At 46.5% G+C, this 72089-nt stretch overlaps 1 protein-coding gene across 1 annotated transcript; it reads left to right on the top strand.

Moving 5' to 3' along the window:
- The first annotated feature begins 22293 nt into the window (after positions 1 to 22293).
- LOC143926932 (uncharacterized) lies at positions 22294 to 59424 on the top strand. Its single transcript, XM_077450967.1, has 4 exons — positions 22294 to 22402; positions 22489 to 22545; positions 53803 to 53925; positions 59004 to 59424. The coding sequence occupies exons 1-4, from the start codon at positions 22337 to 22339 to the stop codon at positions 59226 to 59228; spliced, it is 471 nt and encodes a 156-aa protein (XP_077307093.1). The 5' UTR covers positions 22294 to 22336; the 3' UTR covers positions 59229 to 59424.
- The last annotated feature ends 12665 nt before the right edge of the window (positions 59425 to 72089 follow it).

Here is a 72089-nt window from a genome sequence, read left to right as displayed (position 1 = left end):
AAATTGAGAACATGCTATAAATTTTTGGCTGGCGGAAATTCGGACAGCTAAATTCCGATGGAGCATACACACGGTCGCATTTTACGATGAAAAGCTCTCATCGGCCTTTTTCTGGCCGGAATTCCGATCGTACGCGGCATAAGAGGAATAAGCAGCCCGCTGTGTTTTACACTTAAAAACTATACCATCAGCAGTGACTAATTTCAGACGATATACACTCAGTCAGTCAATCACCCACCCAATACGCCAGGTATATCATCTGTGATTGATTAACTGAACTTATTGAACCGCCCACATGGACATTATTAGCTTATTGGGCTAGTACTAGGAAGTTAATATATGGCAAGTGTGGTGTGTATGTGAAGAGTGCAGTTGTTGCGCCGTCTGTTTTTAATTGATGTGACAACGTTGTCATATTTTTTAATGAGTCTGTGTTAAAAACCCCCTCCCTTTGGTGCTGTACTAATTAAAGTAGGTGGATATTTATTACAATTAAAATAAAATGAAATTTGCATTTACGTGTGTGTTCTACGGTGACCTCTTTTGGAGACTTCTGTTTCTCCTAGTTTTTTCTTTATGCCTTTTGGATCACCCGAACTACATTCTATCATTGGATATGAATGGTAGTATCTGCAATATCTAAATTATATTTAAGTTTAGGTTGATCCAGGCAACCTTTGTTATTTTTATTTATGTTCAGGTAGAACATGAGTTCGACTCAAACATTGGCTGTTTGTCCGTTTGCCAAATAGCGAACAATTTGGGGTGTTCGCGGCAAATTCGAAAAGCCGCCGAACACCCTTTAAAAGTTTATGGGAGAAATCAAAAGTGCTCATTTTAAAGGCTTACATGCAAGTTATTGTCATAAAAAGTGTTTGGGGACCTGGGTCTTGCCCCAGGGGACATGTATCAATGCAAAAAAAAGTTGTAAAAACTGAATTTTTTTTTTCGGGAGCAGTGATTTTAATAATGCTTAAAGTGAAACAATAAAAGTGAAATATTACTTAAAATTTCGTACCTGAGGGGTGTATAGAGTATGCCTGTAAAGTGACGCATGTTTCCCATGTTTACAGTATGACAGAAAATTTACAATTCTAAAGGAAAAAAAGTAATTTAAAACTACCCACGGCTATAATGAATTATCGGTCCGACAATAATCATAAAAGTTCATTGATAAAAACGGCATGGAATTTCCCCACAGGGGAACCCAAACCAAAATTTAAAAATAAAAAATGGCGTGGAGGTCCCCCTCAAAATCCATACCAGACCCTTCAGGTTTGGTATGGATGTTAAGGGGAACCTCGCGTCTTTTTTTTTTTTTTTAATGGCGTGGGGACCCTCAAAAATTGATACCAGACACCTATCCGAACACGCAACCTGGCAGGCCACAGGAAAAGAGGGGGGGGACGAGAGAGCACCCCCCCAAACCATACCAGGCCACATGCCCTCAACATTGGGAGGGTGCTTTGGGGTAGCCCCCCAAAGCACCTTGTCCTCATGTTGATTGGGAGAAGGGCCTCATCCCCACAACCCTTGCCCGGTGGTTGTGGGGGTGTGCGGGCGGGGGGTTTATCGGAATCTGGAAGCCCCTTAAAAAGGGGACCCCCAGATCCTGACCCCCCCGTGTGAACTGGTAATGGGGTACAAATGGGGTACCCCTACTATTTAAAAAAAAAGTGTCAAAAAGGTTAAAGACAAGAGACAGTTTTTGACAAGTCCTTTATTAATTTCTTCCTTTTTCCCTGCTTCTTCTTCCATCTTCTTTCATCTGGTGTTCCTTCTGTGTTTACCCGTGATGTCAGAGGGGGCGGGGTCACCCCGTTTACATAAACATAGGGAAGTCCCCGTGAAGTCCCCGTGTGTCAGAGGAGGGCGGGGTGTCCAGGTAGCCCCGCCCTCCATTATATAAGAAGTGTCAGAAGAACAGAAGCATCACACAGTGGAAGACTCCCGCTGAGGCGGATCTGCGGAGGAGAAGCCAGAGGAAGATGCCAGACAAGAAGAGCGACTTGCCACTCTTCCATAAAGGCCAGATTTGTGCAGTGTACGACTGATTGTTGTCCTATGGACAGACTCTCCCACCTCAGCTGTAGTTCTCTGCAGCTCATCAAGAGTGATCATGGGCCTCTTGGCTGCATCTCTGATCAGTCTTCTCCTTGTCTGAGCTGAAAGTTTAGAGGGACGGCCAGGTATTGGTAGATTTGCAGTGGTCTGATACTCCTTCCATTTCAAAATGATCGCTTGCACAGTGCTACTTTTCAGTTTTTTATTTGCTAAAAAAGTTTAAATTATCCAATAGATTTCGTTCCACTTCACAATTGTGTCCCACTTGTTGGTGATTCTTCACAAAAAATTAAAATTTTATATCTTTATGTTTGAAGCCTGAAATGTGACAAAAGGTTGAAAAGTTCAAGGGGGCCGAATACTTTCGCAAGGCACTGTAACTGATGCTTTTTCGGACCATGCTCTGTAAACCGAGATGGTTGTGTGTGAAAATTCCAGTAGATCAGCGGTTTTTGATATACTCAGACCAGCCTGTCTGGCACCAACAACCATGCCACGTTCCAAGTTACTTAAATCCCCTTTCCTCCCCATTCAGATGTTTGAACTTCACCTAATAAAGTGGCCGGTGAGTGTATGTGAATACTACAGGTTCATTTCACAAAGCTAATACACATAATGATGTATTTGCAAAATAATGACAGCTATTTTCAGTTGAGTCTAATAAGATTTGAAAATAACTGTCACACAGCTAAATATATATATAATAAACAATAAACAAATTTGACTATATATATATATATATTGTAAGGGATCTTCCCGGGGTAGGGTGTGTTTGGACACAGTTCACAGCAGACTTGGACTTTATAAAGTAGACCTTGGCGTTTATTCGTGGTACAAACAGTCCAACAAACAAAGTATACAGCAACACCGTGCTTCTTGTGTATAACAGGAACAAAATAATAACAAAAACAAACAACCTAGCCCGGCTGGGCGCTTACTAACAGGTTCTTCTCACCTATCTGACACTTATAAACACAGTGTCTTTCGCCTGGATATCGCAGGGTGGATTTTAGCTCCAGCAGTGGCTGTGCTTGCAGCTTCCTCAAACACACAGACTGTTCGTTTCCCTGGCTGAGAGCAAACACCTGCAGGCCCGCAGAGCCTTTACCTTCCCAGGCTAATTAGGATCAAAGCTCACCTGATCCAAAACCCAGAACTGGAACGAGGGATGGGGGGTGTGGAATGACAGGTCCCTCTACCAAACCTACCTGCCATTCCATATAAACCCAGGCCCGGCAAGATTAAATAACAACTCAGCAGCATATTGCTGCTGAGAAACTGATCCATCCTGGATTTACCATCTCACACTGTGTAGCAACCTAGGTGAGATGTACACCCCCTCAACCACTTCTCCAGTGACATGTCTACAATATATATATATATATATATATATATATATATATTGTCAAATTAGTTCATTGAATATAAAAATAAAAATTCTCATCCTTGTATTTTCACTTTTTTAATTCAGCTTTATATGTAAGCATTTTGTTTTTAAGTATAGCAAAAGACCTGTTTATTCTGTGTGCTGACAGCCCATCCAAATTGATTGAACTGCCTAATGCAACGTACCTCAACACACAAAAAATGTGTGCGTTGAAGCAAACGCATAGGGAATGGGCCCTAAAAGAGTACAACGCACAGCAGAAATGATGCAAGTATATAAACGTAATGAAGATAAACCCATGCTTTAAACGACACTGAGGATGCAGTGCAAAAATATAATAGCATTTTTTTTTTCGGTGTACCGTAAAGGTATTTGGGAGTAACCTATCAAAAATAAATAACAACTCAGCAGCATATTGCTGCTGAGAAACTGATCCATCCTGGATTTACCATCTCACACTGTGTAGCAACCTAGGTGAGATGTACACCCCCTCAACCACTTCTCCAGTGACATGTCTACATATCGCCCCCCTCTTTTTCAGACCGGAGGGCTGAGCCTTTTGTCCCCACAGACAACTCACCCTCGACAATGCGTCAGCATTTGCCTGTAATTTCCCTGGCCTGTGTTCCACAGTGAAATTAAAGTTTTGTAAGGACAGAAACCATCTAGTCACTCTTGCATTTCTCTCCTTGTTTAACTTCATCCATGTTAGGGGGGCATGGTCTGTCACCAACTTGAATTTCCTGCCTAGCAAGTAATACTTTAAAGATTCTAGGGCCCACTTCACTGCCAAACATTCTCGCTCCACAATGGCATAATTTTTCTCGGCCGGGGTTAGTTTTCTACTCAAGTATGTCACCGGATGCTCCTCACCATTCACTACTTGTGAGAGTACTGCACCTAAGCCTGTGTTAGAGGCATCTGTCTGGACCAGAAATTCTCGCCTGAAATTGGGGGTAACTAACACAGGTGGTTGGCACAAGGCAGACTTAAGGCTTTGGAAAGCCTTCTCGGCCTCTGGGGTCCACGTGACCATTGCTGTCTTTCCGCCCTTTGTCAAGTCAGTTAGTGGAGCAGCAACTGAGGCAAAGTTCGGCACAAACCTACGGTAATAACCGGTAATACCCAGGAAAGCTCTAACCTGTTTCCTTGTCAGGGGTCTAGGCCAATTCTGTATTGCCTCAATTTTATTTAGCTGTGGCTTAATCAATCCTCTCCCAACAATGTAGCCCAGATATTTGGCCTCTTCTAGGGCTAGAGCACACTTCTCGGCATTTATGGTCAACCCTGCATCACTTATGGTATCCAACACGGCCTGTACCTTACAGAGGTGACTTTCCCAATCAGGGCTAAAAATGACCACATCATCGAGGTAGGCGGCTGAGTAATCCCGATGTGGTCGCAGAATCAAGTCCATCAACCTCTGGAAAGTTGCAGGCGCTCCATGTAACCCGAATGGCATCACTACATACTGGAATAGCCCATCAGGGGTGGAGAATGCAGTTTTCTTTTTAGCCTCGTCAGAAAGTGGAATCTGCCAGTAGCCCTTTGTGAGATCGAGGGTGGTTATGTACCTGGCGTTACCTAACTTCTCAATCAACTCATCTACCCTGGGCATAGGATAAGCATCGAACTTGGAGATCTCATTCAACTTTCTGAAATCGTTACAGAACCTCCAAGTTCCATTGGGCTTTGGGATTAGCACAATCGGGCTGGACCATTCACTCTGTGACACCTCAATTACCCCCAGATCAAGCATACGTTTTACCTCGTCAGATACGGCTTTCCTACGTGCCTCCGGTATCCTATAGGGCTTTAGGTTTACTCTGCTTCTAGGCTCAGTTTCAATGTGATGATGGATGAGGTGGGTACGCCCTGGGAGGTCAGAGAACTTGTTTTTGTTTTTCTGTAAAAATTCCAGAGCCTCCTGTTTCTGTGACACTGATAGAGCATCACCTACTTTGACTGGAGGGATTGGTGGTGACAAATTATTAACAGTATTTGTCGCCACCAAGGATTCCCTGTCTTTCCAGGGCTTGATCAAGTTTATGTGATAAACTTGGAAAGGCTTCCTTCTACCTGGTTGGTGCACCTTGTAGTTCACCTCACTGATCTTTTCAACAATTTCATAAGGACCTTGCCACTTCGCTAAGAATTTACTCTCAACAGTGGGGACTAGTATAAGGACCCTATCGCCTGGGTTGAATGTCCTGATTCTTGCGGACCGGTTGTAAATTCTACTTTGGGCCTCTTGAGCTCTCTGGAGGTGTTCCCTTACCAGGGGCATTACAGTGGCTATACGGTCCTGCATTTGTGCTACATGCTCAATAACACTCTTGTATGGGGTGGACTCACTCTCCCATGTCTCTTTTGCAATGTCCAGTAGACCCCTAGGGTGACGACCATAGACCAACTCGAATGGTGAGAACCCTGTGGATGCTTGGGGCACCTCCCTAATAGCAAACATGAGGTAGGGTAATAAATGATCCCAGTCACGACCATCTTTTCCCACCACTTTCTTCAACATATGTTTCAAAGTTTTATTAAATCTCTCCACCAATCCGTCCGTCTGGGGGTGGTATACAGAGGTACGGATGTGTGAGACTTTAAATAGTTTGCATAATTCCTTCATCAGTTTTGACATAAATGGCGTACCTTGGTCAGTTAGGATTTCTTTGGGGATCCCAGTCCTAGAGAACATATAAAACAACTCACGTGCAATTGTTTTAGATGCAGTGTTTCTTAAGGGTACAGCCTCAGGATAGCGGGTCGCATAATCTATGACTACCAAAATATACTGGTGTCCTCTAGCTGACTTTACCACGGGACCCACTAAATCCATGGCAATACGCTCAAAAGGCACCTCTATAATAGGGAGCGAAACCAAAGGACTGCGAAAATGTGACACTGGGGCACTAACCTGAGATGTGGGGCACGACTCGCAGTATTTTTTAATGTCATCATATATCGCCGGCCAAAAAAACCTCTGGAGAACCCTCTCTCGCGTTTTGTCAGTCCCCAAGTGTCCCCCAAGAACATGGTTATGTGCCATGTCAAGCACCTGACGCCGGTACGGCTTAGGTACCAGAAGCTGTTCCACAATCTCATCCTTAATCTTATTGACTCTATAGAAAAGATCATTAGTCACCGAAAAATGTGGAAATCTTTTTTCAGCATCTGGTTCCTGAGGTACCCCATTCATAACAGCAACCTGCTCTCTCGCATTTTTGAGAGTGGGGTCCTGTAATTGTGCAGCGCCAAAATTATCCCTAGACACCTCTAAGTCTAGTATATTTTGCTCAGTGGGAGGAGCCTCCTCCTCCCCAGCCAGGACCTGCAAAGGAGAACAATCATTTTCATCCTGCACACTTCTATCATTCACAGGGGACAAAGCAACCCCCTTAGAGGTATCCCCACTCCTTTTGGGGATTTTTCTTTTTTCCCAGAGAGCCCAGAATAATGGAAAATCGCGCCCCAATATTACACTATGCATGAGGTTTTTTACCACACCCACTTCATATTGTATGGTGCCTTGTTCTGTCCCGACTTTAGCCAGCACTATAGGGTACACTTTTGTATCACCATGTATGCACACAACACTCATATGCTTTTTAGACTCTAAGTCCCCAGCCACCAGGCTAGCATGCACCAAGGTTACGAGGCTTCCCGAGTCCATTAACGCCTCAACGGGAAGGTCATTGATGGTAATATTGCAGATTTGCGGTTCAGTCTCTAGTCCAGGAACTGCAGCACAAGATGGTTCCGCAAACAGCGACTGACGCCGGCTAGCGTCACACTCCATGGGTTCAGTGGTAAGAGGGCAATGGGCCGACACGTGTCCCGCCTCATGGCATCTCCAACACTGGATAGGGCCTGGTCTCTTTGGCAAGGAGTCTTTTTCAGAGCCCCTTAGCCACCTGGGACCATCACCAGTCTTTTGTCCCTGAGACACCACTTGAGCCCTTTTCCCTCCATCAGCACCCCTCCACACTCCCCCAATAGATGGAAGTCTCTTACCAGCTGACGGCACAGATCTGGCGCTCCGGGGAGGTGAAGATGCTGCAGGAACATCACGGAGGTAGTCCTCAGTCGCCTGGAACCTCTCCACAAGGTTGACAAGTTCGTTTGCATTCTTAGGATCACCTTGTCCCACCCAGCGTTGCAGGTCAGTAGGAAGCGCTCGGAGGTAGCGATCCATCACGACCTTCTCTAGGATTTGTGCAGGAGTAGAAGTGTCTGGCTCCAACCACTTTCTTGCCAAATGGATTAGGTCATACATCTGGGACCTCGCTGATTTGTCCAGACTGTAGCTCCAGTTGCGTACCCTCCGGGCACGGACTGCAGTAGTAACTCCTAGTCGGGCAAGTATCTCCTCTTTTAGCCGAGTATAGTCCTTAACCTCTTGCTCACTGAGGTCATAGTAGGCCTTTTGGGGTTCACCTGTTAAATAGGGCGCAATTACCTCTGCCCACTCAGCGGCTGGTAACTTCTCTCGCTCAGCCACGCGCTCAAATACTGTTAGAAAGGCCTCAACATCGTCCTCAGCAGTCATCTTTTGCAGCGCTTTCTGCACAGTCCTTCTCCCAAAAAAAATCTCTGGAGCGGCTCCCATCACTATGGGTGGATTAGCAACCACAGGCGCCTCTCGATTTACTATCAGGTGCTCGATAAGTTGTTGTTGTGCAGCCATGGACTGTTCATGTCGTCTATTGGCCTCTGTCTGAGCCTGCTGTTGTTGCAAACTCACTTGCATAAACTGCTTCAGCATCTCCTCCATGTTGCTGGACTGTTCTTGGAGTGTAGTTGCAGCTTTCACCCAGGACATCAGCAGCTGTAGCCAAGTCTGTCCACACCGTTGCCCCTAGCAACCGTGTTGCCCGCTACCTCCACCAATTGTAAGGGATCTTCCCGGGGTAGGGTGTGTTTGGACACAGTTCACAGCAGACTTGGACTTTATAAAGTAGACCTTGGCGTTTATTCGTGGTACAAACAGTCCAACAAACAAAGTATACAGCAACACCGTGCTTCTTGTGTATAACAGGAACAAAATAATAACAAAAACAAACAACCTAGCCCGGCTGGGCGCTTACTAACAGGTTCTTCTCACCTATCTGACACTTATAAACACAGCGTCTTTCGCCTGGATATCGCAGGGTGTATTTTAGCTCCAGCAGTGGCTGTGCTTGCAGCTTCCTCAAACACACAGACTGTTCGTTTCCCTGGCTGAGAGCAAACACCTGCAGGCCCGCAGAGCCTTTACCTTCCCAGGCTAATTAGGATCAAAGCTCACCTGATCCAAAACCCAGAACTGGAACGAGGGATGGGGGGTGTGGAATGACAGGTCCCTCTACCAAACCTACCTGCCATTCCATATAAACCCAGGCCCGGCAAGATTAAATAACAACTCAGCAGCATATTGCTGCTGAGAAACTGATCCATCCTGGATTTACCATCTCACACTGTGTAGCAACCTAGGTGAGATGTACACCCCCTCAACCACTTCTCCAGTGACATGTCTACAATATATATATATATATATATATATATTGTCAAATTAGTTCATTGAATATAAAAATAAAAATTCTCATCCTTGTATTTTCACTTTTTTAATTCAGCTTTATATGTAAGCATTTTGTTTTTAGGTATAGCAAAAGACCTGTTTATTCTGTGTGCTGACAGCCCATCCAAATTGATTGAACTGCCTAATGCAACGTACCTCAACACACAAAAAATGTGTGCGTTGAAGCAAACGCATAGGGAATGGGCCCTAAAAGAGTACAACGCACAGCAGAAATGATGCAAGTATATAAACGTAATGAAGATAAACCCATGCTTTAAACGACACTGAGGATGCAGTGCAAAAATATAATAGCATTTTATTTTTTTCTCGGTGTACCGTAAAGGTATTTGGGAGTAACCTATCTGCCTGACTAAGACAATTTTCCAGCAAACCCATTAGAACATAAAGACCTGCGTATGGCGCAATGCATTTAAATTCCTGCTTAGCTCCTTTTTTCATTTTTGCAAGTTCAGGCAACACAGAAATGAGCACCTACATTTTATAAATAATAAAAAAAAAAGAAACAAAAAAACTTTCATTCCAAGATAAACTTTTTTTGTTCTTCTGATTGTGCCACTAAATTGTTAGCATATGCAAAATAAATTCTTTATCACTAGGCCCATGTCAGCACTTAGCCTTTTAAAAAATAATATCGTTTTGATAGAGTTACTATAAAAATGAAAGATTCCCAATCACGGGTTGCATTGCCTTGCTTGCAAATGCTATTAAACTCCATCATTTTATAGAAAATGCTGTTTAAAATCTAAAATATGCAAATTGAATGGTCTTTGCTGCATATATTAACAGTCAAAATATGCTAGAGGACACGATGGGAAAAAAAAAATGCCCAAATGCTTACAAAAACATAAACAAATAATGAAGCGGTAATAAGCAAGCAAAAAAAAAAAAGAAAAAAAAAAGCTATTTTAATATTTCGATGTTTTGTATAGTAACCAAACTATCACCCTCGGTTCCCATCGAAGGAACATTACATTTTATTAGAAAGTAATCCTTCTCTGCAAAAGGAAATAGGAAAGATATAAGTTGCACTTGGGGGTGCATAAAACGTTTCCACGTTTGCATCACCGACGGTCTTCTTCATGAGCCTTTAGAAAGTGTCTGGGGCTCCGGACAAGCTCTGAGACATGTGGTCAAATTCATAGAACCCCACCGGGGTAATAAAGGCGGCCTTCTCGATATCCTCAGGATGCATGGGGTTTTGATAGTACCCGCTCTTGAGGTCCAGCACGCTCAACCACTTGGGCACGTACCTCATCCACCTTCTGGGGGTCTTCATGTCACCACTAGGCATACCTTTGAAGTGGGCTTTAGTGACCGGGAGACGGTGCAGCTCCTCTTTCATGTGACCGGCCGCTGTGATTTGGTCTCACAGTGGTCATATGACCACTGTGAGACCCAATCAGGCCACCCTGAATGAAGGCCATCAGGCCACCCTGAACGAATATGTGTGTTAGCTAGCGTTAAATCCCACCTTCTTTGTTGCAACACATATGTGTTACGTCAGGGGTGTACGTACAGGGCCATTGTGACCTGGCCCCATGCTCCAAAGCTGGACAAGGGCGGCCCGTCCATTAAGAGCGTATAGCCACCACCTCCCCTAACCATCGTCACCACCCCTCATCCATGCGTCCAGCTCCTTTCAGGACACCAGGTGCATGGATTCCAATGTGGGGTGGGTGTTTTTTTGAAGCACCGATTAGAGCCAGAGGTTCTAATAAGCTTCAAAATAGGGTGGACTCTGGGTGCTGAGAATACGTTCACAGCCCACCCAGGTGTGTGAGAATAGCAAATTAATATTTCCTATTCTCACACTGAATCACCTTTCCGCCAATCATGAAGCACGGGTCTAAGACCCCCCTTTCCCAATTGGCCAAAAAGAGAAGCATTCTGTCCCATCTTCCCCAACGCAGGTGGTCAGACACTATAGCTAGCTACTGTGTTCTTCACCTATAGCAGCCCCCTTTCCCATAAGGAAAGTGGGCCTACTGTCAGGTCACTTGAGTCCAGGTTACAGATGCACCCCATGGGGGTCCTTATTGCAGGTAGTGGACCCTACGGCTGTCTACTGTGGGTGGAGCCCTGGGTGGTCTAGGAAAGCAGGTACTCTGGAAATCCAACACGGATCACACTGGGAGCTAGAGCATGAGATTTCCCAGGGCGTGCAATCTAAGAGCCAACGTGTGTTCACCAGGGCCCCTGATGGTGGGGATGGACTTCTCTGCAGTCTGGCTTAAGGTCGCGGCCCCCAGGGTCTGCCAGCTCATGCTCACAGTAGAGTACAGGAAGGTAGAGAGCAAGCTGCAGACTGCAACAATAAGGGATAGTCAGGAGATGTGCCAAAAGATCAGGGCAACAAGCAGATAGGGATAGTCAAGGAACACGCCAAAGGTCGGGATATGAAGCACACGAACACAGTCAAGAACAAGCCAAGGTTGGTAAAAAGGATCAGACGTAAGACACAGAGCAATAAGCACGTGGAAGCCAAAACACACAATATTGATCAGCAGAGCTGGCTTGCAGTGCACGGGTTAATATAGAGTTCCCTGATTGGGGCTGGGGTGGAGCCATACTTTGAGGAGAGATTATTTAAGCAGCCAAGTGAGAGTGGCTGGCCTCTAAATCTGAACACATGGAGAGGTAAGCTGACAGACAAACATTACTGCATAACCATGACACCTGCCAGTACTTGGTTTCTCCCAGGACTTATACACAATGCTACAGTGCCTGGCCACCATGACAGGGCAGATGCGAACTGAGCAAAGCAAATAGAAACTTGCGGTTAGCAGACAGATAACGTGGTTCTTTGACAGTCCAGGTAAAAGGCGGGCTGAGTTCAAGGAATAGTCCAAAGATCCGGTCCAAAGTCATACACAGGGAAATCCAAACTAGCAAAGCAGGGCAGACAGGCAGGGAGCTTGATCAGGAACAACACACGTATCACTCTATATCACAAGCATAACAGGCTTAGTTTCCAGCCAGAGACTGATCACATTAATCAGCCTGCAGGTGGACAGACAGACAAGGAGAGGGCCATAGCCAAAATCGCAGATGCTGGAATGAGGAACAGGAGAACTAGATGCTCCTGACACGTTCTGATTGGCTGCCGAGGAGGAGACGGAAGTCACCGAGCAGGGGAAGGAGAAGCTGCTCATGATGCTCGATATGAAATAAGGTGATGCCCATGGAGGGGAGCCGGGGAAGCCGCCCGCGATTGCCCTCCAAGAATGGGGTAAGTGCACCGACAGCCCGACTGACCAACCTGACCTGATGGGGGGGGGGGGGGGGGGGGTTGTTTGTGGGTGCACTGTTTACCACCCCCCCCCCCCCCCCAAAAAAAAAAAATGAAAAATTGCCACCACTGAAGCTGGGTAAGAGGGTGGCAGCATGTAGAAGAACCGTGAAACAATAAGTAATCATCACAATATTGAGAAAACTGTGTACAAAAAATCTGTGTCAAATAATATATAATGTCCTTAAACCTAATAGCAATTGCTGCCAACACCTATCAGAGTGTGTCCACCTATAACTCTCAAAACCAAAAAACATATACCATAATTAGTGTAGCCTAACTCATATAAATTATGATCAAAAATTATTTTAAAAAACAAAACAATAAAAAACAAAGTCCCAATGTTGTGTATAATATCCATGGTTGTGCAAGTCAAAGTGACAGCTCAAAATGATATTCAGAAAATTGTGATCTAGGTAAATTTGGTGACCAGATAATGAACCCACTACAGAGTCATCATAGGATGCCACGGGGGTGTTGTTGCACAGGGTATCTCTAAACTTTGCTGTCCTCCACTTAGTATCTTAATCATTCAAGTGCGGCCATAAAATAATAAGTGAAAATCAAAGTGCTCCACAAGTATGTGAAAACCATGCATGTCATCAGCTCACTACGCGGACACAAGCGGACAAACATCCAGAGAAACAGCTCCTCCCACTTGTACGCGTTACGCCCTCTACTGGGCCTCTTCAGCAATTCAGCCAGTGGAAGCTGGTGTTTTTCTTTTGGGGGCTGTAAACAAACACCCAACCCCCCACCCCCGTGTGGCACCCCCCCGCTGTTTACTGGCACTTACCCCATCGCGGTGGGTGGCAGGCAGCATGGTGCAGCGGCTCAGCTACGAATCCTCTCCTACATGGCAGCTTCCAGCTCCTCTCCTCGTCCTCCTAAGCATCCAATAGGATCACCTGTCCTTTCAGCCAATCGGGTAACCGGTGTCAAAATCCCCTTCCTTATTGGCCAGGAGGAGGATCAGTGTTACAACAGTGAATATTGATTCCCTGTTGTAACACACTTGGGTGGGCTCGGAGTGCACTCTCTGCAACCCAAGCCCACCCTATATTGAAGCCTATTAGAGCCTAAGGCTCTAATCTGTGCTTCAAAAAAACAGCCCCTCCCCGCCTTGGAATCCATGCTCCGGTATCCTGAAAGGGGAGGCGATGGACAGGGGGGCGGCGCCCGTTTGCCCTTGATGCACAGGCTGCCCCTGAATTCAGCATGTAGAGCAACGGATCCCTCCCTGTACCCTCTGAATGCCCGTTTCAGCGGCTACAAGGAGGGAAATGGAGGGCATCGATTCCGCTGCCTCCCTATTGCTCTTCTGCTGCTCTGGGCCACTGTGTGCTTCCTTGCTCCCCTGCAGCACTACCAGGTTTCCCCTCTTACCTTACGCTGGCTGCTATGGGGGTTCTGTCGATGGAGAGCATGGAAGAAGCCGGTAAATGTATCATTTAACGGTTTCTTCCTTGTCTTAAAGAATAGAGTCAGTGATTCTTTTTTTTATTTTATTTTTTCATTCATAGCTTACACATAGTAAATTTATTAAGCTTCCATTTCTGAATGAACGGGAATCTCTGTACAGAGCTATTCCTGTTCATTCATTGTGTGCAGCTGAAGAGAAAGGGACTGATGAATCTGTCCTCGATATTTCACCAAAGTAAAAAAGATTGTAAAAAAATTAAAAAATAAAGTAAAATGGTTAAAAAAAAATACAACAAAAAATAAACTATTGACACCAATGGCAGACCTACCAGGGTCACAAAGGTCATACTTGTGACCGGGCTCTGGCATTCTGTCACCGGGGGGCTCTGTCTAAAAAGTGAGACATCAGGGGTCTGTTCAGACCTCAGATATTTCACCAAAGCCCCCCAACAGGGGGTCCTAAAAATAAAATTAAATGGTTATAAAAAAATAAAACAACAGAAATAAAACTACCAGGGTTGCAAAGGTCACACTTGTGACTGGGCTCTGGCATTCCACAACCGGGGGGGGGGGGGGGGGGCAAGATGGCAGGAAGGTGGCCTGTTGCGGGACCAAAATAGAGGAAGGTGGCCTGTTGCGGGACCAAAATAGAGGGTGCCACAATGGGAGTAAAGGGCCCCAGTATCAGTGGTCAGGGACAAGGGGGGGCTTTTATGGTTTCTTGCATGGGGTCCTGAAGGTTCTAGTTATACCTTTGCGTTTCTTGGTTGGCAAGAGGTTAAAAAATGTTGTTCTGGATAACTAAAAAGGCTTGTATGAAAAATTAACCGTTTGTATAAACAGTACCACATACAGCAGAAATAAACAAACAACTGACTTTTGAGGTACCCCCACATGGACTTTATATTTTATATTTGACAAACAATGGCACACCTAAAATTAGGTGTGTTTGAAATCCAGTCCAAAGGCTCCTGAGCAAGCCTGCCAAAAAGCTGTCACCTGTACAGGGCCAATCACCTACGGCTGGGGCATTCCCTCACCTGCATGTATATGTTACGCTTATGATTGCCCTGGGGGACATGTATCAATAAATAAAAAGTTTGTGAAAAACGTAATTTTGAAATGAGCAGTGATTTTTTTGATTTTTAAAGTGAAAGCATAAAAATTAAAAAATCCTTCCAATATAGTGCCTGTAGTGACTATATTCCTTCCAATATAGTCTCCTGAGCCCTTGTACACACGATCGGGCATTCCGACGGAAAATGTCTGATCGGACCGTGTTGTTGGATAATCTGACTGTGTGTGGGTTCCATCGGACTGTTTCCGTCGGAATATCTGACGGACAAAGTTTTAGAGCTGGGCTAAAAAACTTTCCGACAACATGATCTGATCGGACTTTGTCCGATTGTGTGTAGAGAATTCCGATCGGACAAAGTGGCACGCATGCTCAAATCAAATTTCTAAATAAAAGCTATTGGCTACTAGCCTGAACGTAGTCCCGTCGTAATGAAATAGCGTCATCACGTTACGTACGATCGGATTTTCCAACAACTTTGTCCGACCGTGTGTATGCAACACAAGTTTTGGACAAAATCCGTCTGACAAAATCTGATGGATTTTGTTGTCGGAATGTCCGACCGCGTGTACAAGGGCTTAGTCTACCTGTAAAGTGGCAGAACGTTTTTGGATACATTCTGGTTTCACTTTGACTTTGTATAGAAGGAACGGATGCGTAAAAATTGCTCTTTGGGTGTTGGTGGAGCCTTCCCACGGTAACCCTATAGAGGTACTTTTGATGAAAGCAAGAATTGACCTTGCTGTAAAAAATTGCAATGATATGCACCTGTCACACAGGTGCAAAAAAAATGGTCTTTGAGTGTCGGTGGCGCCTTCCCACCGTAAGGCCTCTTTCACACTAACAATCCGTTCAGGTCCACCTGTCAGTTTTTCAGGCGGACCTGAATGGATGCTCCATAGAAGTCTATGGAGCGCCGGATGTCAGCGGTGACATGTCAGTGGTGACATGTCCGCTGACATCCGACCCACTCCAATCCGAAAAAGTGTGACGGAGGAAAAACCTACTTTTCCATCCGTCATCGGATCGAATCGGGTGACGAGGGACATTGCGGCCCGTCATCACCCGATCTCCCATAGGGGAGAGCGGCGCTCTGACAGGTCCATCCCTGCGAAGTATGCAGAGTCAGACCTGTCATCTTTCTGCTCAGTGGGGATCGACGGATGTCCACCGGGCCGATCATCACTGATCTGCCCCGTGTGAAAGGACCCTAACCCTATAGAGGTACTCTTGATGAAGGCAAAAAAAATTGCAATGATATGCACCTGTCAAACAGGTGCAAAAAAAATTGGTCTTTGGGTGCCGGAGGTGCCTTCTCACCGTAAACCTATAGAAGTACTCTTAAAGAAGGCAAAAAAAATTGCAATTATATGCACCTGTAAAACAGGTGCAAAAAAAATTGGTCTTTGGGCATCGGTGGCACCTCCTCACTGTAACCCTATAGAGGTGCTCTTAAAGAAGGCAAAAAAAAAATTGCAATAATATGCACCTGTCAAGCAGGTGCAAAAAAAATTGGTCTTTGGGTGTCGGTGGTGCCTTCCCACCGGCGTGACCCTATAGAGCAGTGGTCATCAACCCTGTCCTTAGAGCCCACTAATAGGCCAGGTTTGCAAGATAACTGAAATACATCACAGGTGATATAATTTGCTGCTCAGTGATTGCAGTATTCTAGTCTGCATCTCCCCAAGCTAATACCTAAAACCTGACCTGTTAGTGGGCCCTGAGGAAAGGGTTGATGACCATTGCTATAGAGGTGCTCTTGATGAAAGCAAGAATTGGCCTTGCTGTAAAAAACTGCAATGATATGCGCCTGTCAAGCCGGTGCAGAAAAATTGGTCTTTGGGTGTCGGTGGTGCCTTCCCCCTGTAACCCTTTAGAGGTACTCTTGATGAAAGCAAGAATTGGCCTTGCTGTAAAAAATTGCAATGATATGCAGCTGTCAAACAAGTGCAGAAAAATTACTCTTTGGGTGTCTGGGAGCCATCCCACCGTAACCCTATAGAGGTGCTCTTGATGAAAGCAAAAAAAATTGCAATGGTATGCATCTGTCAAACAGGTGCTGAATAATTGGTCTTTGGGTGTTAGTTGTGCCCTTGAAACCTATACCAAAAACATTTTTCCAGATGAAATGATTGAACACCCTCAAAGCTAGGCAGCCTCAAAGTACTGCAGGGATTCAGCAATAAAAAGACTAAAAGTGACATCGGCATCAAGGGCTTCATAGCTGGTAATCCAAGACTGATTCATTTAATAAAAGTCAAATGGTCCACGGAGTCTGAGGACAGACGCGTTCTATGATCAGTAACAAAACCTACTGGGCAAGTTCTGGCCAGTGGTCTATTCTCATGACCAAGTAAATCAGTGGATCGTCAGCTGGAAAGCTCTCCATCTCTGTTTTGGCCCTGAGGTAATCGTCCACCATGCTGATGGGATGTGGAAGTTGACAGCCCTGGGCAGCGAGGACTAAAAAAATCCAAAATTCCTCACTTAGGCGGACGCCTTCTCCAACGATCCTCTCTTGACCAACAGAAGACTCAAAACTACGTTTTCCACTACACTGTAACCTACTGGAGTCAGGAAAAACATTTAATAAAATCCTCTTTAACGTGTCTTCAAGAGATTTTATCTTCTGCACTCTCTGTGGGGATGGGATGAGTTCTGAGACATTCCTTTATAACGGTGGTCAAGGAGGGTTGCCAACCAGTAATCATCCTTCTCATTTATGCCACGTATTCTTGGGTTCTTTCGCAGGCTTTGAAGCATGAGGTTGCCCATGTGCCTCAAAAGTCCTCTTCTGCCTCCTGCTGCTCTGCCTCCAGTGCCCTGTCCATAATGCCACGCAGAGTCTGCTCCAACAGGGACACAACAGGGATTGTGTCACTGATGCATGCACTGTCATGCCTCACTATCCTTGTGGCCTTCTCAAATGGTCACAATGCAGTGCATACATCCTTAATGATCAGCCATTGGCATGGAGAAAAAAAGCAGCGGTGGCCTGAGCCTGTCATTGTGCCGTATTCGCACAGGCACTTGTTGACAGCCCTCTGCTGCATGTATAGCCGCTGCAGTACTGACAAAGTCAAGTTCCACCTGATGGGCAGGTCAAAAATCAGGCGGTTTACGGGCAGGTGGATTTCCCGCTGAATTTCAGCCAACCGAGCACTGGCTGTGTATGAACGCCTGAAATGGCTACAGACTCTTCTGGCCAGCTTTAGCGCATCTTGTAACCCTGGATATGTATTTAGGAAAGGCTGCACCACTAAATTGAGGACATGTGCCACGCATGGCAGATGTGTCAACTTTCCCTGTCTAAGGGCGGACAGGAGGTTTGAGCCATTATCGCACACCACCATTCCTGGCTCCAGCTGGCATGGTATGAACCACCTCTGGGCCTGTCCCTGCAGAGCTGCAAGAATCTCTGCTCTGGTGTGGTTCCTGTCCCCTAAACACACTAGCTGAAGCACTGCATGGCACCTTTTAGCCTGACTCTGGGAATAGCCCTTTGAACTCTTAGGGGGTGCCTGATGTACATAGGACAATTCTGCAGAGGAGGGCATGGAGGTGGCAAAGGAGAGGGTAGAGCTCACAGGTCTGGCATCATCACCACCAGCTGCATGGAGACGTGGGGGCACAACAAGCTGCAGCACTGAGCCCTGTACTGCATACTTTCGAGTTGCAAGCAGCGTTATCCATTGTGCTGTGAACGAAATATATCGTCCCTGCCCATGCTTGCTGGACCACATGTCATCAGTAAGGTGGATTTTATGGCTGACTGCCTTGCCCAACGATGCCAGAACATTCCCTTCCACGTGATGGTAGAGATATGGAATGGCCTTACGTGAAAAGTAGTAGTGGCTGGGAACCTGCCCTTGTGGTACAGCACATTGTGCAAATTCACTGAAGGGGGTAGAATCCACCAGGCTGAAAGGCAGAAGTTGGAGAGCCGCAGCTGCAGCAGATGGCGCAGAGAAATTTTCTGGCTACAGTCTACAGCTGGTGGTGTGCTGCTGGCATATGTGCTACTAGGACCTGGGACACTCTGTGCTATACCATCATTCCTGTCAGTGGAGGCTGCTGAGAGGTAATTACTTGGTATAGCAGCGGCAGACTGAAGTTGGTAAGGAGGAGGGACAGATTTGTGCCCCTTTTGTGTGGCTTTTACAGTAGGTGCTATTGCCAACAGGCTGAGTGGTTGGATGTTAAATGCCTTGTTAAGCATGTGGTACACAAATGGCTGGTGTTTTTGCTATGTTTGATGTGCCTGAGATGCAGTTTGCAAATAGCAACCATGAGATCTGCTGCAGATGTGCTGAAAAAGGCCCAGACAGCTGAGCTTTGGGAAGTGGGCCGGGAGATAACAGCTGCAGAATGTGATGGAATAGGGTGGCTGCTCTCTACTCTTTCTTGATGTCGGCCACCTTCGGGTTGTGACCCCTCACCTTCAGTTTCCTCCTCTGCTCTGTCTGGCACCCAAGTCACCTCAGTGACCTCATCATCATCATCATCATCTCCATCATCATCATTACCACTGGAGACAACTTGGCAATACGCTGCGGCTGGGGGAACATGAATGCCAATTTGTCTACCAGTGTTCTCCCCTCTCTCCAGGTTCATGTTCCTGTAATCCTCAACCTCAGAACCAACATCTGAATGCAGTAATGGCTGGGCATCATCAAGGAGCAAGTGGCTGACGCTGTGTTCAAATAACTTAGGGCTATGGCAGGAATAGATGTGGACAAGGAGGCAGGTTTATACACTATGACAACTGCAGAGAACTGCACACTTGTCTCTGCTTGTGTGGCAGAGGATGAGGAAGGTTTAGCAAGCCATTCCACCACCTGCTCTGCATGCTGTGGCTGGATAGCACAGGCAAACTCACTAAACAGAAGAAATGATGCCCTGCCTGAAGACTGACCACCACATCCACCTTTGCCTGTGGACACATTTGTTGCTGATCCCCTTACAGTGGCAAGGGAACGTCTGCCTTTCCTTTTTGTTCTCCCAGACATTACTGGGAGGGAGGGGGCGGTGCTTATAAGCAAATCTATAGGAAAGAATCTGTATGTAGATGCACTTTAATCAATGTAAAGTGGTGTTTGGTGCACTTTAATTTGAGTACTCACACTACACAGACACACTCCACGAATACACTATAATGTACTGCAATATAATGCGCCGAACGTACAGTGACGCACACAACTATATAATATTAAAGGGGTTGTAAAGGTAAATGTTTTTTCACCTTAATGCATTCTATGCATTAAGGTGAAAAAACATCTGACAGTGCCTGTGCCCCCAGCCCCCCGTTTTACTTACCTCACCCCTCGAAAATCCCACGCTCGCCCCCCGCCGTCCTTCCTCGCCACTTAGCCTGGCCGCTGATAGGCTGGAGTGGATGGGTGGAAAGCAGCGCAGCCATTGGCTCGTGCTGCTGTCAATCACATCCACTGATGCGGAGCGCCGGGGGGCGGGGACGTGTAATACAGCGAGCGGCTATAGCCGATGGCTGTATCACGGGAGCGCTCCCGCAGGTGCTTCTCACCATGCGAGGGAGCTCGCATGAACATGAGAAGTACCTGTGGGAAGAAGCAGAGACAGCCGCCGAGGGACCCCAGAAAAGCAGGTTCGGGACCACTCTGTGCAAAATGAGCTGCACAGTGGAGGTAAGTATAACATGTTTGTTATTTAAAAAAAAAAAAATAATAATTAACTTTACAATCCCTTTAAACCTGCAGTTATGCACACAAAAGTAAATGGCATTAAACTTGCAGTAATGCACACAGAAGTAAATGGCGTTAAACTTGCAGTAATGCACAAAACTATATGGTGTTAAACTGGTAGTAACGCACACAGTACTATCTGGCGTTAAACTGGCAGTAACGCATACAGTACTATATGGTGTTAAACTGGCAGCAACGCACACAGAACTATATGGCGTTAAACTGGCAATAACAAGCACAGAAGTAAATGGTGTTAAACTGGCAATAACGCAATCAAATACACTGTGTTCAACCGTCACTACTAAGGATGAGCTCAGACATGTTCGCATGGTCCAAGTGCAGAGCCCACCAGGAAGTCGGGGAGCGCTGTGCTAATCACAGGCAGTGAGACATTGCTCCGATGCGCGGCTCCAGAGATCGGGCAATGTCTCACTGCATGTGATTAGCGCAGCGCTGCGCCGAGTTCCTGGCGGGCTCTGCACGTAGACCATGCGAACACGCCTGAGCTCATCCCTAGTCACTACACTGACACTATCTGAGCTGTCCCTACTCTAGCTATACACTAATGTCAAGATTACTGACACGGTCTCACTACATGACACCGAAACTATCTGAGCTGTCCCTACTCTAGCTGCACACTATGCAAAGCTGAATGATGGTCCTCCTCACTACACTCACACTATCCCTAGACTGACACTAAACTAATATTCTACACTGACAATTGAAGCAAAATAGCACAGTATAGCACACTAACTAACTAATAGCACTGAACAGAGCCCTGTTCTATCCCTCTCCACGGCAAAATCACATTGAAAATTGCTGCCATTGAAAGAATACTTTTATACTGTGGGGCAGGAATGAGCCATGATTGGATAAAGTCATGATGACAGTGTCCAATTATGACTCTGACAGTGCTTTGTGCCCTGATTGGCTGAAGCTTTCACTGCCTCAGCCAATCAGGGCTTCCAGTGCACTGTTCAGTGCCGCAATGCATTGTGGTTGGTTCGGGGGGCTGAACACACGGTCGAACGACCCGTTTGTTCGGCTATTCGCCTGAATGTCCGAACAACAACAGTTCGGCCTGGACTTATGCTCGAGCCGAACCGTTCGCCCATCCCTACTATTGACATTACATCCAAGATAGTGGCTTTTGGGTGTCTACACAAATACTTTTTTTTTACAGCAAAATAACATTTATAAAATTTGATAACTTTATTATTTCTAAAAATAGCGCCTGTAAAGCGCCTCTTATGCCTCCCTAGTGTGAAAGTGCCCTGCCCATTGAAATGAATGGGCAGAACTGCAGAAGCACCTGCAAAGTGTTTTTCAGGTGCTTTTAACCCCTTGTTAGCCCCTTCTTTGGGGCTAAAAGTGCCCCGGTATTGCCTGCAAAGCAGCGCTGGCAAAGCACTGCTTAAACAAGTGTCGCTTTACTGCTACTGCAGGGTGGACTAGGTGTGAAAGTAGCTATATATATATTGTACATCCACATCAGTCCTTGCCCTCAAGGTCAATCTAAGGTCCCTAACTCAAATTCATACATTCACATACTAGGCTTCATTTATACAGGAGCCAATTGACCTACCAGCATGGCTTAGTTGCACGTATAATTTTATATGAAGATTGCTGTTCAGATCAATGGACTGGTGGCAGGGTCTCTTTAAGAAGAACCCATGGCTGTACTGGTCAGTTACTCAGGTGTAGCCTAGTCACACAGATTGTATCAGCTGGTGCTTACAAGTGAACCTGTTAAGGCAGATGGAGACATTCACACCAGCAAGATCCATTCCCAACAAGGATGCTTTCTCCAGAAATTGATAGACCTATCCCAGAGCACACTTCCTCCTGGAGTGCCAAATCCCAGGTTGCAAGTCCTACTAACTCTACAGTAGTTTCTATATGTACTTTGCACACCAGAGTGAGACTTTTTTTTTTTTTTTTAATTTCCAGGTGGATGAAGAAGATACGGAAAAGATCAGATCCAGCAAACTGGACAGAGGGCTACCTGTATGTATTTTAATAATAGTGGCATTGGGTTTTGAGATTGGGTTGAAGTTGAGAGCTCCTGGAGAAAATATAGTAGACTATGATTCTGGATCAGATAAGATCGCTTCAGGAGACTAGGCTGGGGTTACATGTGCAAATCTCCTTGCTACTGAGTGATCAGCTACTTGTTGCCTCATTAGCAGAACATTGGTTTCAGCCTGCTAAAAATGAAGATGCTGGCAAGAAATAATTCAAATATTACTAAAGACAAAAACTATTATTATTTATTTTTTGTTATTTGTATGCTATTGGGGGAAATTCTCATCACTTCCTGTATTGTAGCCAAAACAGGAAGTGAGAGGAAATCCCAGGTCACCAGAGCTAGCGTCCCCATTGGAGGATCTATTCCTCTATTCCTGTTCTGATGCCAACCCAAATTTTTTATATTCTCTGTTCACTTTCATCTTTGGAGATATACTGTAGGTAGAACAAACCAAGATGTTAATCTCCCTTCTGAATAGCACTCCAATGTTCCTTGTTACCAGACATGCCCCACAATGCCTGTTTACACTATTGCACTGCGGTAAACTGTACATTACCATAACACATGTTGCTTTCCTCCGTGCAATTTATTCTGAATGGAATTTCAAAGTGCCTTGCCAACAGATGAGCACAAGGCATGGAAACGCACTGGGGTTGATTTACCAAAGGTAAATATACTGTGCACTCTGCAAGTGCAATTGCTCCAGATCTTAGTGAATGAGCAGAAGCTCCTGCTTGCTTCCATCATCCAATCATGTGTAAGCAAAAATACTGCCCCCCCCCCCTTTTTTATTTATATTTTTATTTTTTTCCACCTGTGATTATGTATTTATTTACTAAGCTCTGATCACAGTCTATTTGCCTTTTAGTCAATCAACCCTTGCATTAGTGTGAGTTGGTTATAAAAAGGCAGCATAGTCATGTTAACCTCTTGCCGTCTGCACTATAGCCGAATGACGGGCCACAGTGCGGACCTGAATTTTCCGGGAGGCCGTCATATGACGGCCTCCCCTGTGCACGCTCCCTGTGTGCGCCATGATCCCTGAGGCTCGGGTGATCATCGATCCGAGTAAGGGGCCAGTCCTGGCCTCTTACCATGTGATCAGCTGTCAGCCAATGATGTAAACAAAAGCTGGGTAACGTTTTATCACCAGCTCATCTGCAAGGGACATCGGTCCCGAAGAGGCAATTATGCCTTATCTGTACACACCATACCCAGTGCCACCTATCAATGCCCACCAGTGGTGCCTATCAGTGCCACCTCATCAGAGTACGTCAATGAAGGAGAAAAACTACCTGTTTTAAAATTTTATAACAAAATCAGAAAAAAAAAGCGCTATTTGTGGTAAAAAAAAAAATGACATGAATTTCATTTGGGTACAGTGTTGTATGACCATTCAACTGTCATTCAAAATGCCACAGCGCTGACAGCTGAAAATTGGTCTGGACGGGGGGGGGGGGGGGGTTGTTAAGTGCCCAGTAAGCAAGTGGCTAAAAGAACAAAAAAGGGAAAAAAATTGGGGGGGGGACATTTTTACTAGCCATTCCCCTGGCTTCCTCAATGATGATATCCTGCCAATGACCAAATCCAGGGGAATGGTGAGCACTCCAGATCTTGTGAGAACAAGCTTTGGGAGCATCTTTCCTACACCGAGCTCCACACTCCACTGCTGCTTGAGCCTTCAGGTGCATATGATGTCTGGTTCCCCCAACGGTGCTGTGTGGTTCTTTCTGCAGGCCCCTTGGACACTACTGTGTCCTATAGTGACCTAGAGGTTAATGGGAGGAACCATCGCTCCCAACTGTCCGAGATTTTGAGGGACAGTCCCTGATTTGGAACAAAGTCCTTCTTTCCTCCTCATTTGTCCCTCATTTTGGTCTGACCTATATAGTTGTATATAAAATGCACTTTTAACTTTTTAACTTTCAAAAAGTGTTTTCCGGTGCTAAACTTTTTCATCCAATATGTAAATTGCAGAAGCAAGGCATAGTAGTGGCAAAAAAAGAGAGGTGTGTGTGTGTCGGGCTCCTGAAGAGCACGCACAATGTGTTTTTCAAAATTTTTCTTTACCCAAACTACAGTTTTGGTTTGGGTCTATTTGCCTAAATTTGACTTCTGTGTCAGTCTGACTGGGCCGTGAGATATTCAGCCTGGCCACAGGGGGCACTGTCTCTGGTGGCAGGCATGGCACTATGGTCTGGTTGGGCATTTAATTTACTCTCTCTCGGAGTCAGGTCAGTGGGAGTGGCCCTCTCGCTGTGCCCTGTGGGAGAGGGTATTTAAGATGCAGACGTCGCGTGGTTCGGGGTTCCGATCCAGTATGCTGTGCTGATTACATGGTCCTGGTCCTCCGGACCAGCCCCCAGGAAGCCTATGGCCTGGGGTGCAGATCCACCCGACTTTAATGCCTCGGGGCTGGCTAGCCCAAGGCAAGGGAACTAAGGAAGGATTCCAAGGTGGATGGGTGCTGTCTCCGGTTCGGGAGAGACCCATTGAACTTCGAGCATTCCAGGGGAGGACTCTTTAGAAGAAGACCGCATGCGGGTTGGTTTTCTTAACAAGAGCCTGGAAGGGCTGAAGTAAGCGAAAGAATCCAGGTATCCTACAATTGTTCTAAAGCTTAGTTGTCCTACGGGTTCTGCAACAACATCAGTGATAAAGACTTTGTACCTAAGTAAACACCTTGTTGGCTGCTAGGTCTTGTGAGAGGGGGACTGTCCAATCTAAATGTTCATCCAGCTGTGAATGGCTATTCTCTGGATGCAGTCAAAGTAAGCAAGTTCTTTAACGTTTTTAGACTTTTGGCATTGAGAGTACCTGAATTCCTCCCCAACCCTCTGATCCCAAATTGAAAGACTGTTCAATGGTTTGAGATTTTGCAAATAAAATCTATTCAATTGGATCTACTCAAGTTACTGGGACATCCCCTAGACGTGAAACAAGGAGAGCGAAAGGTAACGGTAAGCCCAAAAATAACCAGCAGCTCCTTTAGGGGTGAGTGCTACATATATAAAAAAGACTCTCCTTCCTTTTTTTTTTTTTTGAGGGGCATGGATGTAGGTTTGTCCTATGGCTAAATACTTTTGCTAATAGGTGTTCCCCATTTCAAAAAGTTGAGAGGTATGGCTCAGGAACTGCAGTGTCCAGTGGGGGACACTCCTCTTACAAACCCATTGTCAGGGATGGGATCTGAACCTACTACCTCGACTGTGCCCAGCAGTGGCTCTTCTTGCTGAGATGCTGGGTAGTTCCTTGTCTGATCCTTTTGGACTTTCTTGCCTTGTCTCTTGTTTCTGGTCAACTTTGAACCCTTTGCTCCTCCTGTGAACTTCCTGATTCCAGCCAGCTCTCTATACTTCCTGTTTGCCAGATTATTGTGCTCTCCCTAGCCGATTATTTTGATCCTTTGCTTGCTTTCTCTCCTCTACCACTCATTAGTTACCTGTTTTTGTATTGTTCTTTAGTGATGGACGAACTTCCGACGGGACGTTTCGCGGACCGCGAACGCGGCCGATAGTTCGCGAACCGTAACGTTTGCGGCGGGCCCCATTGACTTCAATGGGAGGCGAACTTTGCAAACCTACAGGTCAAATTTGCAGCCACAAAATAATTACTAGCTGTGCAAACATAGTCCCACCACATGGCCAATGACATAACACATGTATGAGGTGAATCTGGGATCGACAACTACAAGCATTCTTTTTTTATATGTGAAATTGTTGTGACAATTCAGGACTGTGGAGCGCATGAAGGCAATGGAGGAGAGGGAAGGTCAGGGTAGGCAAAGAAGAGGGTGCAGGAGATGATCACCAGCAGCGTGACATACAGCAATGACACCAGCACCGTGACATACAGCAATGACACCAGCACCGTGACGGAGAGCACTGACACCAGCAGCGTAAGCAGCCCCAGGAGGAAGTCAGCATAGCACAGGGATGGTGGGAGCCCCTCATAATCAGCATAGCACAGGGATGGTGGGAGCCCCTCCATAATATGCACAGCAGAGGTACAGCCCCAGGAGGAAGTCGGCACAGCACAGGGATGGTGGGAGCCCCTCATAATAAGCAGCCCCAGTAGAAATATGACACCGCTCAACCTCTTCAAACAGGAGGGTACGGGCATATAGTACGGTGTGCTTTTTTTGGACAAGGAAGTGAGCCAAATGAAGAAAGAAGGTCTGTGTGCTCGATTTAAAAAAATCATTTCTAGACATATACATGGTCTACTGGTTACATGTGTTGAATTCCTCCGAGATCCATGCCTCATTCATTTTTAGAAATGTGAGGTAGTTAACACTGTCGTGAGCTAGGCGAGTACGCTTATTGGTCACGGTCCCCCCCTGCTGCGCTGAACGTCCTTTCGGACAGGACACTGGACGAGGGGCAAGCCAACAGTTCGATTGCAAATTGGTCAAGCCTGCCCACCCAGTAGTCCAGGGGTTCATCACTCCTCAGAGCGTCCACATCGGCTGTTAATCCGATGTAGTCGGACACCTGACGGTCTAGGCGTTCCCTGATGCTGGATCCGGATGACACCTGTCGATGGGTCGGCTGAAAGAATGACCTCATATCCGAAGTCACCAACACATCTTCAAACCGGCCTCTTCTTGCAGGCGCTGTTGGATTGGTACCCGCAACTCCTTCTCTGGGAGTGGGAATTGCTCCTCTACCAGCGCACGCAAAAGCAAAATGCAGCATTTCTCAAAGCAAGGCCTGGAAGTGCTGCATTCTGACAGCCCTCTGTGACGGCGGTAACATTTCCGCCATTTTGTGTTTGTACTGGGGGTCTAAGTACGTTGCCACCCAGTACTGGTCCTTGACCCTTATGCTTTTTATACGGGGGTCCCTATTAAAACACTGGAGCATGAAGGCCCCCATTTGCACTACACTGGAAGCGGTGTGGTGGCCTGGCTCCTGCTCATCATCCAGGATAATGTCGTCCTCTTCATTCTCCTCTCCCCATCCATGCACAACAATAGGGATCCCAGAAAGGTTTAAAGCATGCTCTTCTTGCTCCTCCTCATCCGCCCCGGAACCATCCTCCTCTGACTCCTCTTCAGACTCCTGTTGTTGACTTGTCTCAGATAGAGTAGCCCCCCCTGGGAATTCATCCAGCATTGCGACTTCCTCATCTTCCTGCTCCTGCTCCTCCACAGCTTGATCAATGACACGACGCAATGCACGCTCCATAAAGAAGGCATAAGGTACCATGTCACTGATGGCGCCATGGCTGCGACTGACCAGTTTGGTGATCTCCTCAAATGGCTGCAGAAGTCTGCATGCGTCACGCATGAGCAGCCACTGGCGCGGTGAAAAAAACCCCAGCTCCCCAGAACCTGTTCTGCCGCAGAGTTCATACAGGTAGACGTTAACTGCACGTTTCTGCTGGAGCAGCCTATCAAGCATATAGAAGGTTGAGTTCCATCGCGTCGGGCAATCGCAAATAAGACGTCTGACCGGCAGATTGTGTCGCCGCTGAATGTCAGCAAGGCGAGCCATGGCCGTGTAAGAGCTTCTGAAATGGGCAGAGATTTTCCTTGCCTGACGCAAGATGTCCTGGACCCCAGGGTATTTGACAACGAATCGCTGCACGACCAAGTTTAAGACATGTGCCATGCATGGCACGTGCGCCATTTTGCCCTGTTTCAATGCGCTAAGCAGATTGGCACCGTTGTCCCACACCACTTTACCAACTGTCAATTTGAGCGGTGTTAGCCACTGATCTGCCTGTGAACGCAAAGCTGAAAGGAGTGCCGGGCCAGTGTGGCACTTGGCTTCCAGGCACAACAGACGCAGCACGGCATGGCAACGTCTCACCTGGCATGTCGAATAGGTTCTGGGGAGCTTGGGCGGCGCAGCGGAAGAGACGCTAGCAGTGGAAAAGGAGGAGTCAGCTGAGGAGGATGGAGGATGGAGGATGGAGGATGGAGGATGGAGGATGGAGGATGGAGGATGGAGGATGGAGGATGGAGGAGGAGGAGACCTGCATGCAATCCATGGTGGTAAAACCAAATCTACACGGGTTACATGCTTGACGGCCGTCAGAAGGTTCACCCAGTGGGCAGTAAAAGTGATATACCTTCCCTGCCCGTGTTTGCTAGATCACGTGTCTGTGGTCAGATGTATCTTGGCATCGACACTGTGTGCCAGAGATGCATTCAATTACCGCTGAACATGGCCATATAGCTCTGGGATGCCCTTCTGTGAGAAATAATTCCTTCCTGGGACCTTCCATTGTGGTGTTCCAATGGCCACAAATTTTCGAAAGGCCTTCGAGTCCACCAGTTTATATGGCAGTAGTTGGCGGGCTATAAGTTCTGACAAGCCAGCCGTCAACCGTTGGGCAAGATGGTTATCCGGCGTCATCATTTTTTTTACGCTCGAACATTAGGCCCACGGAAGCCTGCCTTTTTGCAGAAAAACGTGAGCTTGGCATGATGGAAGGTGGAGTGGAGGACAATTGTGAGGAGAAGTAGAAGACGAGGCTGGACGGTGAGAGCCTGGAGTGTGGCTTTGTGTGTTTCGTTGCTCCCACTGGGCTCGGTGATGGCTGCTCATGTGCCTTCTTAAGGCGGTCATCCCTAGGTGAGTGTTGGGCTTACCGCGACTAATGCGTTGACTGCAAAGATTGCAGATGGCAACGCTATTGTCAGCAGCGGACACGTTAAAAAAAGCCCACACTGCGGAGCCATGTGCCGGTGTCCTGGGAGTGCCAGATGTGACCGTACATGGTCGATGACTCGCTCCTGAAACATTTGCAGTCTGCTTTGTCCCTCCTGTGCAATGTAAGTTATTCCTGCTTCTCCTCCCTATCTGCTGGTCCATATCTCCCTCTGAACTCCCCTCCTCTTCCTCTCTTGTGGGCATCCACGTGACATCACTAGTCACGTCATCATCGACGTCACCTTCCCCACCGCTATAAGTAGAGATCTCGGAGTAGGCAGCAACATCAGGGACCAACCTCCTCCTTGGGCTGATCTGGGTACTGTCGTCAGACTGCTGAGTAGCGGTTGTTGCTACCTCCTCTTCCTGATCCAATACCAAGAGTGGCTGCACATCAGAAATGTCTTGATATGGATCGGAAAATAATTCCTGTGACTCAAGCGGAAGGTATGTGGTGGTGGTGGTGGTGTTGTTGGGGGTGCACATAGCAGAAAGTGAAGAAGAGGGTGCAGAATGAGGATGAGGAGGGTGCAGAAGAGTAAGCCCACGTACACACGGTCGGAGATTTTGGCAACCAAATCCGTCGGATTTAGTCCGACGGATTGTGTCCGAAACTGTTGCATACACACGGTCGGGCCAAGTTGGCTAAAAATCCGATCTTTCAGAACGTGATGACGTAATTTTGTTACCATGGGACTACATTCAGGCTAGTAGCCAATAGCTTTGATGTAGGAATTTGATCTGAGCATGCGTGGCACTTGGTCCGATGAAAATGCTCTACGCATGATCGGATTAGGTCCGTCCGGCCCAGTTGGTCGGGAAATATTTCCAACATGTTGGAAAATTGGGTCGGACGGAGATTCGGATGGAATCAGTCCGATGCATACCACACACAGTCGGATTATCTGACGACACGGTCCGTTAAGACTCATTCCGACAGATTCTCTGACCGTGTGTACAAGGCTGGAGGCTGAGTGAGCCACTCAACCAAGTCTGGTGCGTCCTTTAAAGTAATTGAACGCACCTTCTACAACTTCCCACTTTGGCTCAAGCCTGTTGCTCCTGCCCTACCCCTACCACCCCTGCGGAAGGGCCTGCCTCTTCCTCTGCCTGTCATTTTTTAAATGACCCTGTGACAAAACTCTCAGTCCCTATACTGATAAAGGACTACTGCAGCAGAAGGGCAGCAGTCAGCAGTAGTGCCCCTCAACCCTATATATTGTGGCCCTATACCAGTCCTTAAGGACTAGCAGACTGTACCTCACTCAACCCTATGTACTGTAGTACCCTATACCTTACCAGTCCTTATAAGGACCTTTGTGGAACAAGTAGGTTGTGAATGATTAGCAGACTGTACCTCTGTCCCTATACTAGGGATGAGCTTTGTGTTCGAGTCAAACATATGTTCGACTCGAACATCGGCTGTTCGCCCGTTCGGCGAATTACGAACGTTATGGGCCGTTCGCGCCAAATTCGTGTGGCGCTCACGGCCCACAATGCACTGCGATGGCGCAGTGCATTGCTGGCTCATGATTGGCCAAGCATGCACTGTGACCCCCGCATGCTTGGCCAATCACAGCGCCGGCAGCGAGGAGAGCCACGATTGGCCACAGGCAGGATGCCTGTGGCCAATCATAGCTCAGGCTGTGTAGTACACGCCCCACACTATATAAGGCCGCCAGCGCGGCGGCCTTGTGTAGTGTGTTGGCGTCTGAAGCAGTTAGTGGGTGTTCTGTGTACCTTCAACACAGTATACACCGATCGGTATCGGCCGATTTTCGTTCTTGCTCTTCTGTAGTGGTTGTTGTCTGCGTGCCCTGACCGCAGTATACACCGCTATATTCACCTATATAGCTAGTGATATATCTATCTTTTATAATCGAGCTTGCAGTCAGTGTTAGGAGCTTGTGCGTGCTGTCTGCGTGCTCTGAACCCAGTATACACTGCTATATCCACCTACATAGCTCTTCTCTATTTGAGCCATCTGCCATCTGCAGGAGTTATTGGAAGTTGTGTGTGCCTCCAGCACAATATACACTACCCAATTGCTGTTTTTCCCAACTCCCTTCAGGCCATTACCATGTCTGGAAGGCCAGCAAGGAGAGGCAGACAGGCGCAAGCCGATAAAAAATGGAAGCAGGCTCTGTGTCTAGAGACGACAGTGCTGGTCGTGGACGCGGTGTATCGTCATCATTAGCACGTGGCCATGGGACACGCTTGTCCTTCTTTTCGGTAGCTGGACATGTTGAGCCGCAACATGCCAACGACTTGGTAGAGTGGATGACCAAGCCCTCTTCATCCTCATCCTCTCTCACCCAGTCTCAGGGTACTAGCACAGCAGCTGCCAACGCATCGTCTTCACTCCTCTCAATGTCATCCATCAGTGACTCCTTCCCTAGACCCACCACGACCTGAGGAGTCTCCTGAACTCTTTAAGCACAGTGTTGGGTACATGCTCCAGGAGGATGCCCAGTGTTTTGTAGGCTCTGATGATGATACTCAGCTAGAGGAAGGCAGTAGCGTGAATGCAGAGAGAGGGGATGCTCAAGAAGGACAGCAATCTGGCAGTCATGTTCCACAAGCTGCAGCATACTGCCAGGTTTGCTCCAGCGATGAAGAGGGAGGGGATGATGAGGGCACTGACTCCACGTGGGTGCCTGGTAGGAGAGAGGAGGAGGAGGAGGCACACGTCCAACGAGGCAGGATGCCCTCCGGGGGCCAGCTTAGGGGCAGCACACCGACTGAATCACACCGCAGAGCTCCGCCTGTGCAGGGTGCTACCTCTGCGCGTTATTCTAAAAGTTCTTTGGTGTGGGCCTTTTTTGAGACGAGTGCATCAGATCGCACCGCTGCTATTTGCAACATATGTCTCAAGCGTATCTCGCGTGGCCAAAACATCAGCCGCTTGGGCGCCACATGCTTGACCAGACATATGTTGACCTGCCATGCAGCTCGTTGGCAAGCGTACCTCAAAGACCCACACCAAAGAACAAAGCGGACCTCTCCTTGCTCCTCATCAGCTGGCATCTCCAACCCCACTAGACCTTCAGTCCTCTCTGAAACCTGCTCTGAGAGGAATGAAGGTGTAGAATTAGGTGTGTCACAGCCAAGTGCTTCCGGGCACTCTGCTAGCGGTACACCCACGTCCGATTATAGCAGGCAAATGTCCCTGCCCCAGCTGCTGGACCGGCGGAAGAAGTTCACTCCCAGCCATCCACATGCCCAGCGGTTGAATGCTAGCTTGGCTAAATTGCTAGCACTTCAACTGCTGCCTTTTCAGTTGGTAGACTCGGCCCCCTTCCGTGAGTTTGTACAATGTGCGGTTCCTCAGTGGCAGGTCCCCAAACGCCACTTTTTCTCATGGTATGCGATTCCGGCTCTCTACCAGCATGTGGAAGGCAATGTCCTTGCCTCGCTGGACAGGGCGGTCAGCGGTAAGGTGCATATTACCGCTGACTCATGGTCCAGCAGGCATGGACAGGGACGTTACCTGTCTTTCACGGCCCATTGGGTCACTCTTCTGGCAGCTGGGAAGGATGCAGGACAAGGTGCAGTAGTGTTGGAGGTTGTTCCCGCCACCACGCCTCCAAAATGCTACTATTGGTTGTGACACACCTCTCTCCTCCACCCCTCCTCTTCTTCTTCCTCCATGGCCTCTTCCAGTGCTCTGTCCTCAGAACCAGCGGTGCTCCGTAGGCATTCCAGGGGCTACGCAAGTACGCAGGCAAAACGATGCCATGCCGTGCTTGCGCTGGTTTGTTTGGGGGACAGGAGCCACACTGGGGCGGATGTTTTGTCAGCTCTGCAGGGGCAGGCCGAGAGGTGGTTGATGCCACGCCAGCTTAAGCCAGGAATGGTGGTTTGCGACAATGGCACCAACCTCCTCCGCCCTCCGACAGGGACAACTGACCCATGTGCCCTGTGTAGCTCACGTCCTTAACCTGGTGGTGCAGCGGTTCTTGGGCAGGTACCCGGGCTTACAGGATGTCCTGAAGCAGGCTAGGAAAGTCTGTGTGCATTTCCGCCGATCATTTAATGCCTGTGCTCGGCTGGCTGAGCTCCAAAAGGAGTTGAACCTGCCCAAGAACCGCCTTATATGTGACATGCCCACCAGGTGGAACTCAACGTTGGCCATGCTGCAGCGGCTGCACACGCAGCAGAGGGCCATCAATGAGTACCTGTGCGACTACGGCACCAGGACAGGGTCAGGGGAGCTTGGTTTTTTCTCACCACGCCAGTGGGGCATGATCAGGGATGCATGCACTGTCCTGTCACCGTTTGAGGAGGCCACAAGGATGGTGAGCAGTGACAGTGCATGCATCAGTGACACTGTACCTCTTGTCCACCTCTTGGAGCATACGCTGCGTGGAATAATGGACAGGGCACTTGAGGCAGGAAGAGGACTTCCTTGCCTCTCAAGGCCCCTTTTATCCAGGCAGTGTTCCTGCTGTGCCACCCATCACACAGGAAGAGGATGAGGAGGAGGATGATTGTGTCAGCATGGAGGTGGAGGCTGGCACTCAGCATCAGCAGCAGCAGCAGTCTTGTAGGGATGGTTTACAGTCCCAAGAAACCCATGGACTTGTACGTGGCTGGGAGGAGGTAGCTGCGGATCATGTTGTCCTTAGTGACCCAGAGGACTCCGGACCGAATGCCTCAGCTAACCTACGCTGCATGGCCTCCCTGATCCTGCAAAGCCTGCGAAAGGATCCTCGTGTTGTTCGGATCAAGGAGAGGGACCATTACTGGCTGGCCACTCTCCTTGATCCACGGTACAAAGGTAAGGTTGCCGACCTTATCTTGCCATTGCAGAGGGAGCAGAGGATGAGACATCTCCGGGAGGCCTTGCAGAAAGGTCTGTGCAACGCGTTCCCAGAGACTGGGAGGTTACAAACTCCTGGTCCTGGACAACGTGTTGCTGAGGCATTGGTCAGAAGGAGCGGTGGAGAAGGTGGCTGTCTAACTGATGCTTTCAGACAATTTTTTAGTCCGCAGCCCCAAGGTATGATCGGTTCCAGCAACCATCGCCAGCGTCTGATTTACATGGTGCAGGAATACCTAGGGACAAGGTCAGACTTGGACACCTTTCCCACCGAAAATCCTCTGGCTTACTGGGTCTTGAGGATGTGTCACTGGCCAGAGCTTGCACAGTATGCAATTGAGCTACTGGCCTGTCCTGCATCCAACATTCTTTCGGAACGCACCTTCAGTGCTGCTGGTGGCTTTGTTACCGATCACAGGGTGCGCCTGTCTACCGAATCAGTTGATCGACTGACCTTCATCAAGATGAATCAGTCTTGGATCACCCACAGCTACCAAGCACCTGAAGCTGATGTAACCGAATAATTTTTTTTTGAAATATCACATCCCTTCAAGACTGCCTATGCTGATGCTGAGTGCCTGTCCTGTTATGTTGATTGTCTATCCTCTTCCTCCTCCGCTGATATGTTGGAAGAACATTTCTGGTTCTGGGTGATGCCATCAGTCCAATTTTTCTGTCCTGTTTAACAGGGGCGTTTAATTACAATTTTTGATGCAATGCTTTGCAGCAGGGCTAATTCCTGCAATAAAACTAGAGTATATGGGAGAAGTTGCAGTGTCGTAGCACCAGTGCCTAAGGCCCAATTTTTCTGCCCCTGTTTAACAGGGACATGTAATTACAATTCTTGATATAATATTTCACAGGAGGGCCCGTTCCTGTGCCCACCCAGAGTAACTGTGAGGACTTATAGTGTTGTGGCACCAGCACCACAACCACCAAAGGTCAATTTTTCTACCACTGTTCAACAATGGCATGTAATTACAATTCTTGATATAATCGTTCACAGCAGGGCGCTCCAGCACCCACCAAGAGTCACTTTGAGGGCTTACAATGTTGTGGCAAAACCAACACCTTGTTCCGCCATTTCTGTAGAGCATATAGGGCAGGCCCCTACTTTCAAACATCCAATTTACAAACATCTCCTACTTGCAAACGGAAGGAGACAACAGCAAGTGAGATGAAAAAAAGATGGACGACAAAACAAATTATACAGGGGTGATAACCCTTCCCTATGTTTTCCAAAAAGCTTAAAAATAGTTTTTTGGACTGGAGCTACACTTTAAAAATGTACCAGTTGAAAATTACAAACAGATTCAACTTAACACAACAAACCTACACAGTCCCTGTCTTGTTTGCACTGCCTGTATACTGCTGTTCTGAGTATATAGGGCCTGGGGGCCACACGTATTTCCTTTTTTTTAATATGGGTACGGGGTTCCCCTTAATATGCGTACAAGACCCAAAGGGGCTGGTAATGGGCAGGGAGGGCTACCCATGCCATTTTTCTCAATGATTTTCAACTATATTGCAGGAACCAGATATAACATTAAAACCGCAAGCAGTTTTAAATGGTGTTATTTCCGTTTAATGTCATTTTGTGCAGGGACTGTTCTAAACACGGGAAACACGTGGCACTTCACAGGCATACTACAGACACCCCCCAGGCACGATATTTAAAGGAATATTTCACATTTTTTTTTTTTTTTTTTTTTTTTTTTTTTCACTTTAATCGTCATTAAAATCAGTGCTTCCGCCAAAACGTCCATTTTTAAAAACATTTTAGGCCATTTTTAAAAACATTTTAGGCATTGACCCATGTCCCCTGCGGCAGGAGCCAGGTCCCCAAACCCTTTTTAGGACAGCATCTTGCATATTAGCTGTTAAAATTAGCACTTTTAATTTCGAACATTCTAGTCCCATAGACTTCAATGGGGTTCTAAAGTTCGTACGAATTTGGGGTCCGTTCGAAAGTTCTGGTGCGAACCGAACCGGGGGGTGTTCGGCTCATCCCTACCCTATACTGATAAAGGACTACTGCAGCAGAAGGGCAGCAGTCAAGTATAATATTCTTTCTATATTTGGAAGAAACCATATTATACGTGTACAACCCTATTACCATACCAGTCCTGAAAAGAACCTTTGTGGACCTAATAGTAACAGCTACTGATTAAACTGACTGTCCCTCACTGTCTCACACACAGCTTCCTGCCTGTCCCTATTTAATCTGACAAAACACAGGCTGCTGGAACAATAACTTGAATAGCACTTTTGTGAACCTAATAGTAACAGCTAATGATTAAACTGACTGTCCTTGCAGCACACAGCGTCCTGTCCCTCTCTCTACACTGTCAAAAGACAGGCTGCTGCAACAATCAGTAGCACATCAGTGCCTCAAACCTATATCCTGAACTACACCTAACACCTATACCAGTCCTGAAAATAACTTTTGTGGACCAAATAGCTAGCGATTTGGGTCACTGCAGTCTCTCCCTGCTCCACACAGCAACCTCTCCCTATAGTGACAGAAAAAAGAATGTAAAATGGCCGCCGGATCGGGTGTATTTATAAGTTAGGGGGAATGTCCAAGTGTCCATGTGCTGTAATGTCTCAATTGGCTGTCCTGTACCCCATGATGGATGTGTCATCATAGGTCAAAGTTCTTTTACACAGTAAACACGGAAGTCCTCCGGGCGAACGGCGGCAATAGTCCGCCAGTCGGGTGGACCGCGAACAGCCGAAATTCGCCGCAAAACGACCACCAGGCGAACCGTTCGGCCATCCCTATTGTTCTTTGACTACGCTTCTGCCTGAATCCAACCTACATTCACTTGTAACCGACCACTGGCTTGTTTATTGGTCACCCTTCTGTTTGATCCCTACCTGCTATGTGTGCTACTGGACCCTGGCTTACTCCCCTTGGTGCGGTGATTCTAAGGACTGAAACCTGGTACTAACATGCAGCAAAACCCATCTCCGCCATCAGGATGATCTTGGGTGACCATATAATTTGCTTGGATGACCTGCTTGCTTACTTATCCTGCAGGATGGTGGAAGTCTCTCTCCAAGCCTGACCATGACACCCAAAGCTCTTCAATAGGGATGAGCCGAACATCCCCCGGTTCGGTTCGCACCAGAACTTTCGAACGGACCCCAAATTCGTACGAACGTTAGAACCCCATTGAAGTCTATGGGACTCGAACGTTCGAAATTAAAAGTGCTAATTTTAACGGCTAATATGCAAGATACTGTCCTAAAAAAGGCTTTAGGGACCTGGCTCCTGCCCCAGGGGACATGGGTCAATGCCTAAAATGTTTTTAAAAATAGCCGTTTTGGCGGGAGCACTGATTTTTAATGACGATTAAAGTGAAAAAAAAAGTGAAATATTCCTTTAAATATGGTGCCTGGGGGGTGTCTGTAGTATGCCTGTGAAGTGCCACGTGTTTCCCGTGTTTAGAACAGTCCCTGCACAAAATGACATTAAACGGAAATAACACCTTTTTAAAACTGCTTGCGGTTTTAATGTTATATCTGGTTCCTGCATTATGGTTGAAAATCATTGAGAAAAATGGCATGGGTAGCCCTCCCTGCCCATTACCAGCCTATTTGGGTCTTGTACGCATATTAAGGGGAACCCTGTACCCATATTAAAAAAAGGAAATGCGTGTGGCCCCCAGGCCCTATATACTCAGAACAGCAGTATACAGGCAGTGCAAACAAGACAGGGACTGTGTAGGTTTGTTGTGTTAAGTTGAATCTGTTTGTAATTTTCAACTGGTACATTTTTAAAGTGTAGCTCCAGTCAAAAAAACTATTTTTAAGCTTTTTGGAAAACATAGGGAAGGGTTATCACCCCTGTATAATTTGTTTTGTCGTCCATCTTTTTTCATCTCACTTGCTGTTGTCTCCTTCCGTTTGCAAGTAGGAGATGTTTGTAAGTTGGATGTTTGAAAGTAGGGGCCTGCCCTATATGCTCTGCAGAAATGGCGGAACAAGGTGTTGGTTTTGCCACAACATTGTAAGCCCGCAAAGTGACTCTTGGTGGGCGCTGGAGCGCCCTGCTGTGAACGATTATATCAAGAATTGTAATTACATGCCATTGTTGAACAGTGGTAGAGAAATTGACCTTTGGTGGTTGTGGTGCTGGTGCCACAACACTATAAGTCCTCACCGTTACTCTGGGTGGGCACAGGAAGGGGCCCTCCTGTGAAATATTATATCAAGAATTGTAATTGCATGTCCCTGTTAAACAGGGGCAGAAAAATTGGGCCTTAGGCACTGGTGCTGGTGCCACCACACTGCAACCTCTCCCATATACTCTAGTTTTATTGCAGGAATTAGCCCTGCTGCAAAGCATTGCATCAAAAATTGTAATTAAACGCCTCTGTTAAACAGGGGCAGAAAAATTGGACTGATGGCATCACCCAGAACCAGAAATGTTCTTCCAACATATCAGCGGAGGAGGAAGAGGATAGACAATCAACATAACAGGACAGGCACTCAGCATCAGCATAGGCAGTCTTGAAGGGATGTGATATTTCAAAAAAAATTATTCGGTTACATCAGCTTCAGGTGCTTGGTAGCTGTGGGTGATCCAAGACTGATTCATCTTGATGAAGGTCAGTCGATCAACTGATTCAGTGGACAGGCGCACCCTGTGATCGGGAACAAAGCCACCAGCAGCACTGCAGGTGAGTTCCGAAAGAACGCTGGATGCAGGACAGGCCAGTAGCTCAATTGCATACTGTGCAAGCTCTGGCCAGTGATCCATCCTCAAGACCCAGTAAGCCAGAGGATTTTCGGTGGGAAAGGTGTCCAAGTCTGACCTTGCCCCTAGGTATTCCTGCACCATGTAAATCAGACGCTGGCGATGGGTGCTGGAACCGATCATACCTTTGGGGCTGCGGACTAAAAAATTGTCTGAAAGCATCAGTCAGACGGCCACCTTCTCCACCGCTCCTTCTGACCGATGCCTCAGCAACACGTTGTCCAGAACCAGGAGTTTGTAACCTCCCAGTCTCTGGGAACGCGTTGCACAGACCTTTCTGCAAGGCCTCCCGGAGATGTCTCATCCTCTGCGATGGCAAGATAAGGTCGGCAACCTTACCCTTGTACCGTGGATCAAGGAGAGTGGCCAGCCAGTAATGGTCCCTCTCCTTGATCCGAAGAATACGAGGATCCTTCCGCAGGCTTTGCAGGATCAGGGAGGCCATGCAGCGTAGGTTGGCTGAGGCATTCGGTCCGGAATCCTTTGGGTCACTAAGGACAAAATGATCCGCAGCTACCTCCTCCCAGCCACGTACAAGTCCACGGGTTTCTTGGGACTGTAAATCATCCCTACAAGACTGCTGCTGCTGAGTGCCAGCCTCCACCTCCATGCTGACACAATCATCTTCCTCTTCCTCTTCCTCTTCCTCTTCCTCTTCCTCTTCCTCTTCCTCTTCCTCTTCCTCTTCCTCTTCCTCTTCCTCTTCCTCTTCCTCTTCCTCTTCCTCTTCCTCTTCCTCTTCCTCTTCCTCTTCCTCTTCCTCTTCCTCTTCCTCTGTGATGGGTGGCACAGCAGGAACACTGTCTGGATAAAGGGGGCCTTGAGAGGCAAGGAAGTCCTCCTCTTCCTGCCTCTGTTCTGCCTCAAGTGCCCTGTCCATTATTCCACGCAGCGTATGCTCCAAGAGGTGGAAAAGAGGTACAGTGTCACTGATGCATGCACTGTCACTGCTCACCATCCTTGTGGCCTCCTCAAATGGTGACAGGACAGTGCATGCATCCCTGATCATGCCCCACTGGCGTGGTGAGAAAAAACCGAGCTCCCCTGACCCTGTCCTGGTGCCGTAGTCGCACAGGTACTCATTGATGGCCCTCTGCGGCGTGTGCAGCCGCTGCAGCATGGCCAACGTTGATTAAGTGGTTTTAGTTTTGCGCAAATGGGGGAATTCAAGAAAGGAGGGGAGAGGGAGGGAGGGGGGAGAAAGAGAGGGAAGGAGAAAAGAAAAAGGGGAAGGGGAAGAAAGGGCAGGGAGGGGAAGGGGAACAGATGAGTATGCAGGTAAAGGATAAAAGGGTAAAGGTCAAAAAGTGCTAGTGTAAAATTATATGTGTCTGGGTGTGCACAAATCCTTGTTCGGTACGTGCTAAACTAAAATAAATGTTAGAGAGTGGCAATCAAATCTAGATTCTGATAGAGTGCCATACAAATAAAAACTCACAGTAATGGATGAATGCCTGAAACAATAGACATACAAATCGTGGGTGCTGTGCAAAACTGCAATAAAATATGCTGACAATAAATGAATATATAGCTTAAGGTGATAGTCCAAAATATATGGCTAAAAGTGTACAGTGAGAATAATCACATAAGCACAATCCCATGTGACATGCCAAGTGGAAAAAACACAGATATCAATCAATCCAATATAACAAAATGCATGTTCCATGCGGTGTTTATAAAGTGAAAATAGTGCTAGCAGCAAAAAAACGTTACAACACAGGTGAAATGATAAACACATAAAAATAAGGTGCTGGTAATCAGTCTGGGATATTCAGTCCTGTGGACGTGCTGTGTTCTAAGGGGAAGCACTAGCTTTGAACTTCAGTGATCCATGCAGGCATACATGTGCAGTGACTTAAATCTCCTATTTATCCAATACGTGGATGGATGTGCCCTTACCTCACGGTTGTGAGGTTACAGCCTTAATAGTGTATAGGTGGGTAACTGGCTCCTGTTCCTGGGATAGGTATGCCTCACAAGATAAAGAGATAATGTCCCATAGTGTAGTAGTTTCAACCAATTGAATTTTATTTAAGTATAGTGACAGGGTACTCACATTCTGAGTGAATAAAAACTGCAGTAATAGAGCAACAAGCAGAGTAACGAACGGTGCGTTCCAATGTCCTTCCTAGTCTCTCTCTCACTTCCTTCCTTGCGCATTCGTCACCGTCACGTGACTTCTTCTACCATGAGTCAGCGGTAATATGCACCTTACCGCTGACCGCCCTGTCCAGCGAGGCAAGGACATTGCCTTCCACATGCCGGTAGAGAGCCGGAATCGCCTTCCGTGAGAAAAAGTGGCGTTTGGGGACCTGCCACTGAGGAACCGCACATTGTACAAACTCACGGAAGGGGGCCGAGTCTACCAACTGAAAAGGCAGCAGTTGAAGTGCTAGCAATTTAGCCAAGCTAGCATTCAACCGCTGGGCATGTGGATGGCTGGGAGTGAACTTCTTTCGCCGGTCCAGCAGCTGGGGCAGGGACATTTGCCTGCTATAATCGGACGTGGGTGTACCGCTAGCAGAGTGCCCGGAAGCACTTGGCTGTGACACACCTAATTCTACACCTTCATTCCTCTCAGAGCAGGTTTCAGAGAGGACTGAAGGTCTAGTGGGGTTGGAGATGCCAGCTGATGAGGAGCAAGGAGAGGTCCACTTTGTTCTTTGGTGTGGGTCTTTGAGGTACGCTTGCCAACGAGCTGCATGGCAGGTCAACATATGTCTGGTCAAGCATGTGGTGCCCAAGCGGCTGATGTTTTGGCCACACGAGATACGCTTGAGACATATGTTGCAAATAGCAGCGGTGCGATCTGATGCACTCGTCTCAAAAAAGGCCCACACCAAAGAACTTTTAGAATAACGCGCAGAGGCAGCGCCCTGCACAGGCGGAGCTCTGCGGTGTGATTCAGTCAGTGTGCTGCCCCTAAGCTGGCCCCCGGAGGGCATCCTGCCTCGTTGGACTTGTGCCTCCTCCTCCTCCGCTCTCCTACCAGGCACCCACGTGGAGTCAGTGTCCTCATCATCCCCTCCCTCTTCATCGCTGTAGCAAACCTGGCAGTATGCTGCAGCTTGTGGAACATGACTGCCAGATTGCTGTCCTTCTTGAGCATCCCCTCTCTCTGCGCTCACGCTACTGCCTTCCTCTAGCTGAGTGTCGTCATCAGAGCCTACAAAACACTGGGCATCCTCCTGGAGCATGTACCCAACACTGTGCTCAAAGGGTTCAGGAGACTCCTCAGGAGGACGTGGTGGGTCTAGGGAAGGAGTCACTGATGATGACATTGAGAGGAGGGAAGACGATGCGTTGGCAGCTGCTTTGCTAGTACCCTGAGACTGGGTGAGAGAGGGTAGAGTGGATGACCAAGCCCTCTTCATCCTCCTCATCAAGTCATTGGCATGTTGCGGTTCAACATGTCCAGCTGCCGAAAAGAAGGACAAGCGTGTCCCATGACCACGTGCTGATGACAATGCACCGCGTCCACGTCCAGCACTGTTGTCTCTAGACACGGAGCCTGCTTGCCCTCTTTTATCGGCTCGCGCCTGTCTACCTCTCCTTGCTGGCCTTCCAGACATGGTAATGGCCTGAAGGGAGTTGGGTAAAACAGCAGTGTAATGGAGTCACACAACACCCACTAAGCCCTGCAGATGGCTCTATTAGAGAACAGCAATAAAGGGTAGATACAGGTGTATATTGTGCTGGAGGCACAAAAAACCCACTAACTCCTGCAGATGCCTTTTTTATAGAACACCAGAGATAAAGGGGTATATACAGATGTATACTGTGCTGTGCTGGAGGCACACACAACTTCCAATAACTCCTGCAGATGGCAAGTGGGCTCAAATAGAGAAGAGCTATGTAGGTGGATATAGCGGTGTGTACTGGGTACAGAGCACGCAGACAGCACGCACAAGCTCCTAACACTACTGACTGCAAGCTCTATTATAAAAGGTAGATCACTAGCTATATAGGTGAGGTGAATATAGCGGTGTATACTGCGGTCAGGGCAAGCAGACAACAACCACTACAGAAGAGCAAGATCGAAAATCGGCCGATAATGATCGGTGTGTACTGTGTTGAAGGTACACAGAACACCCACTAACTGCTTCAGACGCCAACACACTACACTAGGCCGCCGCGCTGGCGGCCTTATATAGTGTGGGGCGTGTACTACACAGCCTGAGCTATGATTGGCCACAGGCATCCTGCCTGTGGCCAATCATGGCTCTCCTCGCTGCCGGCGTTGTGATTGGCCAAGCATGCGGGGTCACAGTGCATGCTTGGCCAATCATGAGCCAGCAATGCACTGCGATGACGCAGTGCATTGTGGGCCGTGAGCGCCACACGAATTTGGCGTGAACAGCCCATAACGTTCGGAATTCGCCGAACGGGCGAACAGCCGAACACTAAGCTCATCCCTACTCTTCAACAGAGCAAAAGGTTGTGTGGGTTTTTTTTTTTTTTTTTTCTACTGGTTAGTGGTGGCCTGACCATAGGGGTAAAGTCTACAGCAGGGGTCTCAAACTGGCAGCCCTCCAGCTGTTGCAGAACTACAAGTCCCATCATGCCTCTGTCTGTGGGAGTGTCAGAAACCATGAAATCAGACCGAGACAGAAGTACAGTTAAATCACGCTTGTTTAATAATAAAGGTAAATGGAACAAACATAGTCAAAACATAACCAGAGTTCAGGAACCGGAATGAATAGTCAGACATGCCAAGAGAGTGAGGGAGCCGGAAATGAGTGCAATAAAACGGCAAGCAGAGCAAGAAGATATGTTAGCCAAGCAAGTCTTTAAACAGGAGTGCAGGCAAGTGTCTGTGACATTGGCGAAGGCAGAGATCCTCTGGGCTGGATGGCTTAAGTGGGCAGGACTGACGAGCAGGATATCATCAACAGCTGAGTACCTGTGGAGAGATGGGAGCTGGCAATTAGTCGACAGCTGAGCGGCTAGCTCTGCGAAGGGAGGGCTGAGCCCAGCCCTGACAGGGAGTCATGCTTGTAACGGTCAGCCTTGCAATGCCTCATGGGACTTGTAGTTTTGCAACAGCTGGAAGGCCATCAGTTTGAGACCCTTGGTCTAGTCTTGGAAAGAAGAGTTTGTAAATGGATAGAAACTGGCTAAAAGACCAAATTCAGACAGCAGCAGTTCGGTGTTGGGGGCTATTGTTTCCAATTTACAAACCGACCTCAATGCATTGTCTAATTGTGCGACTGTGGCAGATAAGGTTTAAGGTTGATAAATGTAGCCATGTCCCCGTAGGGGTTGCTGTGTGTAGTGGTTCACCTGTCGCCCTGCCCAGCCAGACATCCACCTCAGTCACTCAGACAGAAACCAGTCTATTGCCTTATTTATTTGAGGAGGATTAAACTCGGATGGGTATTTGGGAATTATGGGATGCCCAGGAAAATGTAATGCAAAGTTGCTTAGGACTTGTGTGTGTATATACACTTCACTCTTCTCTCTCCAGCACAAACACTTGCTGCTCACCGTTTCCTCCTCCAGCACTTCCCTTGCTGCAGACTGTCACTCCTCCAGACTAGCTATCACTGCATGGGTAGGCCTGACCCTAGTTCAGCCAGGCCTCAATGAACTGCCTTTTGCGGGCAGAAACCTCGGTCCCCTGTGGTGTAGAATAGTCCAGGTGCTAGCTGTCCTCTACTTGGCTACCACTCCCAGATAGCTTTCTTCAGGCCCTGCCAGCCAGCCTGCCTGGCTTCAAACACCCTTTTCCACAGTCCTCTCTCCACTGGTTCTGCACCCATCTCTCAAACTGCAATCTCTCAGGTGTGCCTCCCCAGTCCTCCATGGAGACTCTTATGCCGCGTACTAGGGGTGCAATGGATTAAAAAAACTCACAGATCGGATCATTTTTCGGATCGGCAAATAATAAGAATTTGTAAAAACCTGTGAAAAATTCCACCGCCATATAGTTCCCAAAGTAAAATCCACAATCTCCCCCACTGTAATATTGGCAGAGTATTGGCAGGGTATTGCTGGGTATTGCAGAGTAGGCTGTCAAAGAGCAGCACTGTGGGCACTACAGATGCAGCCCACAGCGCTGTATCCACCCGATCTCTCTCCCCCTCCACTGTACAGATCAGTACAGAGAGGGGAGAGAGGAACCGGCATCATGACATGACGCCGGTTTGTTTACAAGTGACCGCTCCATCGTTTGACGGAGCGATCACATTGTAAACGGCCTGGGTGTAGAAAGATGGCCGCCGCTTCGGAGCTAGGCTGAAGCCGTGGCCTTTCCTGAGGCCGTTACTGCGGAGCGCGGCATGTGCCGATTCGAGCGGGGTGACCCGTTTGGATCACAGATTGGTGACGATCCGTTGCACCCCTACCGCGTACACACGATCGGACATTCCGACAACAAAATCCTGGATTTATTTCTAATGAATGTTGGCTCAAACTTGCCTTGCATACTCGCACAAACGTTGTCGGAAATTCAGAACGTCGAGAACGCAGTGACGTACGACGTGCCGAGAAAAATAAAGTTCAATGGCCAGTGCAGCTCTTCTGCTTCATTCCGAGCATGCGTGGAATTTTGTGCGTCGGAATTTACGAGAACGGATTTTTGTTGTTGGAAATTTCGAGTGTGTGCACGCGGCATAAGAGTTCTCCCCTGCTGTCTTCTACTTGCTCTCACATGTGTCTCTTGCATAGAAAGTTGGAGGAGCAAAAATGGCTTAAAGCGGGAGTCCGCCGGGACTCCGCGTTTTTTTTTTTTTTTTTTTTTTTTTTTTTTTTTTTTTTTAAAAGCCAGCAGCTACAAATACTGCAGCTGCTGACTTTTAAAATAGTGACACTTACCTGTCCAGTGCGCCCACGATGTCAGCACCCGAAGCCGATCTCTAGATCGTCTCTCAGGTGCTGCCGCCGCCATCTTGGGTATGGGAATCAGGAAATGGAGCCTTTCGGCTTCATTTCCTGGTTTCCCTACTGCGCATGCGCGAATCGCGCTGCGCAATAAGGACGGTCCCCGCTGCCTCTGGGATCTTTGTTTCCCAGCAGGCAGTGGGGCACTTGCGGAAAGGGTCTGGCACTTGCGGAAAGGGGCGTAATCTACGCCCCTTTCCGCAGAGAGCTATCCCGGAAGTGGGTGCAGATACCTGTACTGTACAGGTATCTGCACCCCCCGCCCCCCAAAAGGTGCCAATTGTGGCGCCGGAGGGGGGGAGGGTTCCGATGAGCGGAAGGTCCACTTTAGGGTGGACCTCCGCTTTAATTTCGTTTATAGGCTGGTCAGAGGAAAACTGAGAGGAACTTTAAATTTTTGGCTGGCGTTCTACATAAGGTTGCTGCTCTTGTGGATTATACATACTTTAGGAATTACATTTCTCATGGTGAGAGGCATTGGGTTAGTAGGTAACTCAAAACTTATCAGAGCAATTCGTTCTCAAATTTCTCAGCAGACGCTCAGATTACCTCAGTTGCTCAGCTCCCCCTCTCCTAGCGTATCACTCTGTGTTTAAATTTGAGTAGAAGGCTTCCATGTCCCTATTGGAAGGGGGAGCAGGTAAGAAATTGGCTTATGAGTCACTGCTTAGAGGAGGGAGCCAGGTACTTTAAGCTTCCGTGTCACTGCTAGGAGGTGGTAGCAAGATGGCTAGAGCTGTTTCTGGGAGGGGAAGCTGAGCTGCTGAGTCACTGCAGGGAGAGGTAGCTGAACTGGCAAGAGAATGACTTGTGTGACATTGTGCTTTTGCTGTAAACCCTGAGAAATGCAAACTTGCAGTATGCTTTGTATATGCAACTATAATTTGCCAAATCCTTTTGCTACATGACTAGGGATGAGCTTCGTGTGGCAACTACAAATGCCTGCAAGATGTCTCCTCAGTGATGCCCAGCAGTGCCACCTATAAGTACCCATCAGTGCTGCATACCAGTGACACCTCATTGGTGCCCGTCAGTGCAGCAGAAAACAAAAATAATTATAAATATTCCTTTATATTGGCTTTTGGAGATTGGATGAAAGGTTTACCAATATAAGACACTTTTTGAAAGATAAATAGTGCATTTTATATACAACTATATAGATCCGACCAAAGCGAGGGACAAACGAGGAGGAAAGAGGGACTTTGTTCCTAATCAGACAGGGACAGTTGGGAGCTATGATCATAGCAGACCATACAACTGCTATGGGTCTCAGCTGTCTGGATACTCCAATTTAGTCATGTATAGGGATGAGCCGAACACCCCCCGGTTCGGTTCGCACCAGAACTTGCGAACGACCCCCGCGTTCGAAACGAACGTTAGAACCCCATTGAAGTCTATGGGACTCGAACGTTCGAAATGCAAAGTGCTAATTTTAAACGGCTAATATGCAAGATGGTGTCCTAAAAAGGGTTTGGGGACCTGCCTCCTGCCTCAGGGGACATGGGTCACTGCAAAAAAAAGTTTTAAAAACTGCCGTTTTGGCGGGAGCACTGATTTTAATGACGATTAAAGTGAAAAAAAAAAGGTGAAATATTCCTTTAAATATGGTGCCTGGGGGGTGTCTGTAGTATGCCTGTGAAGTGCCACGTGTTTCCCGTGTTTGGAACAGTCCCTGCACAAAATGACATTAAACGGAAATAACACCATTTAAAACTGCTTGCGGTTTTAATGTTATATCTGGTTCCTGTAATATGGTTGAAAATCATTCAGAAAAATGGCATGGGTAGCCCTCCCTGCCCATTACCAGCCTATTTGGGTCTTGTACGCATATTAAGGGGAACCCCGTACCCATATTAAAAAAAAAGGAAATGCGTGTGGCCCCCAGGCCCTATATACTCAGAACAGCAGTATACAGGCGGTGCAAACAAGACAGGGACTGTGTAGGTTTGTTGTGTTAAGTTGAATCTGTTTGTAATTTTCAACCGGTACATTTTTAAAGTGTAGCTCCAGTCAAAAAAACTATCTTTAAGCTTTTTGGAAAACATAGGGAAGGGTTATCACCCCTGTATAATTTGTTTTGTCGTCCATCTTTTTTCATCTCACTTGCTGCTGTCTCCTTGCGTTTGCAAGTAGGAGATGTTTGTAAGTTGGATGTTTGAAAGTAGGGGCCTGCCCTATATTATAGCGGTATGTACTGGGTACAGAGCACGCAGACAGCACGCACTATCTCCTAACACTACTGACTGCAAGCTCTATTATTAACCACTTGACCACTGGGCACTTAAACACCCTTAATAACCAGACCAATTTTCAGCTTTCGGTGCCCTCACATTTTGAATGACAATTACTCAGTCATGCAACACTGGACCTATAGGAAATGTTTGTCCTTTTTTTCACACAAATAGAGCTTTCTTTTGGTGGTATTTAATCACCTCTCAGTTTTTTATTTTTTGTGCTATAAAAGAAAAAAGACCGAAAATTCTTCGAAAAAATGAATTTTTCTTCGTTTCTGTTATAAAATTTAGCAGATTAGTAATTTTTTCTTCATAAATTTTGGCCAAAATTCATACTACTACATATCTTTGGTAAAAATAAGTACAAATTGGTGGATATTATTTGGTCTTTGTGAAAGTCCACAAGTTATGGTGCCAATATCTGAAAATTGATCACACCTGAAGTACTGACGGCCTATTTCCTTTTTTGTGTAAAAAAAAAAAAAAAAAAAAAAAAAAAAATTGTCATATTATCAGGTTATTTCACACACACAGCATATGCATACCAAAAGACCCTGGAGAATACAATGGTGGTCGTTGCAAATTTTTATCTCACACGGTATTTGCACAGCAATTTTTCAAACGCGTTTTTTGGGGGAAAAAACAGTTTTGTGCTTAAAAAACAAACAAAAAAAAAAAACAGTAAAGTTAGCCCAATGTTTGCATAAAGTGAAAGATGAAGTTATGCTGAGTAAATAGATATCAAACATGTCACTCTTCAAAATTGCACATGCCCGTGGAATGGCGCCAAACGTCGCTACTTAAAAAATCCCCATAGGCGACGCTTAAAATTTTTTTTACTGGTTACATGTTTTGAGTTGCAGAGGAGGTCTAGGACTAGAATTATTGCTCTCGCTCTAACGTTCTCGGCGATACCTCACGTGTGGTTTGAACACCGTTTTCATATGTGGGCGGGGCTTACGCATGCGTTCGCTTCTGCATGCGAGCACATGGGGACATGGGCGCTTTAAAAAATTTTTTTTTTTTTTTTATTGTTCATTTTACTTTATTTATTTTAGTTTGACATTTTTTTCCCCAAAAATATATTTTTGATCACTTTTATTCCTATTACAAGGAATGTAAACATCCCTTGTAATAGGAATATGGGGTGACAGGTCCTCTTTACAGTGAAATCTGGGGGTCAATATGACCCCACATCTCACCTCTAGGCTGGGAGGCCTGAAATAAAAAAAAAAAAAAAAAAAAAAAATAAAAAAAAAGATTCTGGCTTTGATCGTACTGGCGAGTTGGTAGAAGCACCGGAGGGCGGTGAGGGGTGGGGGGCGTCTATGGCTGGGTATTTCAGGGTATCACCGAGTATGGCTGGGTATCTCCGAGTATGGCTGGGTATGGCAATTTATGGCAGGGTATTGCAGAGTATTGGCGGGGTATTGGCGGGGTACTGCAGAGTAATAGCAGGGTACTGCAGAGTATTGGGGGGTACTGCAGAGTAATGGCGGGGTACTGCACTGCAGAGTAATGGCGGGGTACTGCACTGCAGAGTAATGGCGGGGTACTGCACTGCAGAGTAATGGCAGGGTACTACAGAGTAATGGCAGGGTACTGCAGAGTAATGGCAGGGTACTGCAGAGTAATGGCAGGGTACTGCAGAGTAATGGCGGGGTACTGCAGAGTAATGGCGGGGTACTGCAGAGTAATGGCGGGGTACTGCAGAGTAATGGCGGGGTACTGCAGAGTATGCACTGGTATTGCAGAGTATTGGCAGGGAATTGAGGGGTTAAATTCGGTGAGCAGCGATGTGGGCACTGCAGATGCAGCCCACATCGCTGCTGACACCGATCTCTTTCCCCTCCGCTGTACCGATCGGTACAGAGAGGGGAGGGAGGAACCGGCATCATAACATGACGCCGGTTTGTTTACAAGTGATCACTCCGTCATTTGACGGAGCGATCACGTGGTAAACGGCCGCGACGAGCGGCCGTTTACCGTGATCCGTGATGCGCCGGGTCCTGTGGACCCGGCGGTCACGGATGCTCTCGAGTGCGCGCCCCAGGGGGCGTGCGAGAGCAGAATTCTGGGAGGCCGTTAATTAACGGCCTCTCAGAGTTAAACAACCGCCCTGAAGCCGTTAATCGGCAATGGGCAGTTGTTAAGTGGTTAAAGCTAGATCACTAGCTATATATATCACTAGCTTGCAGTCAGTAGTGTTAGGAGATAGTGCGTGCTCTGTACCCAGTACATACCGCTATAATCCACCTACATAGCTGTTCTCTATTTGAGCCCAATTGCCATCTGCAGGAGTTATTGGAAGTTGTGTGTGCCTCCAGCACAGCACAGTATACATTTGTATATACCCCTTAATCTCTGCTGTTTTCTGGTTATTGTCTGCGTGCCTTGACCGCAGTATACACCGATATTCACCTCAGCCTAAGGCCCAATTTTTCTGCCCCTGTTTAACAGGGGCGTTTAAGTACAATTTTTGATGCAATGCTTTGCAGCAGGGCTAATTCCTGCAATAAAACTAGAGTATATGGCAGAGGTTGCAGTGAGGTGGCACCAGCAGCAGTGCCTAAGGCCAAATTTTTCTGCCCCTGTTTAACAGGGACATGTAATTACAATTCTTGATATAATATTTCACAGGAGGGCCCCTTCCTGTGCCCACCCAGAGTAACGGTGAGGACTTATAGTGTTGTGTCACCAGCACCACAACCACCAAAGGTCAATTTTTCTACCACTGTTCAACAATGGCATGTAATTACACTTCTTGATATAATCGTTCACAGCAGGGCGCTCCAGCGCTCACCAAGAGTCACTTTGAGGGCTTACAATGTTGTGGCAAAACCAACACCTTGTTCCGCCATTTCTGCAGAGCATATAGGGCAGGCCCCTACTTTCAAACATCCAACTTACAAACATCTCCTACTTGCAAACGCAAGGAGACAGCAGCAAGTGAGATGAAAAAAGATGGACGACAAAACAAATTATACAGGGGTGATAACCCTTCCCTATGTTTTCCAAAAAGCTTAAAAATCGTTTTTTTGACTGGAGCTACACTTTAAAAATGTACCAGTTGAAAATTACAAACAGATTCAACTTAACACAACAAACCTACACAGTCCCTGTCTTGTTTTCACCGCCTGTATACTGCTGTTCTGAGTATATAGGGCCTGGGGGCCACACGCATTTCCTTTTTTTAATATGGGTACAGGGTTCCCCTTAATATGCGTACAAGACCCAAATAGGCTGGTAATGGGCAGGGAGGGCTACCCATGCCATTTTTCTCAATGATTTTCAACCATATTGCAGGAACCAGATATAACATTAAAACCGCAAGCAGTTTTAAATGATGTTATTTCCGTTTAATGTCATTTTGTGCAGGGACTGTTCTAAACACGGGAAACACGTGGCACTTCACAGGCATACTACAGACACCCCCCCAGGCACCATATTTAAAGGAATATTTCACATTTTTTTTTCACTTTCATTGTCAGTAAAATCAGTGCTCCCGCCAAAACGGCCATTTTTAAAAACATTTTAGGCATTGAGCCAGGTCCCCAAACCCTTTTTAGGACAGTATCTTGCATATTAGCCGTTAAAATTAGCACTTTCCATTTCGAACGTTCGAGTCCCATAGACTTCAATGGGGTTCTAACGTTCGTAACGAACGTGGGGTCCGTTCGAAAGTTCTGGTACGAACCGAACCGGGAGGTGTTCGGCTCATCCCTACTGGTCATCCATGTTGTGCTGGCCATGCCTGGTGGTCCTGGCAGCCTCCCCCCTATCGTTATCAGTTTAGTGTTATGGAGGAGGTCTTGTGTTAGCATTTATTGCTCTCACTTCGGCGTGCGCAGCGATATGTAACATGTGTCGCAATCGGCGCTTTCATGCATAGGAACCCCAACACGTGTTTTATGTTCGGGTGGGCCTCAACATTTCTTTTTGGGGGGGGGGGGGTTTATGTGCTTGGGGGCAACTTTTTTTAAAAAAATTATTTTTTTTTGTTTTTTTTCTGGCTGAGCTAGCTGGGGACACTGAGAGCTTGGCCCAGAAGCGATGTCAGATTTCGCTCTCCAGGTTACAAGAAGGGGAGCGGACCTGTCTCTGCTCTTCTCCAGCTGCTGAAATCTGCCATGGAGCTCCTGGGCCTGCCAATGGACAAGTCAAGCCCGGTAAACATGGTGGAATGCGGCGGGGGGGTGTATGCGAGTGATCGGGTGGCAGTGGAGCTACATGAATGCGCTCACCTGACGGGCAGGAGTCTGTAGGACCTGTATATACATTTGTAGCACACTCCCTAAGGAGCTGCGAGTATAATGGGATCCCCACCCTGCATAGCCAGGCACACCAAATTTTCACAGAAAGTCTTGAGTCGGAACAGTCCATTATTTTTTTGTTTTATTGAGGGTAATAACTTGTATAGTTATGAGATGCCCATTTTGGCTTCAACAACTTCAGGGACAACTATTATTATATAGAACCTCCTATATACAGCTTCTCAGCACATGCTTGCAGAACCTAAGGGAACGTGGAGAATACCTGACCTTTACTCAGATGAAGCAATGGCCAATTACAGACAGGAAGTCGAAGCCCACCTAATCCATGCGTCTGGCCCCTATCTACATGTGGGTCGTCGGATGCATAATTCCTGTGGCTACTGATCCCAGTACCACCTCTTCAAGCACTGCCAACCTGCCTGGCAGCAGCTATCCCTTTCACTAGCCCTCCAGGTAGAGCTGCATGATTCTGTATAAAATGAGAAACGCAAAAAAAAAAAAAAAAAAATTAAGATTTACAACCCTTGAACATTAGGTTATCAAACAAGATGGCAATATAATAAGACCTAATAATCTCTGCTAGACACATTGATTTAGTTCTGAATCGAAATTCGGACACATTTTTCATTATTCGGATGTATCCGAATTACAGTAGTAACAAATTTTAAAACGAATCCGAAATAAAGACTCTCATTTGAAAACTAAGTCAAATCGAAATAGATTTTCTAAAAAATACAATAAAATAGAATAAAAATTAGAATGGAATGTAATAAAATAAAATCGAACATGACAGTAATTTGAATTCGAGAATAGATTGGAAAATAATTGAAAACAATGGAAAAGAATAGAAAAAAAAAACAATAGAATAAAATATTATCTACTGTACGCTATTCTATTTTTCAAAAAAAAAAATTTCTATTTTAGATATAGATTTCATGCTATACAAATTTCGTAAGATGGCTTCTGAAATTCTAATTTCATATAGAATGAATTTGAATAGGGAAAAAATAAAAGAATAAAATAGAAAAACAATTTCACAAAATTTAAAATATTTTTTATTCTGTTCTATTATATGTGTGTGTCTGTCTATCCTCCTCGGTCCCATGCCTCCAGGAAGACTTTTTTTCTCTCTGTATTTTGGTAGGAATCTTCCAGCACCCAAGCCCCAGGCATAAGACAACTCTCCCCCAGATTATGGGGCACCCTCAAGGGCCACTGACTGCCTCCTCAGCACTCCATCTCTATCATCCACCCGACTACCCCTGCTGGCATGACTCATGCATATTTATGAGGTGGCCTGCCCCCTGCCAGCCCTTTTACTGGGGATTGGCTGAGGTCCTCACAAATATGCATGGCAGCTCCTCCTGCTACCCTCCAGCTCTGGAAGCTTCTAACAATTTCCAGACCAAGAGGAAGTGCCAGAGAGCTGCCAGATGAGTCACTCAGCTCCTGAGTCACTAAACTCTGACCCAGAATCATAGCCCAGGCTGGGCCCTGAGCCAAGCTAACTTTTTCCTACCCTAACATTGTAGCACACTAGAGGGTGCTAAACATTGATAGTGGGCATAAGCAAGTTTACTATTCTTCTCTTTCTAGGAGGAAGATCACAGAGAGAGAACACTGAGTATCATTGTGGCCAGACAGCAAGTACTGCTAGAGAACATGGTCATCTGTGATCAAATGCTGGTGCAGCTGCAAAAGCTCAGAACCCTCCTAGCTGTAAGTATCTAAAACTCACCTTTGGCCACTGATGGCTGATCATAAAAGTTGAGTCAGGACTGTTTTTAGGGCCGGGTAAATGGGGAAGTTGTCCATCATTATTGTGGGGCCCAAAGCAGCTGCCTCATACTTGCCAACTATCCCAGTTTAAATTCCCTTATCCCTTGAAGTTTTAGTCCTGTGCTGTGTCCCGATATCTCAGTGTAAACTTCTGTTGCAGCTCTGCCCTATTGCCATGTATAGATTTCTCACCTGCTGACCCTGTGTTTTTATATGTAAATAACCTGCATTGATATGTAAATCGCAGCAGAATTCATATGTAAATAGCCACGGACCGCAACATTTATATGTAAATGTAGGTGGCATTCATATGTATATCATGTCCCCCTGAGGTCATATCTAACATCACTCCTGCTGAATGTTGCCCACTAGAGAGGTAAAGGAGCATGCTTGAAAGTCCTGCCTACAACTATAGTCAATAAACCTAACATCAGCCTGTTCTGCAAAGGTAAGCAAATTGGAGGTGGAATCTTTCTTCAAAAGAACATGGTGCCACTGCACCCTGAAGTTTGGTGTATGTGAATACACACATCACAGCCGATGCATGAGGGTGTCATTAACAATTAATGGTACTTCTGTGTATCTGCCAAAGGGCAGCATGTTTCTATGGTGTCAGGAAAGAGATTTTTGCATGTATTCCAAACAAAATGTGAACACAGGCTAAATGTTTGTTACATTGGTGGTCAGTGTAAATCTTCCCGTTACATTGGGGCTTGGTGTACGATCTTTTCATTCGCACTAGTGGCCAGTGTGAAGGTCCCCCTTATATTGGTGGTCAGTGTATATCCCTATTTACATTGATGGTTACTGTGAATGCTCCTACTACATTAGTGGTCAGTGTAAATCCCCATTACATTGGTGGCCAGTGTAGAAACTCCTCTTTATATTGGTAATTGTTTAAAAAAAAAAATCCAAACTTGCATATGTGGTCAGTTTTGAATTCTCCCTTACATTGGTGGTCCATGTAGAAGCCCCCTTTTAAATTGGTGTTGGGTGTAAATCCCCCTTACATTGAAGGCCAGTGTAGAAATACCCGTTTATTGGTTGTTGATGTAAACCCCCCCCCCCCTTTATATTGGTTGTCGGTGTAAATTCTTCATAACACTGGTGATCAGTGTAAATTTCCCTTTACATTGGTGAGAAGTGCAGAATTGCCCTTACACTGGTGGTCAGCGTAAATCCCCCCCCCCCCCACTTCGGTGGTCGGTGTAGAAGTGGTGGTCAGTACAAATCTCCTCGACAATGGCTGTTAGTGTAAATTCCTCTTACATAGAGGTTATTGTATATTCCCCCCTTACCCTGCTGGTTGGTGTAAATGTTCTTATTACACCGGTGTCCTTGTAGAAATCCCTCTTTATGTTGGTGGATGGCATACATTAGTGAGCAGTATTGATTTACAGTAATCTCTAGCAACCAATCAACAAGCAGAAGTGATGTGCTGTAACCTCTAGAAATTACAGTCAGCCATAATGTGTGCAGTAACCTCTAGCAGCCAGTCAGTGAGTGGTAATGATACACTGTAACCTCTGGCAACCAATCACAATCACTGCCTTATCCGATACGTAAACTGAGTCCAGCTGCTATTTATTGTATGTCTCAAAGCATGTGGAGAGCGAAATTGCATGGAAAAGGGGGGGGGGGGGGCAAGAAAATGTTTGCCCAGGGTCCAGTCAAATTTAAAGACGGCCCTGTCAAAATGTGTATAATTTTAATACAGCAATAGGAAAAAGATATATAACGCCTAAAACAAATCTCGTATAACTCATCAAGGCGCTCTCTAAAATACAAATACCAGTAAACAATGGTGTATAAACCAATTATACCCAAATAATAATAAGGTATTGAGGGCATGCATAGAATAGCTTCACAAGCATGTTGCATTGCCACTTTGTCAGGTCTCATTTAAAGCAGGAGTTACGCCTTTTTTTTTTTATTATTTATTTATTTATTTTTTAGTCAGCAGCTACAAATACTGCAGGTCCTGACTTTTAAAATAAGGACACTTACCCGCTCAGCACGCCCGCGATGTCTGCACCCGAAGCCGATCTATTGATCGGCTCTCAGGTGGTGCCGCCGCCATCTTGGGTATGGGGATCAGGAAGTGGAGCCTTGCGGCTTCACTTCCAGGTTCCCTACTGCGCATGCGCGAGTCGCGCTGCGCAATAAGGATGGTCCCCGCTGTCCCTGGGATCCGTGTGTTTCCCAGCAGACAGCGGGGGACCCGCAGGAAGTGGCGTAAATATCCGCAGAATCTGCAGATATCTATGCCGGAAGTGGGTGCAAATACCTGTATTATACAGGTATCTGCACCCCCCCTCCCCCTGAAAGGTGCCAATTATGGCGCTGGAGGGGGTGGAGGGTTCCAATGAGCGGAAGCTCCACTTTAAGCTGATATACAAGGTTGTTCACCTCCAAGTCCAGGTTTTCAAGTCTGAAGGGGGTCGATCTTCTCTAGCCACAAAACTTGCCTAAAATAAGTATGCATCCAGTAAAATCTGAACTGCCATGAGATATGAGATATGAGAGATATATATATATATATATATATATATATTTACAATACACACTTCTACTTCTTTTTTTTTTTTCAGAGAATGTGGCTGGGGGTAAGAGGGGATTTAGTACCCACTGCTAGTGCTTGAATTAGAAGTCTGAACATTTAAGCAGACCCTGTGGCAAATCATTACCACACAATATGTATTTTTATAAAGTCCAAATTCAGGTTGCAACACTGGCTTGTTTTCCATATTTGATGCCCCTGGACTTACTGCTCTGTTAAAGTTGCCCAGCACCATCCATCCCACTTCTGGGAACCCAGACCATCATACTCACCCCCTGGGGTGGGTCATCATGCCTGCCCTGGGCTTACAGATCTTCTGGACAGAGCTGTGCTTAGGTGTCCTTACATAGTGTTGCTCTGTTCAGGAGGAAGGACCCACGGAGAAGAGGAAAGGCCTATAACATCACCAGACCAGAATTAAGAAATGTATCAATGCATTTTAAGAAACAATAGTGGTGGTGAGGACACACAAGTTGGAGCAGACCTCTTGCGTCTAAAACTTTGTAAAACTACGGTTCTTCTCTGCAGAAATGAAAGTCTTGTGTGCTGCTTAAAGTGGAGTTCCATCCAAAAGTGGAACTTCTGCTTTAAGCACTCCTCGCCCCCTGACATGCCACATTTGGGCAAAATTTGTTTTTTTGGGGGGGGGGGGGGTAGAGAGCGTGTGTACCCTCCTTTTTAGTGGGACTTCCTGCCCCACTTCCTCCTTCCTGTTCTCGGCCCCCTAGGCGGCCCCTCCCTGCCAGCGATCTTCTGGGACACAACACGGGTCACAGAAGATTGGCTGGCCAATGGCAGAGCACAGCACGACTCGCCCAGTGCACGCCTGGCCGTGAAGCCATAAGCTGTCACGGCTGGGTGCCCACAGTTGCTATGATGGCGCCAAGGAGAAGAGCGAGGCTCCGGGCAGGCGCATCGCTGGACCATGGGACAAGTAAGTGTTGGTTTATTAAAGGTTGGCAGCTATGCTTTTTGTAGTTGCTGACTTTTAATAAACGAAAATACGGGTGGAACTCGATCTGATGCTGCATCTGTCCCCCGCTGGCTCTAAAATTGAGATCCGAGCAATTTAAACACCACTGATTGCTCGGGTCCTAGAGCGGAGAGCTGGTGACTGTTAGTAACCGGCTATTTTCTCTGCCAAAAAAACATTTAAAACGGCTCGCAGCTGTAATGAAATGTCAGATCCCAACAATGGTAGCTAAAAATCGCAGAGAAAAAATTGCATGGGTTCTCCCCAGTCCATTACCAGATATGAATATTAAAGAGAACCCTGCACCAAAATAAAAACAATTCATGGGGGTCCCCCCAAAAGCCATACCAGGCCCTTCAGGTCTGGTATGGATATTAAGGGGAACCCTGTGCCAAAATGTAAAAAAAATGGCGAGAGCCCCTCTGAACCCCCCTCTGAACCATTCCAGGCCACGTGTTGATGCGGACAATGGCCTCATTTCTATAACCGTTGCCTGGTGGTTATTGGGGTCTGCAGGCGGGGGGCTTATCAGAATCTGAGGGGTCCCTCTCTGCCAATCCCTACACTGTCTTCTGATTGCCACGGCTCACCTGAGGTGTCGTAATTCATGCCTAGGAATTTGAAGGAGCAAAAAAGCTTCATTTAATTTATAGGCTGATGGGAGGAAAACCATTTAGAGGAACTTCAACCAAAAATGAATCGGCAGCTACAAATATTGTAGCCGCTGACTTTCAATATAAGGACACTTACCTGTCCAGGGATCCCGCAATGTCCTAACCTGGGACAATTATTTTATCAGCTTTGGGTGTAGGAGCTGGCATCTGTAGAAAGGTATACAGGCATTGGTGGCTGGGGGGTTGTATGTTGGGGGGGGCGGCAAATGAGCACCCCCCCCCCAGGCAGCCAGTGGTACGCGGCACTGACCGCTTCACCCCCTGGGAGGCTGGTGGCATGGCACTGACAACCACCCCACCCCGGCCAGCGGTCAAGCACCTACCCGATCTAGGGCTGTGGTGTCCTCGCCTCCCCTCCAGGGGTGTGAGCAGCAGCACCGGTGTACGCTTTTCCTGCGGCTTCCTCCATCGTGCGTCTTCTCTCTGTTCCTCCTAAACGCTAGGAATACAATTGGCCAAAGCGTCAGATGATCCTATCGGGGAAACGGGTCTCATGACCTGCCTCCTGATTGGCGGGGAGGAACTTTTAGTGTGAAAATGGTGAAAATGAATTTGCTTGTAACACAACTTGGTGGGATCGGGGCTCTGTGCCCTGAGCCCACCCAAATTAGGAGTCTCTGTCCCCAGAATTTCACCCAAACTGTCCTCTCTGCTCCTTCCAAGACCTCCTGCTCTCTAGCTCCCTTGGACCATAGGTGAACTTTGTCATACGCAACATGCATTTCCATGCAAATTATAGTGGAGTTTAGTGGCATTGGGTTGCTGCCTCTCTAATAAATTAATCAATTTTTGTTTCTTATGTACTTGGCAGAGTGAGACGAACATAGACACTGAAACTAAAATGATGGCGCAAGAAGAGGTTGAAGAAATATCATCAGAAACTCAAGATTACAAAAGCAAAACTGGGATGCAAGATGGGGAAAACTCTGCAGCGAGGCTCATAGAAAAGGAACTTGAAACAGAAGATAAAGCCAAAGAAGAACTAACTGATGCGCTTGATGACACCTTGCAGCATACAGAAAATGTTGCTGCCTGAAACGTGACCTTTGTCGGTCAGCTTTGCCCGCGTTGTGATCCCCCAGTCATTCATTGCTCGTAAAGCTATCTAAAAAGAATCCATTGGGCTGGCTTGTGTATGTAATTTGAATTTCAAATTATCCTGCTACTGGTCCAATCTATATATTTTAAATTGTTCTTGAAATATTTATAACGAATAAACATTAACTTGAAGATATTTGGTGTGCTTTATATGTAAGCTCTTTTTTTTTTTGGACAAATTCGTTAATTCTGAAATGTCCAACTTAATGAAAACCTGTTCAATAAATTTTTCCGAATATTCAAGAATCTGAAATGACTAATACCTAGAATTTAACCACTTGCTTACTGGGTACTTAATTTTTTCTGCTTCACTGATATGTGCTGAGGCGGCACTGGTGGGCACTCATAGGCTGCACTAATAGGCACAGTTAAGGCAGCACACAGAAGCTGGTACTGATGGGGACAGATAAGGTGGCACGGATGGGCACTGATAGGCACCACTGACAAATGGCACTGATTAGCTCTTTCTTACTCGCAGTGGCATTTGACAGGTGATGAAGTGGCCTGCTGGATACATGATTTATAGTACAGTACTACAAAAAAGACGCCACTTGCTCCCATCTATAGCTGGCTATTGCAGTAAGAACTATTGGAAGGCTAACAGGTACAAGCAAGGCCAAGGATAAATCTGAGGATAAAAACCAAGCTTAAAGTGGTTGTAAACTCGTTTAAAAAAAAATTCCCAAAAAATCTTCAAGACAAAGGCATAATGAGCATAGTATGCATGCTTGTTAAACTCTACAGCCTGCATTAATGCAACAGCTGTAAATTTTCGTACAGACCTGTCCAGCTGTTTTTTTTTTTTTTTGCCAATTCAAGTGGGCAACCGAACTATGGCTCAGCTGGCGGTTTATACTACAGCTCAACCGCCCATCTGAAAGAGACCTTATAGGGAAGAAGAATTAATATATTAACCACTTCAGCCCTGGAAGGATTTACCCCCTTAATGACCAGTCCATGTTTTTTTGCGTCGCTTTAACTGACAATTGCGTGGTCGTGCAATGTTTTAGCCAAACAAAATTGATGTGTTTTCTATTTGTGGAAGAAAAAAAAAATACAAAACTTTATTTTGCTGATATTTGATCATCTCTGCAGTTTTTATTTTTTTTGTGCTTTAAACAAACAAACTGACAATTTTGAAGAAAAAACAAAAAACAATTTTTTGCTATAATACAGATCACCCCCCAAAAAATATAAAAAAAACACAAATGTATTCCTCAGTTTAGGCCGACATGTATTCTGCTACATATTTTTGGTAAAGAAAATCGCAATAAGCATATATTGATTTGTTTGCACAAAAGTTATAGCGTCTCCAAAATAGGGGAAAGATTTAGGGACTTTTTTTAAAAAATGTTTTATTGTTTTTGCTAGTAATGGCAACGATCTGTGATTATTTTTTTATTTTTTTTTGCGGGACTGCAACATAGTCAGTCAGATTTTTCACACTTTTTGGTGATCAGTGACACCAATACAGTGATCAGTGCTATAAAAATGCGCTGATCACTGTACAAATGGCACTGGCAGGGAAGGAGTTAACTGTTCCCTAGGGAGGTGCTTTCTAACTGTCAGAGGGACAGACTGACCGAGTAGAGAGATCGCTGTTCCTGATCACTAGGAACAGCCTCTCTCCCGAGGCAGATTCTCCCCATTCGGCCTCTCTCCTGAAGCAGATTCCCTCGTTCGGCCTCTCTCCCGAAGCAGATTCCCCCCTGTTCGGCCCCTCTCCCGAGGCAGATTCCCCCCTGTTCGGCCCCTCTCCCGAGGCAGATTCCCCCCTGTTCGGCCCCTCTCCCGAGGCAGATTCCCCCCTGTTCGGCCCCTCTCCCGAGGCAGATTCCCCCCTGTTCGGCCCCTCTCCCGAGGCAGATTCCCCCCTGTTCGGCCCCTCTCCCGAGGCAGATTCCCCCCTGTTCGGCCCCTCTCCCGAGGCAGATTCCCCCCTGTTCGGCCCCTCTCCCGAGGCAGATTCCCCCCTGTTCGGCCCCTCTCCCGAGGCAGATTCCCCCCTGTTCGGCCCCTCTCCCGAGGCAGATTCCCCCCTGTTCGGCCCCTCTCCCGAGGCAGATTCCCCCCGTTCGGCCCCTCTCCCGAGGCAGATTCTCCTGTTCGGCCTTTCTTCTCCACGATTGCAGGTGGCCAGTGAACATCGAGTCTGCTGGACCCACGGACGAGCTCCCGCACCCACCCGCAGTACCAAATGCACAGACCAACCTACAGGTATGTCGGTTTTGTGCAGCAGTATATATGTGGAAGGCAGTCGGTAAGTCAATAGTCTAAAGTGGCAGCTTTCATTAAAATAATACCTGTTGATCCTGTCATGAAAATTTGTGTGTGTGTGTGTGTTGTGTGCTTTTTTTTTTTTGGTTATATAGTGACAACACCCTGTCTCCTTCTCCCAGTTCTTCTTCAGTGTTGTCACATGGGATTCCAATGGAGACTACAAGTGGCTGTTTCAACAACCTTTACATAGACATGGAACACTGTAGACTGTTAGTGGCTGATGAGATCGGCAACACTGACTGGAAATAAGGATGACACAAGTTTTTTAATTTGTCTTTATTTTTACAAATGACATTTTTTATGATATGCAGACAGAAATGACACGTAGTGCTCTTAATTGAGAGAAGTACATACTATAGAAGGATATAATTGACTTTGTTTAAATTTTATGTCTGAGGTTTACAACCACTTTAATTTTGCCTTCTAGGTCCTTCTCTGTAAGTGTTTCCAGCATTTGCAGCTCTAATCCAGAACTGCAAATACACACAAGTAGGAATGCACTGAGAACCCCCTGGTTCAGTTCGCATCCAGAACATGCAAACACCGTTACAGTCTATGGGACTCGAACATGAGAAATCAAAAGTGAAAATTTTAAAGGCTAATATGCAAGATATTGTCCTAAAAAGGGTTTGGGGACCCGGCTCCTGCCCCAGGGGACATGTATCAATGCAAAAAAAAGTTTTGAAAACTGCAGTTTTTTCCAGAGCACTGATTTTAATGATGTTTGAAGTGAAGAAATAAAAGTGAAAAAATATTGTACCTGGGGGATGTCTATAGTATGCTCGTAAAGTGGCGCATGTTTCCCGTGTTTAGAACAGTCCCTGCACAAAATGACATTTCTAAAGGACTAAAAGTCCTTTGAAACTGCTTGCGGCTTTAATGTAATGTCTGGTCCTGGTAATATGGATGAAAATTATTGAGAAAAATGGCATGGGTGCCCCCCCCCCCCCTCCTCGAGCCCATTACCTGCCCCTTTGGGTCTTGTATGGATAATAAGGGGTATCCCGCACACCAATTTAAGAAAAGGCGTGGGGCCCCCAGGCCCTATATACTCTGAACAGCAGTATACAGGGGGTCCCCGGGTTACAAACTAGGTACTCTGTTTGTTCTTAAGTTGAATCTTTTGTAATTTGGAACAGGTACATTTTTTAAGTGTAGCTCCAGCCAAAAAATCTATTTTTAAGCTTTTTGGAAAACCTAGGGAAGGGCTACATTTCTAACACTTGTTTTGCTGTCTGTGCCCCTGTTCAGAAGATTTCACCTCACTTTCTGTCCCAATGACAATTGGATTTTGAAAATTTGGGGTTTTTAGGGATACAAGGATTGGTGATAAAGCATCAATGGAGACACCTTTTTCCCATATTAACTCTTACAGGAGAGAATTTCCCTTCCTAGGGGTAGATTTCCTCTCAGAAAAATTGGGCCTGTAACTTTTACTTCTTCGTATCTGTGTACAGGCTGGGGACCTTTGTGGTTCTGATCTGCTTTGGGGGACAGACCTGCTCATAGAGAGAGGGCCGACAACAAAAGTCACCCCACCTGTCTCATGTACACGCTTACGACAGGCTGCTAGAAGGACCTTCGCTACCCATTGGAATCACTGAATCTCCACACCATATTAACTCTTGTACCGTTACCTTCATACACCAATGTGTGTAGCCGACCCAAGCTGTAGACTATATGTGCCGATTACTCACAGTACACAGTACACCAGTAGACCAGGCAAAGGTAAGGTTTCAAAATCTTTACTTGGAAAACTTGGTAGTTTCAATTAGATGTAGCGCCCTGATGTTTAGGCAGGGTTGCTATCAACTTGAGTTGCCAGGCGATAGTTGCTTTGGCCAATTGTTAGGAGATCAATTGATTTCCCCCTAATTCTGGAACAGCTGCTCTTCTCCCTTCTGTCACTAGGTGGCATTGTGGTTGGTGACATTAGGTAAGACAAGGACATTGCAACGACAGATTAGGAATGAATTGGGTGTCTCAGCCAATGGACAGGGATTTTCTTGGGTCCCTTGGCCTGTTGGGAGAACCTATTTATGTGAGTGGAGTCAGGTGATCGGGTTCTGTGCCACCTGGATGGCTGTATGGGTGGATGTGTGTTGTAGTGCACCGGGCTGCTAGGCCAGAAACCTAACGCCGTGTACACACGACCGGACTTTTCGTCAGCAAAGGTCCGATGGAACAAAACCTTCGGGACAATTTGATCGTGTGTGGGCTCCTTCAGACCTTTTGCTGTCCAATAATCCAAAGGACTTTAGAAATAGAACATGTTTCCAATTTTCCGCAGGAACTCCGCTGGACTCAGTTCCTATGGAGAAATCCGCTCGTCTGTATGCTAGTCCTATAGACGAAAACCGACGCTAGGGCAGCTATTGGCTACTGCCTATAAACTTCCTTATTCTAGTCCGGTTGTATGTCATCACGTTCGAATCCATCAGACTTTGGTGTGCTTGTGTGTGGCCTAGTCCGTTCATTCGGAAAGTCTGCCAAAAGCCGTCGATAAGACCGTCGGCCCTAGTCTGCCGGAAAGTCCAATCCTGTGTATGCGGCATTAGGCCTATCCCGGGGACATCTGGCTGCTAGGCTGTCTGAGGGCCTATCCAGAAGCAGGAAAGCAACGTACAGTTGAGACTGTGGCCTTGTAGTCCAACCAGAAGTAACAGGTTTTCGCCGGCCGGAGAACCAGTTGTGGTCAGAGGTAGAGGGGAAGCTGTCGTCACTAAGGGACCATCCACCTTCTTACCGGACTACAGTGAGTAAGCTGAGGCCAGTACCAGAGCAGACTTCTCACCAGCCGGGGACAGTGAAGAAGTGAGAAAACTTCAGCAAGTGCCAAGCCAGGGAACTAATGTGTCAATGGGGGTGAAGCTTGAGAAGTATTTGTGAGTGCCAAGCCAGGGACCCAGCAAGAAAGCAGGGGTGACGCTTGAGGAAGATACTGAGTGCTAAAGTGGAAGAACTCAGGGGATCCAGTAACTAGTGGATCTGAAATCTAGTGAGAGAGATTGGGACCTTGTTGAGTGAAGACCCACAGTGAGTGAGTGTGGGGAAAGGAGAACTGTTCGTGTTGCAAATAGTTAAATACCATTACCATTACTCCTACAAGATTGTAGCCATAGGACACAGAAGTGGCGTCTGGCTGGAAGCCTTCACCTGTATAGCTGTCTGTCTACAGAAGTCTCAAAGTCTTCTAATTATCTTTGCAACTACCTAATGATGTCCTGGCCCTAACCCCGTCTCCTATAGTTGTGTTTAAGAGACAATAAAATTCTTTGCATTCTAATAGTGTCTGACGCCCACCTGTTCATCTTGCATTACACCCACCATGCCTTGTTAACTCACTCTACGCAGGATGTCAGCTTTCCCTAACTATGGAGGTAACTAAAAAGCCTAAAGAGGCCCGGGACTTTGCTACATAACATTAGCAACAGTCTTTTCCTAACTCAGAGTTGTTGCTTCACCAGCGTACCTGCACAAGAAAGAGTCCATTTCTGGCTGAGTCCATGATGGCAGTATCCATGATTGGCATCTTTCGAATGAACTGCAAGTCCCAACAGTTCTTCCGGGTTGTAGCAAGATCCTGTAGGCAGATGTGCATTAATGGCCACTCCAGTCTCTTCATATTCAGGGCAGGGTCCAGCAACATTAACAGCAGCAACTGCAGACTATCAGCAACCTTCTTGCATGCTCATATTTGTGCTCCCTGGAATCAGACACCCTGTCCCATTTTTATGCAGAACAGGACCAGTGGGTCAGACCCAAGAAAGCCTGCCAAGAAAGAACTAGGAAACCTAATTAACACCAACCCTTCAACCAGGGGCAGCATAAAACTCTACCTGCCTACACTCTTGTCATTTCAGCCTCTAACCACATACAGTATCTCACAAAATTGAGTACACCCCTCACATTTTTGTAAATATTTTATCATATCTTTTAATGTGACAACACTGAAGAAATGAGATTTTGCTACAATGTAAAGTAGTGAGTGTACAGCTTGTATAACAGTGTAAATTTGCTGCCCCCTCAAAATAATTCAACACACAGCCATTAATGTCTAAACTGATGGCAACAAAAGTGAGTACACCCCTAAGTGAAAATGTCCAAATTGGACCCAATTAGCCATTTTCCCTCCACGGTGTCATATGACTCGTTAGTGTTACAAGGTCTCAGGTGTGAATGGGGAGCAGGTGTCTTAAATTTGGTGTTATCTCTCTCACTCTCTCATACTAGTCAATGGAAGTTTTACTTGGCACCTCATGGCAAGAACTCACTGAGGATCTGAAAAAAATGAATTGTTGCTCTACAAAAAGATGCGCTAGGTTATAAGAAGATTGCCAAGACCCTGAAACTGAGCTGCAGCATGGTGGCCAAAACCAGACAGTGGTTTAACAGGACAGGTTCCACTCAGAACAGAAGTTGAGTGCACATGATCAGCGTCCTATCCAGAGGTTGTCTTTGGGAAATAGATGTATAAGTGCTGCCAGCATTGCTGCAGAGCTTGAAGGGGTGGGTGGTTAGCCTGTCAGTGCTCAGATAATACGTTGAACATTATATCACATTGGTCTGCATGGCTGTTGTCCCAGAAGGAATCCTCTTTTAAAGATGATACACAAGAAAGCCCGCAAACAGTTTGAAGAAGACAAGCAGACTATGGATTACTGGAATCATGTCCTGCGATCAGATGAGACCAAGGTAAACTTATTTGGTTCAGATGTTGTCAAGTGTGTGTGGCGGTAACCAGGCGAGGAGGACAAAGACAAGTGTGTCTTATCTACAGTAAAGCATGGTGGTGAGGGTGTCATGGACTGGGGATGCATGAGTGGTTTCCGCACTGGTTAGCTACAGTTCATTGAGGGAACCATGAATGCCAACATGTACTGTGACATACTGAAGCAGAGCATGATCCCCTCCCTTCGGAGACTGGGTCGCAAGTCAGTATTCCAACATGTTAATGACTCCAAACACACCTCCAAGATGACCATTGCCATGCTAAAGAAGCTGAGGGTAGAGGTGATGGACTGGCCAAGCATGTCTCCAGACTTAAACCCTATTATACATCTGTGGGGCATCCTCAAATGGAAGGTGGAGGAGTGCAAGGTCTCTAACATCCACCAGCTCTCTGATGTGGTCATGGAGAAGCGGAAGAGGACTCCAGTGGCAACCTGTGATGATCTGGTGAACTCCATGCCCAATAGGGTTAAGGCAGTGCTGGAAAATAATGGTGGCCACACAAAATATTGACACTTTAGGCCAGGGATCCTCAAACTACGGCCCTCCAGCTGTTGCGAAACTACACATCCCATGAGGCATTGTAAAACTCTGACATTCACAGACATGACTAGGCCTGATGGGAATTGTAGTTCCTGAACAACTGGAGGGCCATAGTTTGAAGACCCCTGCTTTAGGCCAAATTTGGACTTTTCACGTAGGGGTGTACTCACTTTTGTTGCCAGCAGTTTAGACATTAAAGGCTGTGTGTTGAGCTATTTTGAGGGGACAGCAAAGTTACACTGTTATATAAGCTGTACACTCAATACTTTACATTGTGACGAAGTGGGATTTGTTCAGCGTTTTATCATGAAAAGATATAATAAAATATTTAAAAAAATGTGAGGGGTGTACTCACTTTTGGCAAATACTGTATGTAGCAACAGTCAAGATAAAGTATCCACGTCACAAAGTCAGTGACATGGTAGACACCTGAAGAAGGACCCCTTTGAAAAGCAACAAAGGAGGAGAGAAGACTTGGGATCTGAGCGTTATATGATTGCATTGCCCTGAAATAGAGGGTCTGTCCCTTGAAACCCATTAGTTTGCTAGTCTGAGTGATGCCTGGGTCCTGATATGTCCTGAACCTGACCACTCTACTACTTGGGTCCTTTGTAAATCTCTCTGTGCATGTTGCACTTTGTGAGTATGCATTTGCCATAATTTTATATTTAATGAAAATGTACACTTGCTAATCAGCCAATCACATGACAGCAACTCAATGCATTTAGACATCTAGATGTGGGGAAGATGACTTTGAACATGGTATGGTTCTTGGTGACAGACGGGCTGGTCTGAGTATTTCAAAAAATGCTGATCTACAGGGATGTTCACACACAACCATCTCTCGGAGTTTACAGAGAATGTTCCTAAAAAGAGAAAATATCCAGTGAGCAGAAGTTGTGTGGATGAAAATGCCTTCTTGATGTCAGAGGTCAGAGGAGAATGGGCAGACTGGTTCAAGATTATAGAAAGGCAACAGTAACTCAAATAACCACTTGTTACAACCAAGGTATACAGAATACCATCTCTGAACACACAACACATCGAACCTTGAAGCAGATGGACTATAGCACCAGAAGACCACATTGGGGGCCACTCCTGTCCACTAAGAACAGGAAACTGAGACTACAATTCTCACAGGCTCATCAAACTGGACAATAGAAGATTGGAAAAACCCCATTAAATGCAGCCACTGTGCCCCATCAAATGCAGCCTCACTGTGACCCTCCCCCGCTGTCTGACCAACACTTACCCCATCATGGAGGCGGGTCAAGCAGTGGGTGATGACAGCAAGCTGTGGGACAGGTAGCGGCGAGCTGTGGGTCAGGCGATGGCCCCTGTGTCCTCCATGCTTCCTGCGCATATCTTCTTCCCTTCTGCTAGGCGTCCAATAGGATCACTTGTGCCTTCAGCCAATCAGGTGATGGGTATTAGACCTGCGCTTCCTGACTGGCAGAAAGGCAGTTCAGCTATTAGAAAAGCAAATATTAATTTTCTTTTCTAACACACCTGGGTGGGCTCCGAGCACAATGCTCTGCGCTCCGTGTCCACCTTTTTTGAAGCCTATTAGAGCCTATGGCTCTAATCAGGTACTTAAAAAAAACACACCCGGATATCCTAAAAGGGGCCGGACACCTGAATATGGGGTGGCTATACATGAATCTATCCATTAAAGTGGTTCTGCACTGATGATTTTTTTTTTTTTTTGCGGAATGTATAAAAAAGATGTGTTTCAAATAAAAAAACCTTACATGTTCTGACTTCACCCGCTATCCATGTCCGTATTCCCGTTAAATCGTTCTTTTTATAAATGAGTTTTGGCCAATGTCATTTTGCTTGTGGGCATTTGAAGCCCACAAGCAATCACTTCCTCCTTCCCTCGCTTCGGAGGAACCAGCGTTCCTTGCTGGTTCCCGCGCACACTCAGTGGCTACAGCTACGAGCGGCATAATTAGAAATGTTGCCATGACAACGGGCGGCCTCTTAGTAAGTTACCGGCCCCGTTGTGATGTGAAGCTTGGGCTAGGTGCACTGACTCCTGGGATAAATTATACGAAATCCCAGGAGTCAGTGCGGAGATCAGCGGAAATTATGCTGATCCCTGCAGAAACCCCACCCATAGCCGCAGGGAGAGATTAAGAAACAGCAGAGAACGAAAGATAGGAGGAAAAAAATAAAAATAAAGGGGCATTGAGCACTAGTTATAGCTCCAAAAAAACAAAGGCACAAAGAAAAAAAAATGTGTGCAGAACCGCTTTAAGCATATAGGGAGTGGTGTGATAGAGGGGGTGGCATAATGGACGGGCCATCACTGAGGAGGTCACTGTACTCCAATGGTCACCACAGTCACCAGATCTCAATCCAATAGAGCAGCTTTGAAATGTGGTGGAACGGGAGATTGGCATCATGGATGTGCAGGCGACAAATCTGCAGCAACTGCGTGATGCCATCATGTCACTATGGACCAAAATCTCTAAAGAATATTTCCAACACCTTGTTGACTCTATGCCACAAAGAATTAAGGCAGTTCTGAAGGCAAAAGGGGGTCCAACCTGGTACTAGCTAATAAAGTGGCCAGTGGGTGTATATTAGGTATATTAGTGTATATTAGGTAAGGCACTAGGCCTCTGCACTCTTTTTCTTTGTGTTTTGTCATTTATCAATACGATTCCCCTATCTGAAGAGGGCTGCATCAGTGGAGCATACCAGCATATGAATACTGGAATATCCCTCCGCTGACGCTGTTCTTGTTCTCCTAATACCTTAGCGCTATGGTGCCATGACTCTGTATACTTGTTAGCAGCTTCATTTACTTTTTCTTTTTAATGACATAGTCACTGCCTATCCTTTTTAGATAACTTTATGATTGACTTTAAGGACAGGAAAGGTCACTGCATGGATCGGGGAGATTTCTGACTGCGACAGCCATCCATAATAAAAACTAATAAATAATCTTACTTGTGTTTACCTAAGCTGAAATATTGATATTGAGGACCACTCTGAATGCAGATTTCGGCATTAATCATTTTTCCACTTGAATATTCAACCGCTAGCAGTTCAGGGCTTGATGGACTAATACATCATTGTTATGTCAACACTGGAATGTTTAGCTATGACGGAAGGCAAATATATGTCTTGGCAATATGCTTATCATTTGCAGATTAAGAATAACAACAGTTAAATGTCGGCAAGCAGACCGAAAATGCTTTGTGCAAATTATTAACAGCAGCTAAGTAATCAGGACGAGCCGAGACTGGGCCAAGATGCCCCTTTGTGATGTAATTACGATACCTCTGTATAGCGCTACTCCCATAGGAGCTGCAGGAGTTTTGCCCAGGTCTTCCCAAAGTTCAACCCACACTTCTGCTTGTGACCAGTCTAGGGGACGTTGTTTTTAATTTTTTATTTTTGGAGGACTTGGATAGGGTTAGGGTAGAGGTGGGATACTCCAAGAATAAGAACTATATTCACTGAGGCTTTGGTTTCTTACCTCATCAAGCTTTAAATGAAGTCCAGGCTTGTAGTAAATTATAGACTTCAGCTGTTTGCAGAACAAGAGAACAGGGATGGACAAAATGGACCCCTGTTTGGTTCTCACCAAAACTTTCAAACACTGCAAAAGTTCGGACCTGAATAACAAACCCTATTAAAGAGGAAGTAAACCCTGATGGGTTTACTTCCTCTTTTTTTCCCTGCAAAGGTAAAGCATAATGGACTACTATGCATCGCATAGTAGCTCATTATGTGTCACTTACCTGACACAGGAGCCAGCGAAGTCGCCGCTGATCCCTGTAGTCCGCCGCATCCATGTTGCTGGTGGCGTCTCGCAGCTCCGACGAATCACAGCGGCGAAGCCGCGATGACGTCACTCCCGCGCATGCGCACGGGAGTCGCGTCTCGCAGCTCCGCCGCTGCCACTCGGCGAAGCCGCGATGACGTCACTCCCGCGCATGCGCACGGGAGTCGACAAATTTGGCAAATCCATTCATGGATTTGCCGCATTTAGTGCGCCTGCGCGCCGCTGTCTACGGCGCATGCGCCGTAGACAGCGGTGCCCATTTTCGGGCAAATATCTCCTAAACCATATAGGTTTAGGAGATATTGCTTGGACCTACAGGTAAGCCTTAATCTAGGCTTACCTGTAGGTCCAAGTTGTTTGGAAGGGTTTACTTCCTCTTTAAAGTCAAAGGGACCTGAACATCAAAAATCAAAAGTGCCCATTTTGAAGGCTTATATGGAAGTAACTGGGCACACAATGGTTATAGGGCTCAGGGTCCTGCCCTGGGGGACATGTATCAATAAAAATAAAGTTTTCGAAAAACATAATTTTTAAATGAGCAGTAATTTTTTTATTTTTAAAGTGAAAGCATAAAATGAAAAATTCCTTCCAATATAGTGCCTGGGGGGTCCTCTTAGTCTACCTGTAATGTGGCAGATCTGTGCCATGTCTAGAATCTGCTGCAGCAATAATTGCATTTATAAAGCCCAAAAAAATGAAATTTTCCCTGCAAGCTGCCTTTATTTTGCTCAGCAACAGCTGGGGAGCCAGTGTGCATGACGGGGCCACAATGTAATGCACTGGGAACAAGATTAGAGATTTTTTTTTTGATACATTCTGGTGTCACTTTGACTTTGGATAGAAGTAACGGGTGCATAAAAATTGGTCTTTGGGTGTCGGTGACGCCTTCCCACCATAACCCTATAGAGGTAATCTTGATGAAAGCAAGATTTGGCCTTGCTGTAAAAAATTGCAATGATATGATATGCACCTGTCAAAAAGGGGCAGAAAGATTACTCTTTGGGTGTCCGTGGCACTGTCCCACTGTAACCCTATAGAGCTCTGGATGAAGGCAAAAAAATTGCAATGATGTGCACCTGTCAAACTGGTGCTGAAAATTTGGTCTTTTGGGTGTTAATTGTGCCCATGAAACCTATACCAAAAACATTCTTCCAGATAAAATCCCTCAAAGCTAGGCAGCCTCTCAGTCCTGCAGCAATTCCACATTCCAAAAAGACTTAATCAGTGACATTGGCATCAGGAGCTTCATAGCTGGTAATCCAAGACTGATTCCTTTTTATAAAAGTCAAACGGTCCACGGAGTCTGTGGACATACACGTTCTATGATCAGTAAGGAAACCTACTGCAGCACTAAATGCCCATTCTGAAAGCACGCTGGATGCAGGGCAGCACAACAACTCAATAGCATACTGGGCAAGTTCTGGCCAGCGGTCTATTCTCATGACC

The sequence above is a fragment of the Lithobates pipiens genome, unplaced genomic scaffold (assembly GCF_037356315.1).
Source record: "Lithobates pipiens isolate NorthernLeopardFrog02 unplaced genomic scaffold, aLitPip1_a1.2 Scaffold_23, whole genome shotgun sequence".
NCBI lineage: Eukaryota > Metazoa > Chordata > Amphibia > Anura > Ranidae > Lithobates > Lithobates pipiens.
Note: the sequence above shows the minus strand (reverse complement) of the source record. Positions and strands in the feature narration are given on the sequence as shown.

What these genes read in the sequence shown, in the direction of transcription:
- LOC143926932 (XM_077450967.1), top strand. Translation starts at nt 22,337, where the DNA reads ATGCTTTCTCCAGAAATTGATAGACCTATCCCAGAGCACACTTCCTCC. An exon ending in CCTGGAGTGCCAAATCCCAG is followed by an intron (nt 22,403 to 22,488) that starts GTTGCAAGTCCT and finishes TTTAATTTCCAG; the next exon opens with GTGGATGAAGAAGATACGGA. An exon ending in AGCTCAGAACCCTCCTAGCT is followed by an intron (nt 53,926 to 59,003) that starts GTAAGTATCTAA and finishes TGTACTTGGCAG; the next exon opens with AGTGAGACGAACATAGACAC.